General features: G+C 39.3%; 1 protein-coding gene across 5 annotated transcripts; it reads right to left on the bottom strand.

Moving 5' to 3' along the window:
* Window positions 1-20,927: 20,927 nt before the first annotated feature.
* elavl2 (ELAV like neuron-specific RNA binding protein 2) lies at window positions 20,928-49,279 on the bottom strand. 5 transcript variants are annotated; one of them, XM_010744437.3, is made up of 8 exons: window positions 48,802-49,279; window positions 36,775-36,865; window positions 35,529-35,772; window positions 30,753-30,856; window positions 28,138-28,291; window positions 26,153-26,378; window positions 25,403-25,441; window positions 20,928-23,575 (listed from the first exon to the last, which is right to left on the bottom strand). In XM_010744437.3, exons 2-8 carry the CDS (start codon window positions 36,844-36,846, stop codon window positions 23,245-23,247), a joined length of 1,170 nt encoding a protein of 389 aa, XP_010742739.1. In that variant the 5' UTR covers window positions 36,847-36,865; window positions 48,802-49,279; the 3' UTR covers window positions 20,928-23,244. The 5 variants fall into 5 exon arrangements, with proteins under 5 accessions (XP_010742739.1, XP_027132456.1, XP_027132451.1 ...); XM_027276655.1 differs by lacking the exon at window positions 48,802-49,279 and adding an exon at window positions 47,243-47,510 and having other exon boundaries at window positions 26,192-26,378; XM_027276650.1 differs by lacking the exon at window positions 48,802-49,279 and adding an exon at window positions 47,243-47,509 and having other exon boundaries at window positions 35,529-35,769.
* Between the last annotated feature and the right edge of the window lie 22,810 nt (window positions 49,280-72,089).

Raw genomic sequence — 72,089 nt, 5'->3', positions numbered from 1 at the left:
TCATAGTTAGTAGGCAAACAATCGTGTAAAAAAATAATAGTAATAGTAAATGGCAAAAAAAACTAAAAAAAAGTAATGTATAGTATGGCAAAAAAAAAGTAAAAAAAAAAAGTCATAGTAATAGTATGGCAAAAATCAGTAAAAAGGTCATAGTATATGTGGGCAAAAAATCAGTAAAAGGTCTAGTATAGTAATGGCCAAAAAATCAATAAAAAGTCATAGTATAGTAGAATACCAAAAAAATAACATTAAAAAGTCTAGTAAGTAAAACTGGAAAAAAAAAGTCAGTAGTATATATGGCTAAAAAAACGTTAAAAAAAGTCAAGTAATAGTGATGGACAAAAAACAGTTTTAAAAAGTCAGAGTATAGGATGTCCAAAAACAAAGTTTAAAAAAAGTCATAGTAAAAGTAGGGCCAAAAAAAACAGTTAAAAAAAAAGTCTCATATTAGTTGGTATAAAAAAAACAAAAAAAAAGTAAGTGTATAGAGGCAAAAAAAAACAGTTAATAAAAAAGTCATGGATAGTATGGCAAAAACTCAAAAAGGAAAGGTCTAGTATAGTATGGCAAAAAATATCATAAAAAAGTATTAGTATGTATGGCAAAAAAAAAGTTTTAAAAAAACAAGTAATGTATCGTATGGCAAAAAAAAATGTAAAACAAGAAGTACATAGTAGGTATGGGCAAAAATCAATGAAAAGTTCATAGTAAGTATGTTTTAAAAAACACTAAAAAGTCATAGTATATATAGGAAAAAATTGTTTAAAAAGTCATAATTAAGTATGGCAAAAACAGTTAAAAAAGTAAATATGCATGACAAAAAACAGTAAAAAAAGCATTGTATCGATATGGCAAAAATCGCTAAAAAAAAGTAATGTATTATAGGGCAACAAAAACAGTTAAAAAAAAGTAATTAGTATCGTAGCAAAGAAAAGTAAAAAAAAAGTCCATAGGTATGTAATGGGCGAAAAAAATCAATGAAATTCATAGTATATGTATGTATTTAAAAAACAATAAACAAAAGTCATGTATAGAGTATGGCAAACAATTATTTAGTAAAAAAAGTCAATAGATAGCCTGGCAAAAAACATCAGTAAAAAAAAGTCATAGTAATAGATGGCCAAAATTCAAAATTTGAAAAGTCATGAGTATAGATGTAATTTAAATAACACAAAAAAAGTCGATAGTAGTAAGGGCAAAAAGTTTTAGTAAAAAAAGTATATTATAGTATGGCAAACATGAGTTAAAAAAAAGTCATAGTATGGCAAAAACAACTGTAAAAAAAATTATAGATAGGTATGGCAAAAAATCAGTTAAAAAAGTAATAGTATAGCATGGCAAAAAAAAATCATAAAAAAAAGTCATTAGGATAGTATGTGCAAAACAATCCTGTTAAAAAAATAAGTCTAATATGGCAAAAAATGAGTTCTAAAAAAGTCATAGTATGGCAAAAAAATCATAAAAACGTCCATAGTATAGTAAATGGCGAAAAAATCAGTTAAAAAAGTAATAGTATAGCATGCAAAAAAAAAATCAGTAAAAAAAAAGTCATCAGAAGTATGGGCAAAAATGTCAGTCTGTATCGTATGGCCAAAAAATCAGTAACGTATAGTATCAAAGGAAAAGGTATAGATATAGCAAAATTCAGTAACAAAGTCATAGTATAGCATGCCAAAAAATCGTTAAAAAAGTGCATAGTTATAGTATGGCAAAAAAACTGTAAAAAAAAGTCATAGGATAGTATGGGGGCAAAAATTTAGTAAAAAGTATCAGTTATCAGTATGGCCAAAAAAAGGGGATTTAAAAAAGTCATAAGTATGGGCAAAAAAATCAATAAAAAGGTAGTATAATAGTATGCAAAATCAGTTTAAAAAGTAAAGTATAATGAGCATGGCATAAAAAAAATCAGTAAAAAAAAGTTCATGTATCAGTATTGCAAAAAATCTGTTAAAAAACAAATTCATATAGAGTATGGCACACAAATTGAGGTTATAAAAAAAGTCATCATGAGCAAAAAATCATAAAAAAGTAATAGTCTAGCATGGCAAAAAAAAATCAGTAAAAAAGTCATAGTATAAGGTATGGCAAAAACATCTGATTAAAAAGAGTCATGAAGTTGAATCATTGGCAAAAAAAATCAGTAAAAAGGTGATAGGATATATGCAAACAATTTCAGTTAAAAAAGTCATAGTATAGTATGGCAAAAACAACTGTAAAAAAAAAAGTCATAGTATCGTATGGCAAAAAACACATAAAAAAAGTCATAGCTACAGTATGGCAAAATCATAAAGGTCCAAGTATAGTATGGCAAAAAATCATAAAAAGTCATAGTATAGTATGCCAAAAAAATCAATAAAAAGTCATAGTATAGTAGGGCAAAAAAACTGTAAAAAAAAACTCCATAGTATAAGTAGCAAAAAAAACTGTAAAGAAGTCAATAGGATAGTATGCAAAAAATCAGTAAAAATGTACAGTATATAGTATGGCAAAAAATCTGTAAAAAAAATAGTAAAAATGTATAGTATAGGCAAAAAAAAAGACTGTAAAAAGGTCATAGTAGAGTATGGCAAACAAAAAAAAAAAAGTCATCGCTAGTATGGCACAACCTTCAGTCAACAAAAAAGTCATAGTACAGCATGGGCAAACAAAAAAACAGTAAAACAAACTCATAGTATTGTTGGCAAAAAATCAGCAAAAAAGTCATAGTATGAGTATGGCAAAAAATCTGTTAAAACAAAGTCATAGTATGAGTGGTTAGACTGTGGTCAAGTTGGTTAGTAGTCTGTGGTATTGTTTTCTCTGTTGTGCCCTATGCTTGTCTATTTTCATATGCCAAATAGGATGTGCCATCCCCAGGAGCGATTAGGTGCACGCATTTCCCTGCGCCCTGGTCTTGTGATCGGCTGGGCACTGAAACACGCAAAATAAAGGAGCAAGATGGCGGCTCCGAAAGGACACCATTTCCTGCATCCTCCTCCTCTCCCAACTTTGCCCATGTCCTTTTGCCTGGTATGACCTAAAAGTACTTTTGTTTGAGAGAGTTAGGGGTGTACTTTCATTTTGGTTTGATGTGTGTTTCTCATTGTTTTTGTTCAGCTAGGGAGGTAGTTGTATTGTGATTTTGATTTTTCGAGTGAAGTGATTTTGTTTTCGATATTTGTTTTGGTTGTGTTTTGCCTGGTCACCCTGAAGTGGATACCCTTTAGTTTAGTTTTGGAAAGTTGACCTTTGTACAATAAACCTTGTTGTTGTTTGTTCATAAAAACCTGTGTAGTGGATTGGACTCGGGAATATGAGGCACCTTTTCGTGTTATCGCTCTGAACCCCTAGACGGGGGATATAATAGTATGGCAAAAAAATCAGTTAAAAAGGCCTAGTATAGTTGCAAAAAATTCAGTTAAAAAAGTCACGGTATAGTATGGCAAAAAAAAATCAGTAAAAATGGTCATCAGTATAGTTGGCAAAAAAATATAATAAACGATCTAGTATAAGTATGGCAAAAACTGTAAATAAAAAGTCTAGTATATATGTCCAAAAAATCCGTAAGAAAGTCATGAGTAAAGTCATGGCAAAAAAAATCAGTAAAAAGGGCATAGTATAGGTATGGCAAAAATCTGTAAAAAAAAAGTATCAGTATAGTAATGGCAAAAAACTGTAAAAGGTCATATATAGTATGGCCCAAAAAATCAATAAAAAGTGCATGTATAGTATGTAGAAAAAACAATACAAAGTCATAGTAAAACAGTAGGCAAAATAGTAAGAAAAGTCATAGTAATAGTATGGCACAAAAATCAGCAAAAAAAGCTCTGTAGAGTATGGCAAAAATCTGTTAAACAGTCATAGTACAGTATGGCAAAAAATCGTTAAAAGTCATAGTAATAGTATGGCAAAAAAATGGTAAAAATGGCATAGTATAGTATGGCAAAAAAATCCCCTTTTGTAAACCCACCTGGGGGTTTTTTACAATAGTATAGTATGGATGCCAAAAAAACTGTAAACAGGTCATATATATATGGCAAAAAATCAATAAAAAGTCATTAGTAGGTATGTTAGAAAAAACAATGAAAAAGTCATAGTACAGTTGGCAAACATCAGTAAGAAAAGCATAGTATAGTATGGCAAAAAAGCAAAAAACGTCATAGATAGTTGGCCAAATCTTGTTAAAAAAAGTCAAGTACAGTATAGGCAAAAAATCTTTTAAAAAGTCCAGATAGTAATGGGCAAAAAAAAATGTAAAAAACGGTCTAGTCAGTATGTGGAAAAAAATCTGTAAAAAAAAAAACGTCAAGTCATGTTAGGCAAAACACAGTAAAAAAAAAGTCATAGTATGATGTCAAAAAAACAGTTAAAAACGTCATAGATTAGTATGGCTCAAAAAAAAACATAAAAAAAGTCATATAAGTATGGAAAAAAAAACAGTAAAAAAAAAAAAGTCATCAGTAGATCATGCAAAAAATCACATAAAAAGGTCTAGTTAAGAATGGCAAAACATCAGTAAAAAAGTAATAGTGGATGAGTATGGGCAAAAAAAACAGTAAAAAAAAAGAATCGATAGTATAGTATGGACAAAAACTTAAAAAAAGAAGTCATAGTATAGATGGCAAAAATCAATGAAATCATCAGTATAGTATGTATGTAAAAACAATAAAAGTCTCAAGTATAGTATGGCAAACATTTCAGTAAAAAAAGTCATAGTGAGGTATGGCAAAAAAATTCAGTTTAAAAAAAAGTCATAGTCTGGCAAAAAAAATCATAAAAAAGCTCATAGTATGTATGGCAAAAAATCAGTAAAACAGGTCATAGTTAGTATGGTAAAAAATCTGTTTAAAAAAGTCATAGTAATAGTATGGCACAAAAAAACAGTAAACAGGTTCATAGTATCAGTATGGTAAGTAACAAAAAATAAATAAAAAGTCATAGCTTAGGTCATGCCAACAAAAACTTAAAAAAAAAGTATAGTATAGTATGGGAAAATCCGGAAAAAAGGTCATAGTATAGTAGGCCAAAAGATCTAAAATCTGTGAAAAAGTCATAGTATTAGTATGCAAAAAAAAATCAAGTAAAAAGGTCATAGTAAGTAATGGCAAAAAATCCTGGTAAAAAATAATGTAATAGTATGGCAACAAAAACGGTAAAAAAGGTCATAAGTAATAGTATGGCAAAATCCAATAAAAGTCATAGGATAGTAGCTATTACTTTTTTTCACGTTTTTTTTTTACCATACTAACTATGACTTTTTATTAATTTTTTGTGGCTATTATACTATGACTTTTTTTAATGTTTTTTGCCATCCTATACTATGACCTTTTTATTGATTTTTTGCCATACTATACTATGACTTTTTTTTTTTTACAGTTTTTGCCACTATACTATGCATTTTTTTTTTTACAGTTTTTTTGCCATATTATACTATGACTTTTTATTGATTTTTTTGGCATACTATACTGTGAATTTTTATTGATTTTTTGCCATACTATACTATGACCTTTTTACTGATTTTTTGCCATGCTATACTATGACTTTTTTTTACAGTTTTTTTTGACATACTATACCATGACTTTTTTTTTTTACTGTTTTTTTGCCATACTATACTATGACTTTTTTTGCGATTTTTTGCCATACTATACTATGACTTTTTTTTTTACGTGATTTTTTTCGCCATGCTATACTATGACTTTAATTTTTTGGGCTATACTATAGAATGACTTTTATTGATTTTTTGGCCATACTATACTATGACTTTTATTATTTTATTTTTTTGCCATACTATACTATAACTTTTTTTTTACTGATTTTTTGCCATACTATACTATGACTTTTTTTTCATTTTTTTTTTTGCCATACTATACCATGACCTTTTATTATTTATTTTTTTGCCATACTATACTATGACTTTTTTTTTTACTGATTTTTTGCCATGTGTCTCAATTAAGGTTTCCTCGAAGCTTAGGGCGACTTCTTCTCAGAATTTCTTTATTTTACTGTGCAATATTTCAGAAAGACAACAAAACAAAGTCTTGGGTATTAAATAAAAAATGTGCAGTACGTCAAAACAGTGCATACTGCAGAGATGCAGATGAACAAAGACTAATATGGGAAGGAGAGAAAGCTACACAGTAGGAAAAATGACAGAGCAGGAGCAGGCTTGAGGGAAAAGTGTGCTTTGAGAGGAGGAGAGCGACAAACCGAGTGAGGAGAAAACAGCAATGGGAGGAGCGAAGAAAGAGATGTGAAACAGAGGGAGGGAGGTGTATGAGTGGGACTGCCTATGTAGTGGAGGGTAAATGTTTCTGTGTTTGTGCTCTCACGTCGACGAGCGAGGCTCAACACTTCCCCTGTGGAGTGGATGAGTGTAAGCGTGTCGCGGTTGGAGGCTGGAAGGCCGAGCTGTGATAGCATGTGGTTACCAGGGCCCTCCCGCAGTTGGCTTCTCCCAGTTACAGGAGGAGAGGAGGCTGAGAGGAGGTGCAGAGCCAGGGAAGCCAGGAAAATGAAATGGCATGTTTAATTTTCCCATAACTAACATGTGGGGCATATTCAGTAAATTATTATACAATTATAACAATGCCACAAGGTCATAACTGAAAAGAAGCCAAAACACCTCGTCTGCTTCAGTTTACCACGGCGATGGAGGCAAAAAGTTCAGTTTGTCCCGTAAATTCTTCTTTTTTTTCCTTATGCAAATAAACACAGATACCAAACTTAATTAAAAAAAAATAATAAAGGCCTTAAGTAATAGATTCAGAGATCCATGAAAACAGAGAGTGATGCATCTTGGCTTTATATATTTCACACTGGCAAAGCCGGGCTGTGGAGGTGAAGCCAGGTTTAAGTAATTTGGATAAACGCATGTTCACAGTTTTCTTCAGCAGACCACGAGGTCGATCACAGATTTACTGATGCAGCAATGGACAAGACGCTCTGCATATCTTCATGTCTATTTTTATTTACTTGTGTTTTTCTATTTGTCAGTTTCCATGTGTTGCAAGAACATTCAAATCTTTCATTAATCCACTTTTACACATGACCGTCATCTACGTATATGCTCATTTAATGTGCTTAGGGATTTTAATGCGGATTATAGCAGTACTGCCTAGATATTGCATAGATATTGTTCAGGTGTTTGCATGTTGGAGTCTTTGTGGATGTGCATGATCATTTCAGCTGGTAAAAAGAAGAAGTGTGGTTATGTGCCACCGAATGGCAGCCTGGAACTTGATCAACAGTTCAATCCAAACACTTTCCTTGCCCTTCTGTGGCTGTTTCTCTTCTCAGCAAATTGTTGTTTTTTCCCTCTTGTAGCCCCCATTAGGATGATAGATGAGAAGAGATGCAGAGGGGATGGTTAATCTTTCAAGGGAGAGAAAGAACAGAAAGAGAGGAAGGGGGAGGGAGGGAGGTAGAGAGCAGCATGCCATGCACATAAATAAACAGGATGTTGGGATTTTAGCAGAAAAAAAAATGTGTGGAGGGAAGGAAGGAGCCGCTCACAGATAGGAGGGATGGAAAGGCCAAAAAAAAAAGGGGGACAACGAAAGAGCGGGCCTGAGTGAGGAGATAGAAAGTGATTGAAACAGAGCAACGTGGATAACAGATGGAATAAAAAGCAGAGCGGGGTTGAAGAAAGAGGAGAGAGAAACTGGGATATATAAACGAGAGGGAGACTGAGAGCAGAGGGATCCTGGTGGGCGAGGGGAGGGGATTCTGGAGGGCTATATTGAGCTCAGTTTCTCCACAGGAGCTGCTTAATGAGCACAGAGTTTGTAAGTAATTATTGGTTATCAACCTGATAATAGTCATTGCTCCATTTTGTGTAGCAGTTTCCACATACTTATACAATTATGGCAATTATTAACGAAGTAGCGTCTTTGCGTCGCTTGCTTTGCATTTCAAACGTATAGCGTGGCCAGGCTGGGCCATTATTTTTGTGTTACATAATAGGTTTCCAGGGAGGGGACAAGAAGAAGTAAGTAGTGCATTCTTCTAAGCAATAGGGTAAACAACGAGGAGCCAATTTAGCTTTCAAAACACAGAGCGGAATTTCATTTAGAGGAAAACAAGAGGCCGTGGATCATAACCTCGCGAGATTGCTTAGTATTTGCTCACATTGTCATCGTTTAACGGCTCCCTCGGACTTTAAATCCAACGAGCAAAAAAAAATTGAAACTGGTCAGAATTGAGTGCTAGCATGGGCGCAGGGAAGGGTTGGGAAAAAGGGAAAAGAGACGGAGAAGAAGAGTGATGGGGGAGCCGAGTGTGCATGGCAGCCTCCGCTGTGCAGGGAAGTCATCCATTTTAAGGGCTGCAGTGGAGTACCGGGCTAGCTTTTCATTAGCAGGTGAGACACGCTGATAGGATCGGAGGATGCGGACGGATGGCCCGGCCAGACAGACAGATGGCTCTCTGCTCCATTACTCAGGGACACAGTGCTGCACTGGACACATCATACTCCACTCCACACACACACACACACATACTAGATTGTAGGCAGACAAAAGAAAAAGAGCTCTTGAGTCTACTGGGAGAATAAAAGAGGAGAGGAGGCACGTAGAGATGCATCGGGGTGATCTACAAAATCTGCAAAGAGCTGAACAAGAGATGTGAACACGCTGACAGTGTAGCCTCAGGATTTATAGAGGTTTTTTTTGTGAATGAAATCTGTCTCTTTAAATAATAGAGCTTGTTTTTTTTTCCGCGCCATCCCCCTCCCCTCCTCCTCCATCTCGACTTTGGAAGTATTGGATTTAAATTTCAGATGAGTGCTGAGGGGGGAAAGAGACACGATCACTGTTCAGCTGAAAAAGCAAAGAAGTCAGCGCTCGCTTTCCCACACTGGGTTTGATTCAGTCATCAATTACTGTACAGCGGCAGCGGTCGTGATAAATAAAAGTCAACAACTGACTAACTGTAAAGCCCCGTCACTGGCGCTCATCCAGCGCCCACTGCAACATATTGAGTTATAGACCTACAGTATGCGCCTGCCTGTATACACAACATTGATCTCTATAAGTTCCTCCTCAAAGTCTACACATTGGATCAAAGGTAGTGGAGGGTGGATGGCATTTTTCGAAAGCGAAAAGACCAGCGATACACCTGAGGAAGTATGGGGAGGGGAGGGAGGGTTGGGGGTCTCTTCTGCCACGACAGATCTGGATCAAAAGTACCTATTGCAGAATCAAAGTCAGCGCCATCAATATTTCATCATAGGAGAACCTGCCGGTCGTTGCACATCTCACCTGCAACCTTTCCTTCCTGTCCTTTCCTTTCCTAGGCTACTGTTTTTGTGGACTACAGGCTTTTTAAAGAACAATTCTATTTTCCAGATTTTGTTGGGGTTTTTTTTCTTTTGGTGTTTGGCGTCACTGAAAGCAGATCCATTTTTCTTTGCATTAGATCCTGTTACAGACAATATGCCTAAATAAAAATCTTCTTGCAAGAGAGGTTGCAAAGGGGTAGTCCTGTCATTTGGGTAGTTGTAACATTGGTAGCTGGTTTGTAAAAGCAACAGATTAACAAGAAAGCGTCCATGCTAGCTGCTCTGCAATTGATGGTTTCTTAGTTTCTTAGTGTCTCTATTTAGCAGCGTAAAAAACAGAAAGTTAACGCTCAAAATGGGGCCGAAAAAACACTGACGGCACAAGTTCAACTGGATCCAAACACCATAGCTGGATGTCACGCTGCGGCCGCCAATCACATAATCAGACCAATCTGATGATATAGCACAAATGTCCACTTCATGGTGACACTAGAGGAACAGTCAAGGAATCACAAAAGTCTGCAGGGTTCATCATCTGGAGACCATGAAACCAACAAAAATTTATTAAAATGTGTACAATTACATTGACATCAATCATCAATAATAGAGCAACTATTCACCTTCTGAGTGGCTATCCCTGATCTTCTTGTGTATACTTAGTGTAGTGCCCCTAGAAAACATGTAAAATATTGGAAAACCCAAAAGAAACTCTTTTGTTGCGAGTGGAACAATGCCCTTCCTCACATTCTTAAAAAAAAGGCAACCAAAGGTTACCAAATACATTAATATTAATGACCTGAGCTCGGTCTTACATGTTCTAAATCTTGTTCCACTTGATAATAGCAATGACTGAAAATAGGGCAGACCCAAACTGTTTTAGAAAACCCATCCCTTGGCCTACAAATTCAAACAACAACCAAACCTCCACCATAAAACCTGCTAAATTGTCAGCAGTCTCCAGGTTCGGTGTAATTAAGGCCAAACGATACCGGCGGATCCAGCTGTTCAGCGTGAACAACTTTGTCTGTATATATAATAAATAAAATTTTGTGTCAGCATACACAAAAAGAGTAAAACTTATGAGGAATCTGTGCAAATAAAACTCCAACAAGTTAAAAGAACTTTAGTTCGACAGTATGTCATATTCATGAATACAACCCCAATGTGTCAGAATTTGGATTCTTCTCCAATCCCAAAACAGGGAGGGAGCAACGTTCACGCTGTGCAGAAAGTAGGCTACACTGTGCTTAACATGGCACCACATCGACTAATACAGGAAGAGGTTAAGTTAATGCATTCGGGAGAGAGAGGGAGTGTCCCCCCCCTGCGCGACAGTATTAAGGGAGAGAGGGAAATGAAACTTTGCATTATTTTTAGACGGAAATTATGTATGTACATCTCAGTAATTATAAAGCAATTCAAACCTGACTGAAAGGCCTCCGGTGGACTTTTTTTCCCCCCCTCCCTACTCTCGCAGCCTTATCTTTCCCCACCACAACTGCACAGACTCCTACATGCATTTTAATATGGTAATTACCGAGTGAATTCTAAACATTAAACCAAAAAGGAAAAGCTGGCGAAAGCATTTATTAAAAATGGGATTCAGCCACTAGTTTCCTATATCAACACGACTCATGCTTCTCCCGCTTCCTGATTAGGAGGATTTATTCAGGGTATTTATAGCCCCTATCTCTTTTGTGTCTGCTGGCAGGCATGCTATTTACAGTATTCTGCTGCCGTCATTTGGCTGATTTGCTAACGTGATAAACAACGAGTCAATGAATGAGGGAGCTTATTGTTAAAAAAAGAAAGAAAAAAGAAGATCTTTGTGTAGCATAGGAGAGCACCGGCCAGTCTGAGCTATTCTTTAAGACGTGAGACATACATTGTTATACACAACAATAAAAAACTACTCTTGGAAAGCTGAGTTTGCAGATTGTTATTTGCTTTTTTTTTTTTTTCTCCTCCTGTAGACTATACCTCAGCTGGGGGAGGGTTGGGTGGGGGTGTTTGTTTGACAACCTTGGTCCCAAAGTTGTTGGTTTTTTATGCAGCTAAAATAAATGGATACAGAAGGAGTGAGAAAGAATAAGAGGGGGAGGCGAGGACCTCCCGACGGACTCCTCTATCTCCAGGCAAGTTTTTCTCGTGTTTGATGGAGCTCGACAGACAAGAGTTTTCTCACTGAGGCAAAGTTAAGGGAAAGTGGCAACTTTGCAGTGCCATAGCTGAAAACATCTTAGCTCACCAGTTGACCATAAATTGGTTGCAGGGGAAAGGAAACCAAAGTTGCTCTTTTCTATGCTTTGTTTAAGCGGTCACGGAGGCCAATGGATCCATTTGTTTCTGGTTTATGTTTGAGTGGGTTGGACCTGGATACTGTTTAGTTTTACACAGCGGAGCCTTGAGGTGAATTGTTATTCCAGTAAGGGTTTTTACATCAAACGTCAAAATAGAAAGTATCTACGTGCTGTAGTTTGTAGTTTGGGAGGGTAAACTCCAGGGTTATCCTGTACCACCTTCTCAATTCAGTCCAGCTTTGACTGTGTGACTACTTCACAGTGAGGCACCTCAAATCATGACTACACAAGCATGGCAACCTCAGGTGCTGGGAAATGAAGTCATTGCGGAAGTGCTAAAACAGGTAAGTACAGATGGCTTATTCAGGCGTCATTCAGCCCGCCTCAGGTGGGGTCAATGATCCACGTTTTTGCCGGGAGGCAGAAGAAGATGGAGTAGAACATGGCGGTGGCCAGCGCCGCATATTTTCAGTGCTTCAGAAACCTACGGGTGACACCGCTCAGGCTCTGTCCATTCTTCATTGGGGCGGGAACTAAAATTAGAGACAACAGCTTGTCTTATTCTTGGTGGTTTGTCAGAGTGGATGGGGCGAGTGACACATCTCACAGTAAATACTTCGCTTCAATGATGTTTGACGTCATTGACCTGTGATCATTTAACAATCATCATCATCATGACTCATGATACTTAAATAGTGTCGATCACCCAATGAAGACATACTGAACACTTCTCTCAGTCCAGAGTTCACAAAACGGTAATTGGATGTGTGAATATTTTGTCCGTCCCTGACACATTACTGATCACGTAAGTCATCAAGATTGGTCTGGGTTCATCATGTAGTCTTCCAAGTCTTCCAAGCAAACCTCTATAGTCACGTTATTGGACAATGTGACCATCTTGATCTCTGATTCGAGAGCCGTATCTCCGCACCTCTGGTGATTTCATCGTGTATTGCCGCTTGGTTATAACCTGACTGTTCACAGTTTGTATACATCTATGATTCCCACGCATGATTTGTCCTTCCTTCTGTCCGCTTTCTCTGTCTTCCTCTCTCTCTATCTCTTCCTCCCTCCTGGGTTAGCTTTGCAGCCTAGCCTGTGGGCCCGGGGATGTTGTATTAATTAACTCGCCTCACTGCACTCTCATCAAGCTGCCGGTAAATGGCCCCGCTCCAAGTTTCCCTCCCGGAGCGCACCAAGATGGCAGCATCCGTAAACAACTTCAAATTTACGGTACTGCAGTCACAGCGGCAAGGCCCCTGCTACTCCTTACACCGAGAGAAGGCAGGCTGGAGCATGCAATTCAAATAGAGCCTCGCTCCACACGCTGCTGTGTGGTTTAATAGGTAAATGCACTTTCGTTAGACTCAAACTGCCATCGCAGTCATCTATTTTCCCTCTACCTCTCTGACGTCTGTGATTTGCAATTGCTGCCTCGGAACAAAGTGCAATCTTTTTTAATGTGCACTGCAGTACAGAATGTGCCTATTGCTCAGCGGTGGAGCAGTCATAAACAACTTTGTATACCTTTTTTTACGTGGCATGATTAAAATGGATGCAAATCTTTGTCAATATTAACATGGTCTGACAAGCAGCCATGCAAATGACTCTGCTCCTTAGAGAGAGAGAGAGCGCAGACTGTAATGAGGTAAATACTACAGTGCGTTTCTGTAACATTCAAGCTGAGCTGCAGAGGAAACTAAAGGTAGATAAATACAACCCACGATCCCAGAGGATTTCCAAGCCCTATTTTCACTTTGAATAGCCGCTGCACATAATAAATTCCAATCAGAACGGACATTTTAATAAAGTGTTTGTTAGAAAAGCTAATTAGTTTAAGTATGTAAGCATTCCCTTTTTTGTTTCCCCCCCTATAAGTCTGTTTTCCTCAGTATACGTTAGCAGTAGTGATGGTTTAATAATGCCCCGAAAGACTATGTCGTCTTTTTTCATTTCTGTCTGCACTGCAACACAAATTCTAATTCGAGATAATTCCAATAAATCCACATTAGTAAACCAATCAAAAATCATCAATGTAACATTTTTGGAGCTTTACAAAGCAGACAAGGCTGCATCTTTCCATCTCCATATACTAATGTTTACCTGAAAGTCCAGGAACAGACCACTAAGAGACCCAGGATATCCACAAAGAGACTCAAAATGACTGTGTACATGTACACATGCAAAATGACTAAAGTGGATACAAAGTATATTCAAATTCAACCTCAAAGAGACTCGCAATGACCACAAAGAGGTTTTAAATTACCACGACCAGAAATATAAACGCTGTGAAAGACATGTAGAATCACCAAAATAAATAAATAAGCATAAGAAACAACCACAAAGACATCTTTCAATCTTCTTGTTCTCTAAGAGGTGTAAGGCCTTTTCTGTGTCTTTGTCCATGCTTTCTGTGCTACTGGAACAACGTTTCCTTTCGGTGTTGAGCATCTCAAATGTAACATTACACTGAATGCAACCTCAGTTGCTCTGGAGCATCTTAAGAGGAACGCAATAAATGAAGAAACCGAGTGTGAGTCACGCTACCGACAGTGCAACACAGCAGCTCTTCATTCTGAAGGCCGAGCACAGAAATACACTGACCTAGCATCATCCATAAACAATGATCTGAGGCTTTTTTTTTTTTCCTCCTGTGGACATAGCTTCTGTCTGTTTTCTCTCTCAGTGGCAGCAGTGGATGAAAATAGCCCTCACAGAGACACACCCAGAAGAGAGTCAAATCAAACATCATTATTCCCTGGGTAAATATTGTGAGGAGATCTCATCTCCACTGGCTGCAGAGGAAATGAGGGACGAGGCACTGCTCCTGGTGTGCTCTGGTCAACCTTAAATCAGGCCTTATTACACACGAACAGACGCTCGTGATGCAGCCAGCAGCTACTTCACCCGTCTGCCGAGCGCACGCGTTAAAACCCAGTGATGCAAAACTCACACCGCATAAAACGTATGGACACATCATAAACATGCAAAATGCATTCAGATGTGCGACACGCAGAAACTGACTTCGAAGGACAAACAGGCGCGCTCGTGCTGAGCTTTCATCAAGGCCTCATGCATATATCAACATGCACAGTAGGGTGTTGCAATCTGTCAAGAGTGCCCTCTGTCCTCGTAGATACTTTTGGTCTCTCTGTTTCATGCCCAAAATGACATGAGAGAAAGGCGCACTGGATGACATATAGGCAAAGGAAGGCAGGTCATTTAGGGGCATGTAGTTGTATTCTAATATGTTTGCCTAATGGGGAAACTGTTCTACTATTTATGCTGAAAGAAACATTATGAAACACAGCTGCAGTCAAAGAGGAAATTAAATTACAGTAGGTACAGAAGGTGCTCCACATTGCCCACCATTGTCATTCATATCATTGCGCTGCAGTTGCTGTGCGAGTGGTAGAAAATGGCCAGAAATGCAGCAGCTCATCAGACCGTGCTGCTGTAATGAGAGAACCTAACGCTCATGACATATCAGATGAGAAAATCAGTGTGGTGGCTGTAACAATTTTATATTTTTCAATGATGGCTAATACAATGTTTGTTATGGTTTTAGTGCCATATTGGAAAGTAATTTTAGTGGTAATAAAAACAGAAATCCTAGACAATTCTATAATAATTAACATTTATATAATGCAACTGCTACACAACAACCACAGGCTAATGTTTGCGGGAGTGTGAGCTTAGCCTTGCTGGATTCATATCATATCTGACAGTTGACAATGTACTGTATTCTTTTCAAAGGATTTAATATATTTGCTTTGATTAACTAGTTTGTGTCAGCACAAAGGAGTTCCTCAGGGATCTATTTTGGGTCCTTTCCTGTTCACTATATATGAATGATATTGTATTGAATCATCGGCATATATTCTGGCTATTTCACAGTTGTAGCTTTTGCTAATCACAAAAGAGCATTTAAAAGCTTTTGTTTTAAATATTTAAAACAATAAATGACAAATGAAGGTGAATCTACAGTTATATAAATTAGGCTTGTTTTAGGCTGTTTCTTCACTTCACTTTCATCACTGTGTTTTTGACTTGCATGTTGGACACACTTTACCATTTTCCCTGTAGAAGTTGACCTGAGCTACATCTCTGTGAAAAGCTTATTTTGAATACTAATAATACACAATACTTTCTTCCTCATTGCCCCAGTGTCTAAATAGTAAATCTGCCTGCTAGAAATTAATTTGACCAGCAGGGGCCTCTAGTGAACAAGTTCAGCTTGGACCAATAAAACCATTTTCAAAAACTATCGGCTGAAACGTCTTGCTGCTTCAAGAAAGCATCACTACAGAATATAAGACGTATCGATAGCAATCACTGGCAGAACAGCCTCTGTCCCCGAGATGGGTGCTTGAGTCCTCAGTAGTTTCCTCTGAAATGAGACTTGTGATTTCCAAAGTCAACAGTCAGAGGCATGGATTTCCTCTCTGTTCTCCTGAGCTGAGAAAAAAGAGAGGAGTGAGAGAGAGAGAGACAAGGAAGAAGCTATGTTTTGTTGATTGCCATCCTTGTGCCGGCGGCTTGCCACAGTCGCTATTCTTGGGGCTTGTTTTGCGTGGGGGTTGAGCGAGAGGAGAGATTTTGCCATAGCGCTGCAAAATGAGAAATGACACGGCTCCCCCAAACGTGGCGCCTCATCGGCCTGTTATGGATTAGTTAAGGCTGTTATTCTAATCTGCACCCCTTTTCTTCACTGCCTCATTATGAAACGGAGGTGCCAAGGCCTCATAGGGAGAATAACATGGTGTTAGGAGTTGTTAGAGAAGATAGATGACGCCTTGTTGATGGAAGTCAGCGCTGATCTGACAGGGCTGGAGGAAGCCAAGCACCAACCATTTGTGATGTAAGAACTTAAATCCAATCACTGAACATGTTTGACCGTGGACTGCAAGAAATAGGAAGACAGCAGAACAAGGTCCTATACTGAACCGAATGTCTTTGATGTCTGAAAAATGGAAATATGATGCAAAAGAGAAGCATTCAACAGTGTAAACTACACTGTGCAGTGGCAGCAGAGATAGAGCCACATTTTTGTATGTGGCGCATAAAAAAGGGTCTTTTTCTTTGAACTTCAACATTTAATTAATTTCAAGCTAGACAAGAATGCTACTTCAACTCCATTTTGCTGTTTTCAACTCGCGACTGCAATTGACTCATTTGAATTTATGCACCATCAACAAGGACCATTGATCACCACTTATCCTCTTAAATAGACCGGTGCAACATTTCTCACCCTTTGTAACCGCTTGTTAAAAAGAATATTTCAGGCCGTGCTTAATGGATGAACCTCACACAAAGAGAAGGTACTTGTGAATTTACCTGTGAATTATCCATGACACTGGGCCATTAAAAGGATCATATACAAGTCACGTAAAGGACCACTCCACCCCAATCAGCTTAAAAGGCCTTTTCATTTAAAATGCTTTTCATCGGTGGATGACAGACAATGTTCTACAGAGAACTGAGCACAGAGGACCATGCAAACAAAACTCCCGGTAACAGGATGTACCGAGCTAAACTAGATGTAAGCCTTTGCTTTATCGGCAAGTAGGTGGGTAGCACCATTGACCATGTGGACATGAGTACAATGTGTGTGTTCTGATCCTGACAGTTGCAGTGGCAAAAATGTTAATATTTTAGTTATGTCACCAAAAACACATCAATGTGTGACAGTTTTATGATGCATTCTTTATTTCCAACTTTGACCTACAAAGTTACTTACAAGTAAGTTCTTTTTAAATAAAGCTTTGAATGAAAGTCCATAGTGTCCCTTTTCAATGAATTTGTCAGTATGCAGGTTTGATGCTTTTGTGCTCAAATGTACAAACATCCTGTCATTAACAAACTCCTATTATCCTGTTTATCTGTGCTCTCAACATACAATAGGAGAGAAAACTGAGATGAAAAAGGCTTTTGTGTCTCAGTGTTACTGTGGTATCTGAACAGGAGGGTAGGTGCAAATTATAAATGAGCGTAATAGAAAACCTGGTGGGCCATAAATCACATCAGCAGACAGACCATATGCAAATATGTTTACGTGAGCCTGCTGACATCAGCAGCTCTGGACGAAATGTACAAGCATATTTTATTTATCCCCTGTCCCGTTACATACCACGCTTACAGTATGTTAGGTTTCACGAGTGCACGGGGTGGTTATGAGGGCGAGAGCTGCAAATGGGTGGCATGATAATCAAGGGACCATCTGTGTGACCCTTTTCTTCATTAACACAGACTGGAATGTAGGGTAGGGCAAAGAGAAATTGTATAGAGGACACACTGCTGGAGCTCAAATCTCCACATACCAGCCATGTGGGAACTGCTGGTCAAAGCTACATTACTTTACAGCTACTGTACATCAAGGGCATACCCTAGAAAATGCCACCAATGTGCAGAAAAAGTGCAAAAAAAAAAAAATTAAAAAATAGCACACGCAGCATCAACCATGTTTTACTTAGTCCAGTTATTTCCAAGTGGAGGTACTTGAATTACGGTTTGATTTAAAAATATATCTCTGCAGTCAGCAGTAAAAACTAAATGCGACGTGTTGCAATTACTTTAGTTTAGTGTGTGAACTAGTTAGGCAAGTGAGCAGAGAAGTCTAAGCTTGGATGTATTAAAAGGAGAGCTGGGTACAGTCGGGTTTCCAGGAATAAAATTACCTGGATTGTCCCGATGGTGCGACCTACAGAGCAACTCCAACCGAACTAACTTCTGGTTTAGTTCCCTCCACTGGTTTAAATTGGGATGCAGTCATTTAATTCAAGACTCCTAACGTTATTGCACCGAAATGGATCAAATTAGTGAAACTACGGTTGTGAATGTGTCCACAGTTTTATAGCCACTTCGTTCATTCATGATGGATGTCAATGCTGTCAATACACACTTTGGCCACTATGTCAAATTGGCTTCACAGCTCGCACGAATGGTACCACCCTGGACAAGTTGCCAGGCGCACAGAGACAACCATTCACACCTATGGGCAATTAGTCAGCAATTAACCTATTAAGTGCATGAACGGTTAAAATACAGAAAAAAGTTGAAAGAGTTTCTGGAATGGAAATGGATAAATAGTCGCGATTGCTAATGCAGCAGAGATGGTTGGAATAATTCTGCCACTCAAAGTGGCAGTAGCTGAAATGTGAACTTGACCGAACCGACCTAAAACACTCACACTTTAACTGTGTGAATAATAGTGCTGAATAACACTCAGTTTTAAAAAATCAATCAATTCAAATGAACACATTTAAGAACATGACAGGTTGTTGAAGGGGCACTTGAGTTCATCTGACAGGGCAGTGGGACACATCTGACAAAAACAGTTGGGAAGCACTGCATTAAAAGAGACCAGATGGATGGATGCTAAGGTAATAACACCTTTTCTTCCTTTGTGGTCTGGGTTAGTTTTGATTTGGCAGTTTCCATCAAAACAGTTTAATATTTTGGCCTTTGCATAGCGGCGCTGAGATGTCTCTCAGTATATAACATGGTGTCCTCTTCATAGTGAAAAGCTAACATTTTGTCCCTTGTACTTCATTTGTGATCTGAATGACTACTTGTCCAAAGCATTCAAAAAAGGGAGTCAAAGTCATTTTCGAGCAGCTGTCAAAACCAAAATGATTCAGTGCACTGCTGGAGGAAATCTGGTTCTTTACGTCAAACTACTAAAAGAGGGATGTGACATCAACTTACACCAACTCATCTGCGACGGCCATTAACCGTTGAAGCCTAATCCTGTTTTTTACTAGCAGCGTGTAATCACAACACATAGCGAGAGAATGTCCAATCACGAAACTCGTCTGCCACGATAAGACCAGTTTCAAGCTGGAAGAAGAAGAAGTCTCAAACATGCCAGATAAGAAACAAACAAGCCGTCACTCAAGCCAAAGCTCCTCAACAACATCAATATCTGTTTCCAGTAAGGCACAACAAACCCGAGAAGTGCTATGCAACCTTAACATAGACACGCAGAATGCTTTTAAACTGTGCAAATGACTCCTTTCGTAGTAAAAACTGCTGTCAGGAAAGATTACTTCTGGTCTAACATGCAGGCTAATGGAACAGTAAATATCGGAGAGACTCTGAAAGCTTTTTAAGCAGCACACAGATTAGCCTCCTTATCTTCCGCTAGCCAAACAGAGTGCTAAAATAACTACATGATTGTGCATGGAATAAATATTGTTTTCATTAAACTGAGCGACGTGCTGGAACTTTTTTTTTTTCCCCTCTTCCCCCACTACCCAAACAGTGATTACTTTAAAGCTTTCTTTACAAAAAGGCAGCGCGGTTTCTTCAGCGGCTCCCATCTGCGTCTTTGCAGTGCCCCTAAAATGAGTCGGGCAGTGTGAGGTGGCTGCGCAGTAGGGAAGCACACTTCAAAGCAGGCCATTTCATCTTCAGCGAGGCTGTCGGCCTCAAGTGGAGCATGAGATAAAAAAAAAAAGAAAAGGAAAATCAATACTCTATATCAGGCTTCTTCCTTCAAGCCCTGTGCTGCTCTTTGTGACAAGCCAGCACCTGAACTATGCCCCAATTATCTATCGTGGTAGGACAGATTAGATCTTTTCAGACGTCAGAGGTTGAAAGCTTAAAAACCTGCATTCAAAATACTCTGCATTTGTTATTCCTTCCTTTAGTGTCAATGCTGTTGTGCAATAAAAAAATAAAAAAAAGGGACAAGCTACATTCAAACAAGTGACATCAGACAGAATTGACAAGCAGGAACATGACTACCGAACACAGTTATTCATAAAAACAGTAGCTACTGCTAAACAAAAAGTATGAGATCACATCAACTCACCTAACAAAAAGATAATATGGATCAGGGATTGCACTGGTAGAACAAGAGAAGCAACCACTGATTGAGGGTACATTTAAAAAGAAGAGTTTGACGATTTGCGATTTTTTTTTGGATACTTTGTTGCAGTGTTTGATGATTTGATGCCACCCATGTCATTTTTAGCTAAACTTGGCATAAAGAGAAGTAGGAAGGGGTAGCAGTTCACCTGGGTCTAACACCTGGACAGAGCAAGGCTCACCATTTCCCCCTGCTTCCTGAGCTAATGTCTCCTGGCTGCAGCTTGATATTTACTGTACAGACAGAGGTATTGATTCTTGTCATGCAACATTCAGAAAGTGAAACGATTTCTCAAAATGTCAAACTGTTCCTTTAAAAAGGGGCATTTGGCAACTCTGAAACAGACAAGAATTTTTAAACGGGTGTGTTTTCTTCGTTTAATCTATCCCTGTTTTAGTTCAAAGATTTAAACAAGGACAGAATGGTGGGAAAAATGTTACTGACATTTCAACTGTTTAAAAAACCTGCAGGAAGGAATGATGGGATCCATTCACAAAGCAGCATTGCCCTTCAACTTATTTATTGATGTACTGAACATGGAAAAAAAATCCAAAGTATCCAAACACAAAGTAAAGAACATGTACATCCTTTTAAATACTCAACAAAAGATATTCTATTCCAAAAAAGCTGTGAACCAAGTCAGACTATACAACTTCAAATAAATAATCATTCTCATATTAAGAATTGAGATAAGAGGGGTGGGAGGCAACATTGTTTCAGGCCGGACCATCAGCACAATTTGTCAAGACCAAATAATCATGAAGAAGTTCCGAAAAAGAAAATATTTCCAACGATGACAGGTCAGGCATGAAAAATGTAGCCTCTACCCCACAGCAGCAAGTATCACAACTCATCTAGACTTAAATTTAACTTTTACAAGTAACACAAAGAAGGAATAGATAAACAAGAAAAAGCAGTTGCAAAGATAATTATATAATGCATAGCACACTGCTCATTTAAGGGGAAGCATGACTAGTAATTGGTTTAAATACCAAGCAGGATGCAGGTGCAGTATTCAGTGCATCTAAGGCTCAACTAGCCTCCATTTGTTTGTTCAAGATGAGTTCAGATGATGTTCGTCAAACTCTTGCAACCAATTTTGCTATCATTAAATGGAACTGCTTCACTGACCTTCCCCCAAAGTGAATAAAGCAATATACACCTTTTTTACGATTTTAAAGACAGGTTATATGCATTACGTATATATATGAGTATGAAAAAAACAAAAAAACCTAATCAAATAGTTCAAAACTGTGGTTTATATCCATTCTTTACCACATAAATATATATCTATAATGTTTATATATAAAAAACAAAACATATGTCTATAGTTTCTTAATACGTTTTTTTTGTTTGTTTTTTTATACGAAGCAAGACTATCTACAGACCAAACAACCAACAAATTTGATGCACTGTAATGCTAGTCCATGGGACAACAAATAAAGTATTTCAACTGAAGGCAAACTGAAAATAAAAAGGTCCATATCCAAAATGAATACCTTACATACTCCATAAAAGAAAAAACAAAACGATATATATAATATCACACTTTCCGATGAAGTCCAAACTAGAACCAAAAGAAGTCTGCCAAATACTCAACATAAAAAAGGACTTATTTACATAGCTCAAAGCTCAGGAGTAATCCGTTCTGTTCTCCAGACTAAATATTTCTTAAGCTGCTGCCCCGACTGGCTCGTCAATCTTTCATACAAAGTATGTAAAAACTCTTATTGGTTGACATTAAGACAAAATCAGTCTAATGATATATTGTAGATACACCACAAAACACCATGAGCTCTGTCTGAAGGGAATCCTTTAGGAAGAACTGATTTTTATCCCCCCATTAACCTTTTAAGATATCTCCACATTATAATTTTGCATGCAGTTTTTTGCGAATAAACCTTTGTATTTTTGTCAGTTTCCAAATCAAATCGGAAAGCTAGTCATGTAACAACCAGGATGACAGGGGGACCCACAGATGATTTTACAAATGAAACCAGCACTGCCATTGATTCTATAATCTAAAGATAATACAAAGATCTCAAAAGGTATCTTTTACATCATAAATCTCCCCAGAAATTTCAACCACTGCAAACTTTCCTGTAAAGTTCAAAAGCTCACAAGGTGTCATATGAAGATATTTCTCAAAGTATCCAAGTCAAAATATTTTGTTCCAGGTCCAGTAAAAAGTTTCTCCAAATTTTTCTTTTTATAAAAATAGATGCTTTTTAAACCCACATCAAAGAGGTTCTTAGCTCTTTGGCAAGGTACTGCTTTAAGAATTTTTTTTTTGTCTTTTATCCGTTAAGTTTACAATAAGCAACATTATGCAGCCAACCAATAACCAACTCATATTACAATGAACGGAATACTTACAAAATCAACAGAACTGCAAATAGTTCAAAATAAGTACTTGCTAACCACTGAAGGCATAAACGCACCTAAGGCAAATCAGGACACAGAGAAATACAAAGAAAATCACTACACATAACCTTACGAGACTTACTGTTTCAAAGCAGATGTGCAACAAAATGACAAAACCTAGAGTAACGTTTTAGATGGTCCATCTGTAAAGACAGCAAGAGAATTCAACATCACAGGCATTCAAACCTGCAGTATTTTTTTTTCCTGTTTTAAAGTATATTGCGAAGATTCAAAGCGTAGTAATGAAAAGAAAGAAAAATCACATTGTTGGACGCTAAATATTGTTTTTCTTCGTAACACTGATTTACAAAGCTGTTTTTACTAATGTAGAAAGTTACGGTCGATGCACTTCCATTTTCTGCTGAGTTTTCTAGAAACAATCTCAGTGGGTATTAGGCTTTGTGTGTTTTGTTGGTTTTGAACGAGACTTGCAGCACTCTGTCCCCGAGGCGGTATCCATTCAAGCTGGCGATGGCCACAGCTGCTTCGTCATAGTTAGTCATGGTGACGAAACCAAATCCTTTGCACTTGTTTGTGTTGAAGTCGCGAATAACCTTGACGTTTGTGACGGCCCCAAACGGCCCAAACATCTGCCAAAGGATGCTTTCGTCTGCGTCTGGAGCCAGGTTGTAGACGAAGATACACCAGCCAGTGCCTGCGTGCCCTGGGATGTTGATGCCAGCCAAGCTGGTCACCCCGTCAATGGCCATGGGGGAGAACCGGCTGTAAAAGACAAAAGGTAACATGGTTCAAGGCGAGAGCCAAAATGAGGACAAAACGGGTCTTTTTATAAGACAAGAGATCATGCCAACAAGCCTAACACAATCTGACAAGTCCCCAGAGATCAGCACAAGCCATGCTTCTCTAGCCAAGTGTTTACATTGCTTCTACACTTTCCTTTCATTTTAGAAACACCTTTCATAAACTAGATATTTTTTTAGAAGTGATTTTTCTCAAGTCAACATGTATGCACACTTAGTTATTTCATATCTGAGCCAGAAGTTATAAATCCAGTTTTAAAAACTGTAGCTGCTTTTTTAACCCGTGCCTACAAGGACAGACTCACAGAATTATTCAACACAGTGTTATAATGGTAAATAACAAATTAAAGTTGAAGTTTGTGCCAAGACTGTAATAATAAAATAAAGGACAGACAAAAGCTCCGGCCTTGGGTAAATGTGGGTTTGCAGTTTCAAGAAACAAAATTCAAAGTGCATGGAAAGCCAATGAATTATTGCAGCAGGTGTCACATAAGATTAGCTGCTCCAGTTGGCCTCTCAGGGAACATCTACCATGACAGGTGTGCTCCCAGCATCAAGGACACGGAGAGAGATTTGGCAACGAAGACGTCAGCCAACGAGCAGGGCAGAAGAGAAATCACAAGTCTATTGTCGCTGGTGATGGGCCTTTGAGCTTTCAGGGGATTGGACTTCAATCATACTCGAGGAAAGCATTCTCATAAAACTGAACTTAGACAAACTGGTATCCTGAAAGACGTCTGATGCAACAAAGTTTAAAACAGGACAGGGCTGTCCATAATAGATCAAGGTACGAGTTTGGAGCGCAAAATACAAGTATGCAATTTTGTGCAATAGCAAGTAAGAGACTGTAAAAGTCTGTCCTTTGTTATGTAGACAAGCAGTGTAGACGCTTTAATCTAGACATGTTGTGACATTATGTCTAGATTAAAGCACTTCACTGCATCACTGTCACTAACCTTACGTTACACAGTCACTGACCTTATTTTAGAGGACACATTAAATAATTACCAGTCGAAATCAAGCTTAGAGAAAACGACTGAGCCTGCTCATAATAAATTTATGAAACCATACATAAGAGATTAAAGTGCATGAGTCTGACTAATATGAGAGAAAGCAATCATTCATTTCCACTAATCAGATAACCGATACCAGCACATGCTGTACGCTGGGAGGTTTGCAACAACAGATATGCTTGGTGTCATTCACGACTTATAGGTTTTACAGTGAACGGCACTGGGGTGTCATGTGACTTGTTCTCTCAGTGCATATGAAGTATTTTAAGTAGCTACAACGGGCTTGATGCCCACATGCATGTAACCGAAAACAAATTTTATGATTTTATATTTATTCCCCAGGAATCCAGCCAGCAGCAGCTCTAGTGTACGGCAAAGGGTGATCAGTCTTTAGAAGCACACACTGGGCTCTTGCCCTCACTGCTCTACTCGCAACAGACACATCTACCTTTGTGCTCAATATTTACATACACACTTACACATAGAATCCAGTTGGTGTGAGTGAATCAAGCTGTTTGTCTAACAAGCATTTGTTTATAGAGGGGAACACTAATATATGTACACAAAAGCATTTTTCTTTGATCAACAACATCATATTGAATTAGTGCTACCTTATGCAGTGTTAAACTACCTACGCAATGTTGCCAAGAGCGCATGCAGGAAAAAATAAACATGAGGGAAAAAATGCATCCCGTCAACCCCCTCGTGTTACGTCTGAATTTCCCTCAGGATCAATTAAAAGCAGACGATGAAATCTAAAAGAAAAATCAATTTACCTTTTGACTCCATAGGCCATGTTCAGCAGATTGTCCAACCTAAACAAAAGGAAATGGAAATTAGTTTCAGTATAAAGAAGGTTTTTGTTTTTATGAGGTTGATGATGCATTTTGACAGGATGACAGAGATGAGTAATATTTCTGATGCATATAGTTAGTTGTTCCATTAAAGTGAATCCCAAGGCTATCACGTCCTTATTAACCTGTTGACTCAACTTGTTAATCAATATTCGACCTACAGAGCACAGCCAACAGGAGACATCCAGCTCATGAAAAAAAGCTCAGGTTAGGCTGGAAACTGCAGCTTTCACAGGATATTACAGAAAAATTCAATTTCTACAACTTTTCTTTTTTGCGTATACCACAGAGGTCAATCAGTAGACTGAAATTCATAAAGGATTCGTTTCAACATTTACGGCCACTAACTAGGCTAATTGCTTTCAGACCATCTATTGATTTTTCCACCAGAGTATTGCTCATCTCATTTTCATATTTGTCAAAATCTGCCCAAACCCAATTGTGTCGTAGGCCTACATCTGCAACAGGAGGAACACAGCAAAGTTGAAGATGTGAATATGGGGGATGAATTATTCTGTTCAGAGGATTGATGAGCTCCAACACAGAATATTTTTCATAATACTGCTGTGAGACAATTTAAATGCTAATTCAAAAAGCCTCAGACATCACTAGCAGTATTAACAATGCTCGGCTCTAATCAGATTTTTTTTTTTTTTGGTGTGCCCCTTTTACCTGAAGCGTTGTGCCTGCTGTGCGAGGGGTCCTGGGTACCTTCGATTGGGTGACTGATACAGCTGGGACAGCAGGGCCTGGCTGGTCTTCTGGCTCGGGTTGTTCGCAAACTTGACTGTAATGGGTTCAGTGGCACCAGGCGGCTTCTGACAGTTAAGACCCTTGATGGCCTCCTCGGCCTCAACTCGCCGATCAAAACGAATGAAGCCGACTCCTCTGGAAACGCCTGAGGAGAGTTCATTAACATCAGTAATATGCTGAGGTTTCAACAGCCATGAAAACAATCAGTAATGATCTGGAGCATGAACTTCCAATGACTAATTGGAACACTTCAAACATTAATTTGAGAAAAAGTGTTTATCGAAGCAGATGTAACGATAACAAATTTACGTTTTTACGATTACGTTATCAAACCATGAATATCTGATCCTGAAAACTATGAGACATCTTTACAGTGTTGCATCACTGACCTACAAAGTGGTTGGCTCAAAATATAATTAACAAAATGATAGCCGAGATGTTTGCTGTAGACATACAATTCACAATTGGTAAAATCAGAGGTATATGAACAAACTAAAATCCATTTTTATACAAAAAGATTTGCAAAAAATTCAAAATATGGACATCAATTTAATTTGAACATTTCACAAATATTGCTGACATTGCTAATGAAATATGTTCCACATCCAGAAACACTGCACAAACAGTGGTCAGTCGTGACCCATTCCAAAACCAAAAGCACAAAAAGAACGTGCAGCAAAGTGTAGAAAAGTGGAGCACCAGCAACAATACAAAGCTTCCCCATGATGGGACACTGGCAGGCAGCAGAGAGAAACAAGACTGAAGATCGTGACATGACCGCAGAACAAGGTGGGGAAAAAAAGAATGTTTATTTAGACATCGTTGTAACTTTAAACAGACAGCTGGGTTAGTGGCATTACATTAACTGCTTTTAGTCATTTCTGTGTGAAGTGACAGTAACTTAAAGGGTAACATTATGATTGTTTTTGACTGTGGTTAGCCTAAAATCCCCCGGTTGATAAACAGACTGAAGCCAACAGATCTCATGAGTTGATTGAAACATCATTCCTTCAGCTTATTTACCTCTTACTGCCCTTTTGGGACTTCCATGCATGTTTTTTGGCTCTTAGTCTTGTTTCTTCATGCTGCCTGCCAATCAGCCTTGAGCTTCAGTATCTTTGCCAAGTCAAAGAGGTCCATCACTCTGGTACCCCATGTTGCTTATGGTACTACATTCCTGCTGCACATTTGATTCTCCTGTTGCTTTTGTGATTGGATTGCATTGCCTTTATGTTGGTGTTTTAATTGTTGTATACATTTTGTCCTGTATTAAAAAAAGGCATGCCTAACTTTGTATTGAGTGTTAGTCTGTCAGTTTGTGAGCAACAAACATTGACGTTTGGACTTCACATCGGTTCATTAACACAAAAGTAAAACTCAAACGAATTCTCCAGAAAGTGATTTAATGTTGGAACTATTCCCATACTGCATTCCTGAAGGAATGTGTTCCTGCAGCACACAGAGACAGAACCGTTGGGAAATGTCTCAGTGAAAGATGCTGTTTAGTGTTTGATGTAGAGAATATAGCTTCTCTAACGCTTTCCATTTCTTGCCATGAAACGGACATTGCATGTAAACCTTGGGGATGAGAAGAGAAAGAGGGAGAAAGCACGAGAAGGTAAGTGCAGGCAGGAGGGAGATTGGTCGGAAAAAGAAATTAGTCCTGCTACTTTACGCCCATTTCATATCCTGTCCGTCTATGCATATTTATGAACACCTCTAGTGGAAAATTGCATTTTGGGGAAACTCATACCACTATCTCATCCATTTCTCAGGCCTGACTGTGTCATTTTGTTCAGGACTCACTTGGGGAGGGACGGGGGAGAAAAGACAGGAACTAAAAAAGGAACAAAAAGTGGGGGGGAAAGAGCAAAACCGTGGGACAGCTGTCATGTCCTACTCACCAGTCACCTGGTCCACCAGAATGCGTGAGGTAATGATGCGTCCATACTGAGAGAAGAGCTGCTCTAGTTCCTTCTGAGTCATGGTTTTTGGCAAGCCACTGACGTATAAATTTGCATCTCTGATGGAGGCGGAGCTTGGACGCGCATAGGAAACCTACAGGGAGAGACGGAACATGAACACCATTACATCCAGTTTTAGCACATGAGGTAATGATCTTGCACTGCTTGAATACCAATAGTGTGATGTGTGAAGTACTCTTCTAAACAATGTGCTCCAATAGAAGTCTGTACTGTGTAATTATAAAACAACTCTAAGGTGCATTTACACTAAATGAAGCAGATATTGAGGTGAATGGTTGGTAAAGTGAGAATCTTAACAGATTTGCTTCAGGTGGCATGACTAGAGGAAAAACCTCTGTGCACAATGTTAGTCTCGGCTTCAGCAAAGCTGTGAGACTCCATGACTGCACAGACAAGATGAAGAGGAGAGGGTGGAGTTCCTTGTAAAAATTAAGGTCAGTTCGTGTCTGCTTTATTTGAGCCAATAATGGCAAAGTAAAAACGTGCGTCCTGTTCCACTCTAATGTGTCAGATGTCTGTTGATAGACTTGAACATGTCTGTACCTTTACAGATTTTACAGTAAACCTCTATATCCTGCTGGTGTGTCAGGTTTTGTCCGTTTTGTTTTGTTATCATTTGCGGCCTACAACAATAGGGTGATGCCCTGCAGTAATTTGTCTGCTCCACAATCTATTTGTCTCCCTATTTTTCTTTCCCCAGTGGATACTTAATTATGACTCTCATTGGATAAATGGACAGTGACAGATCAGTCTATCTAGAAAAAAATAAAGTTAAACTGGCACATTTTCTGTCCATCAACTGGGTTGGAAACCTGACAGAGATGAATGCAGCATCAGGCTGGTTTAGACAGCTCACATTTAAAAGCAAATTTATCATTTCTTGAAGAATGTTAGACAGCACGTCTGCCTCTTAAAAACCAATCTCGCCCATTCCCAATCTCCGCAGTCAGAAGACAGGAAAAGAGGCCCAGCACAAGGCCAGATAGAAATGCAAAATAAATCAACATTTGTCCATAAACAGAGCAGAGTAATAGAAAACAGACAGGGACCAGTGAGTCATCTACCAGGTCTTATGGATCAATACATCATTACACCCCTGAGTAGTCATGAATTCATTTTTTTGCAATACACCATCCCATTTTCAGTCATGTAGACATTTATACAATAACACGCAGGAGGAACCTATATAGGAGCCGGTGTGTGAGAATGGTGCGAGGAGGACTAAATGAGGGAATCACAGAGGGAGGAAAAGCAGGAAACAGCAGACTCTCGATTCTGCACTGTTTCTTTCCTCTATCTGTCTGGTGGCAGCAGGTATGTGTGATTCAACTGTCAATTACCTGAACGGCACAGCTGTATTTAATTACAGTGTCAGGCGTGTTAAATGCTCCTATACCAAGTCCCTTTCTGCAATCTTATGCAATGGATTATATGAAGAAAAGGAAAATCACTCACTTTAATTAAACCTTCAAAAAAATATTTCTTTTTGTGCTCTCAGATCGATAACAACTCCACTTGGTCACACCAACTCAAAAACTCGCCATGTTCCTCCCCTGAAGGGAAGGCTGACAAAGTGGATGTGAAAGCTAAAGCTCCCTTCCCACAGCCAGGCAACTCCCTCGCTTCTCCTCATCCCCTGCCTCCGTCCCAGCCTCACCTTCACACTTCATTTGATGCTAATATTTGCAAAGTATATTCCTCTACCTCACTGGAGTTTATTTGCACTTCTGACAGAGCAGCTAGAGAGTTTTTGGATGTGTGAAAAAAATAAAAAAATGCTCCCATGTTCTACTTTCAGGAGGCATGAACCGAGGAAGAGAGGTGAAAAAAGAGATGTGTTCTGTTTGATCCATGGGAATGTAAAGTGGTATGACTCATAACACGCCTCATCTTTAACTGTCAATATAATATTTCAGTGTAAAATACAGAAATAATCAAGCGTACAGCTCACAAATTTGGTGCTTTTCAAACACAAATTATCTATCACAAAATATATCTTTGCTCACAGACATTTTCATAAATACCTGCCCGTTGTCAGAAGGAATCTGGCTAGCACCTTGTAAAACCACTGTGAAAAAAATATCACATCTACTAATCTGGCTTCACCATCCACAAATCCTGCAGCACTATATGAAGCAAATGAGTTTTTCCACCAGCACATTGAGTGCTACATTGCCTGATGAATGCTAATGGCAGCCACCTCCCTGTAAAGGCATACAGCAGCGCTACAGAACATGCAACCATAGAAACAGTTCTGCTCTACTTGAGGCCCAGGCAAAGCCGCATGTGCCCAGATTAACAATAGGCTCCCTCTCCACCCCACATTTCTCCAGCCTCATTATGTTTCCACTCAAACCCAGAGAGCTAGACATGAACGGCATATCTTGGATTTTTGCAACCAGTCATGACGGGTAACAGATTTCTGTGAGTTGAATATAACGGTCTAATTGGGCTGCTTATTGGAGGGACTGAATAACGTGTCAATGTCTGTTTGCGACTTAAAAAAAAAGAAAAGAAATGAAATGACATCTTACCTTGATGGTTTTGGTCTGAAGTCTCAAGCCATTTAAGGTATTGATGGCTTTTTCTGCGTCCTTCGGGTCCACATAATTCACAAAGCCATAGCCTAGGCTCTGCCCTGCAATCACAAGAACATACACAGGGTCACACTTAATAGAAAATGAAAGGTGACTGCCAAATATGAACACGAATATGTGCCAGTAATACTCTGATACACAGACAAACAGTCAGTCAGTCTTTTTCTTATTTGGCAGAGCATGAACACGGGGTCACAAGCCCATTTCTAACAAACATCTACTTGGCTTACAACCTATAGTGAAATCTCAAATGAGGACCAACTTTGACGAACATGTCTTAAATTAACAACGACAGGCAATTGCTCTGCTTTCACACCGACTCATCTCTTGACACAGTGCAGTAGCTGAAGCTCAATGTGTTCCCCTCCTTCTACAGTTTATCTCTAAAATGTACAATAGATTGACACCCACTCTTTATGTGCACAGAGGCAATTCAATTTCCTCCACCCACACTGCTGGGTCTCTCTGCAATTCCACTGCCGGTCAAGTTCACCAGCTCAAGCAGCTTCAGCATATTAATACAGTACAAAAGCAACTTGAATTTGATCGAAAACTTTAGATGAGATTAGAGGGAGTTAATATTTTCACATAGCCCATGATCAAATTTAACCACAAGACAGGTCCAAAGAGATGATTCAGACAGTGCGTGTGGTGACAGGGAAACTTGTTTTCTTAAGTCGTCTTTAGTTACATCAGCTTTTACATGTTGTATGTGTGACAATATATAAGTTTTAATATAATTGATAAAGTACTGTGTGTATTAATAAAGGAAATACTGTCAAACTGTCTACAGCGTTGCTTTTAACTTAGATTTAGTGTGCATCTGAACATCCTCCATGTATCCATACTTGCTTTATCGGTCTTACCACCATGACTCACTAGTCTCATGGGTTGTTCTGCTGTGATCAAGTGAAGTTCATAAACTTAATTTCACCTTGTATCTCAGGGACTGTTATAGCTAGGAGAAACACGCTGAGTCTTTGAAATGAGCTGGTGAAATGACACTTTTACTTAAGCCTGGAGGGCAAACCGCCTGCCTCAGTGTATTACTGTACATGCTGTATGTGGGCACGCTACGCCCCTTATACTGATGTCTTCCTATGGAACGTCTAGTACCCGCTGCATCCACTGTTCAGGCTGGGAGGCCTTAAACGTGTTTCTATAAAACGAACAACTTGCTCACTTTCAGTTGTCATTAAGGCGCCGAGGAGACATGCTGGGATTCACTTTCAAACAGAACTGCACCCTGCTTCCAGTAAAAGACTAGCGCTGCCCATAGTGGGAGGAAAAATGACACAGAGACTAAGCTGCTGCAGCAGTCAAGGCAAGAACATTTAAAGTGAAGAGGATGCATGCATCTCTCTGGTGATTACTTAACATCTGATGTAGCACCCGTACACAGATGTTGGCTGGCTTAAATCCATTGCCACAGGGCCAAGGGAAAGACAAAAGCAACACAGTCCGGAGGGGAAACGGTTTTATGCAGAGCTGAAATTGAAATCAGAGCATCATTCCTGAAAAATGACTTGGAGGCTCTGAACAACATTAAGGGTCTAATTTCTTCCAGAGTTTGTAGTCAGTTTTTCAAGCTTTTATCAGTCAAAAATAATTTTAAGTAGTGCTTTAACTGCTAAATTTAGAACTGCTGCTTAGATACTGTCGATCAATTGATACTGCAACCTCGATATTAAAATTACAAAGACTACTGAAGAAGTGTGGATCAACCCCTTTTCTTAGAGTCCTGGGATTTAAAAGCAGGTTTCTAGTTCCAAGGTTTTGCATGATTGTAAACTGAAATTTGGACACGTACTAAATACATTTTCCCACCACAAAAGCCGTAATGGGCACACTGAAACTTTAGCAACTTGTACAGAGCAAGCATTGGTACCACAGTCCTGTTTTAGCCAAACAAATTTTAGTCTGTTTGTGTTGTTTATCCATTTACCTAAAAAAGAAGTTTGCCTTTCTTAGGTGTCCTGTTTGACAAGTGTCTACTGCCAGCCAGAGAGCTCAGGACTCACCCTTTCCAGCTGGCTGCTTTTCTATTTCTTTAATAAAAAGGCAATTCGTTTTTACATGGCTAATTACGCCTAATCAGATCACCACTGATGCTAAGAGCCTTTGGAATGGTGCCGTAAACAGACCCCAGCCACACTTTGTTTCACTAAACCATACCTGCATAAGGCCATAACAACTGAATTACAATTATAAAACTACGTAAGGTAGCGAGGGAGCATCCCTTAGAGAAACAGATGATAATGGCAAACAATAGCACTGCCACTTTTAAAAGGTTAGAATTGTTGACTTAAAAAAACAAACCAAAAAAAAAAAAAAAACACCATTTCTAGAAGCAAATATCTCCAACTTAATACATTTGAGATTATGTATCATCTTCAAAAAAACAAAAACAAAAAGACACATGATACACATGAATAAGACTCTAATTACAAAAAGTTCCCTTCAATTTTTGGGGTCCCACTACATTTCTAATAAATTCTTATTTCAATGTAGGTTGAGCAGTACAGGGCCATTTACTTCCATTTACCAGTGACCCTGTACGCAGACAAAATACAATCGAGTCAGACATGCATTAGATTTCCAGACATCCAAACTTCTCACTGTCAAAGAAAACATCTAAATTCATAAAGAGGCAAACGTCCAACTATGTCAAAGCTCTGTTTCCTATTTTATTTACCTAAAACAACATTAAAGACAGCAAATCTACAAGGTCAAACAGTCTGGTTGGATCGACTTCATCTTTTTGCTTTAAATTGCGAATTTTAAAACTCCTTAAAGTAAGAAACAAACGATTCATGGAGAAATACATGCTTTGGTAAAATTTGTGTTCATCCATTTGTTTTTATTTACAGGTCACAGAGGATCAAAACTTGAATTTGTGCTCGTCTTTAAATATAAGTCATTAGGTCTGAATAAAACTGTTTTCTTGGTCAAAAAAGTTTCAGCTAGGCTATTTCACTTGCTAAATCTGAATCTACATTTCTACTGCCCCACTTTATGGGGGCATGCAGAATTGCCTTAGGGCCAGTCTGATTTCAAACAACTCTTTTCATTTAGTTCCTTGCACTTAAATTACTTGAGTGCATGTTCACACTTGCTCCTCTAAATATGCAATCTATCAAGCATGTTTATGTTCAATCACCCAAGCAGACTGTGCTCAACAGCGATTCTAAACGAGGATCACTCGTCAATTCAGCTCAACCGATTTCACACATTAACAATCAAATGCATTTCTTGTATGCATGGTTGAACAAGGGCGTTTATTCCATGCAAGACTACACTTGACAATTTTCATCACTGCATACCAAAAGTCTAAATTCAGTAAATCCATAATGAGCCCACAAATACACCAACCTTTGACGTCTACCTATTGCTACCCTTTCTTTCCAGTGACTGGTTTTATACACAAAGAAATTCTTTACTACAAATGCACCTATAATAGAAATGCATTGTAGAGGCCAAAGACAGAATAGCTATAGCAGCAGGGTGAGAAACAGTTTACCAGAGCACTTGACAATATTTTTAGAGTTGAGGCTCTGAGTAGCTGTAGGGGACAGTAGCAGCCACGCAAAGACAGACTTGTGAATACTGGTCAGCTATACATAAGCGTTGTGAAATATTAAACATTATTAATATTTCAAAGCCAGATGTGGTTGGGTGCACATCTTCCATGTTAATTTTATGAGGGTGACGACCTTGGAGTCTCAGAATAGAGACAATCTGTGATGATTAAAGTTCTAGCCTCGCAGTTTAACAGCGCTTCTTCATAAGCGCTCTCTGCATTCGGGCCTCCTTTCAATGTAAAGATCTGTTCACTCAGAGGCTGTTAATGTTTCAGGACTGAATGCAAATGAAACAGATGTGTGTACACATCCTTAAAGAGGCTGACCATCGGGCTGCATTAAAAGCAGCAGATGGAGGAAGGTCCTGGTAACCTTGACCAAAACAGCAAGTAGTAAAAATCCAACACTGAGCCATCATCTACCTCCTATAACACTTTGGGGATGTCTGCTACATTCCTCCCAATAAAACATGAAATGAGTCTTCTACCTGCCCAAATATAAGAATGCCATAGTGAAATTGAGTCTCGAAATTCCTGTAATAAAGAACCAAGGATAGTCCCTCTGAGTAGAAAAACCCTCTATAGCATCTCTTCAAATTTCCCTAGAGCCCCTTTTGTTTTTTAAAAAGGACTGCCATTTAGGTACATGTTCATGCAGAATATATAGCAATTAAAATCAGTCTGTATGCTGCTGCTTGGTAGGTTTTAGAATGGTTACTATGTAAAGTAAGTGCCTGATATTCTCCATAATGAGATGCAGAATGATTGGCTGACTTTCAAAATAAGGGCCTCTGCATTTATTGGGGGTAAAAAGGTCCATAATTTATGATGCTAGATGTCAAATATACAAAAAGGAGGAAATCTCATACTGTGCATGCATAAACAGACAAGCTCATGACATGGAAAGTACTGCTAGTACGGCCCCACTGATACAGTATTTGGGTTCACTGATGTTAAGTGAGGAAAAATATTTTCGCAAGCATTTCCAACTTGCATTTCATCTATTTGAATATTTATAAATCTAATTGTGTGCCCATTTAATCGCAGAATGAATGCACAAACATTCAGAGCACATTGTATCTGTCAGGCCGAAGCCGTTAGTCAGCCATAGCAATGCAAACAGTTGAAGTTACCTGTTATTTTGTCTCGAACTAGTTTACAGGACTCAATTTCGCCGATGCTTCCGAACAAACTCTTCAGCTCCTCTTGGGTCATGTTCTGAGGCAGATAGTTGACTATCAAGTTAGTTTTACTGTCCTCTATGCTCCCTGACTCTACAGGTGAGGAGCAGTTGTTTGAGATTGTTGAAGGACCGTTGCTTGTGTTGTTGCAAGTTGGCCCATTGGACAGCTGTGTTTCCATGGCAGCAATTACCTGCTAAAGAGACAGAAAAGAAAATCAAGTCAAAACCAGATGCAAACAAAACAAAAAAATTAATAAAAACACCAACAGAGAGAGTTAAAAAAAAAGGACACTCTTCACACATTTAAACATTGTTTTGCTGAATACTGGCGATTTTAAAATGTTTGTTTTTTTACCTCAACACAAATCATCATCAAGGCAACTAAGGAACATGCAGTGCTACTTGTAATCTTCATGCCGTTTTTTGTTTGCAGAGTGGAACTAACACATTAAGGGTCATTGCATTTTTAAGTAGAAGCTGTGAACAACAAAATATCTGGTCAAATATAAAATGCTGGATCTTACAGCATGGAGAGACTGTACAATGAATTCCCTCTCTTCCTGATTACTTCCTGAAATCCTGATTGCTGCTTGTGTTTCTGGGCAAACTGAAGAGACTTTCTACTGAGAAAGCAATGTGACGGTCTAATAATCTGTCAGAAGCTCAACAATTGATAAAGCAATATTAAAGTTGTTAAATGGCATGTTTAAACTTCTTTTAAATTTAAATGTGGCGACCAAAGTGAAACATTTCATTCGGCAAAATAAACTGCAAGCCTATAGCAGCGCCAAATCTGCAGCCATCAATACGCTAGCATCGGACAACAGGCCCTCAGTGATATGGTAATTAGTTAAAGCAACCAGCAACGAGTTAATGTTTGAAGAGTCATCCTTTATTAACCCACTATGCATATTATTCAATCACATTTACTAATTTGTGCACAGAGGCCATGAAGCCATAAATTAAGAATTATTCTATGAGAAACATCACAGTAGCAGACAGGTTTAGACCATACCAATACAGTCAACAACTTGGGAGCTTTTCGTAAAAACACCCAAAAGTGCCCGAATTGAACATGTGATAAATTTGATTTGAGCATCAAAATATAAGAGCTAACATCATTGGTATGGCCTGAGCACTGAGACAAAAAGCAGGCCTTCTGGCCAAATGATTACAAGAAAAGAAGTGCCACAGACCCCAGTCCAAGGCTCAGGCGCCCACGAACCACTTCTAAGCAGAGAAGCCACATCGCACAGTCTGACTGCCATGTTAGTTTGGAGTTGCCGTCTGAAAATGTGGACACAAAAGTACTTCATGTTAGATCAACAAGAACAAAAGCAACAGTCAGAGGTGATCACATGTCATTGTTGGGGGGAAGAGAAGGAGGCTATATTTTGAGCTAGCTGTCCATGCAAATTGGTTTAAACCGGGCAAAAGCAAAAAGCAATGTTTCACTTAGTCACAATTCATCTGCAGTAAGAAGCAAACAGCAGACCCAAGCAGGAGTGTGCAGTCAAGAGAAAACCTGGCCACAACACCACTGACAATAAGCATGAGGAATGGCAATTAGTTAAATGAATGGGAGCACTGCACAAAGATGATCACTGAAATTGGAAAGCACAAATCAATTTGTCTGCTCAGGTTGTTCACATCCAGCGAAAGAGCTGATGCTCAAGTTACGCTGACACATCCTGCGTTTGTCATCCAGCTTTCAACACACAAAGCATTAGAACCGAAAACATCCACAGGTTCCCCATAGACCTTAACACGTTCATACTTTGAAAACAAACCACTTCATATGATCGAGGCGAGATGAGAAGCCACAATTCACCAACAAATACTAGAAGAACAGCTGCGGACAACAACGAAAGCTTACAGCTTCGAAGGTAAAACGCCACAGCAGTTAAACACTTGTGTCTGCGACAGAAAGGTTCTCAGTCGGTTTTTATAACAGAGATGCCACACCCCAGCTGGAATCAAGAGCGGCACTAGCGTCAAAAGAAATTATTGCATTTTTAGATGCTTATTAGCTCTGATGATCAATTTCCTGTGTCAAACCATGTGCAAAGGCCTTTTTTTTTGTTCATAGTTAAATAAGCTGCACACAGCAGCAAAGCCATGTTGAACATGTCAGAAAAAAACATAATGCAGGGGCACAATAAACATTCAGCTTTCACACAGCAGGAAGAAAAATCACTCTACTGTACCTATAGACATCATGTTAATGCTACCTTAGCATGTGCATTATGTGTTGTTACATGACAGATCCACACATAATACAGTCAAAGACTTTTTAGGACGAAGCAGTCCAGAAATACAGCAGATACCTGAGCGTTTGGTGTCCTATTTAACAATTAGTTTCACCTCGTTAGTTGCATGCAGTGAAAATGCCAACTTGCCACAACTCAAACACAAATTGATCTTCTCTACTCAAGTGATGAAAACAGCATCACGACTGTCAGATGGACAGGTAGAAAACAGATCAATATTTCTCTCAGACCACAGCCGATGTGTCATTTGTTTCACCATCAGCTGCATATGTGTATAATGTATGAATCAAAACATTAAATCTTAAATATACTTTCCACAAAGCTAGCTGGCATTCAATTCTTTATGCTGCCTTTATTGCGCTGCTCTATGTCTACATTTCTCTGCCATCTAAAACATACATGTACATGCCAATAAAAATGTACTTCTACTGCAGCGTTCACACGTCCACCCTCTGACATTTTGTTCTAATAGTATTTTCATTGTTGACTAGGAAAAGTCAGTACAGCCGTCATGACTGATGAAGATCACCTTTTCAACACTCTTTTTCCATTTACTAATTGTGTTACAATATTGTCACAGCTAAGCAGTCACTGTCAAACGCAATGATTGGCTGTGTGGCACGTCATGATATACATGAAGGCACGTAAACTGACAGACAGCTCGGTGTCACTCAGATCAAACAGCTCTGGACTCTGTTAGATTCAAATATAATTACAACCTCAGCTTCACTAAGTGTGAAAAATTGGAGGTGTGTTGTGAGTGTGCGTAATTAGAGTCCACTGTGATAGCGTGACTAAAAATGACAATGTACTGTATTTATCAATGTGTTTAGATCTTTATAATCAGCATGAATCTCTGTGCACAAAACAAAGAATATACCTGCAGCAAAGCACACTCACCAGTACTGTAAAGAACACATGTTGCCAACGTCTTTGTTATTTTTACATTCTCTCCAAAGGGCCACAATTGTACAAGAAATGTCAACGATAATATACTGTATTCTGGCAGATATACATCGTTATGGAAGTTCAGATTTCTGCCTCCAGATCATTACTGACAATATGGGAAGTCTCCTTCCTGATTTGGAGCACAATATTTTGAAGAGTGGAAGGCTGATGCAAAGCATCCACTTGGCACATCATTTAGCCATGGAAAATTGCAAACTTGTCACCTACATGTTTTAGTCATTTATATATTAAAAAAGGCAGTTTGCTTTCTCCTCAATCCAATGTGAAAGCATGTGTCCATCATCAGATGACTGCTCTGCCAACACCTGACTGACATGTTCAGTTATACCCTTATACTAAATCCAGACAGTATCGAGAATGGTCTCCAAAAATGATCTCCACTTTTTTATGTACCCATTATTTGCAGGAGTATCCATTGCAGTGAATCTGAGCCATTGAAGGCAATACTCTGAGGAATTTATGTTCAAGGAGTGAAGTTTAGTCAGGATGACACAGCATCCTATGTGACTGACAATATGCTGCTTCCAGTGTTTGCTCAAGACGTAGCAGATCAGAAGCCATGTGTAAAATGGTGATTCCTCAGTGCACATGAAAACACAGCAGCGCTTAGCAGACTGACTTGTTATGTGATAAGGGCAGTGATATAAGTAAACCTGACAATGAGATTTGCCGCTTGTGTTTCGTACCAAATCTCATCGCAGTTTTAAAAACATGAGTTTGATACAACGTGCATCTGTCTTTATGCTTTACATTCTAAACATTGAAAATTATCATTGAAGCGATACAAGTGAACTGTTTCACTCCACTATCACAATGCAAAGAAACTGAGGATGACTAAAAATATACAATCAATTTCCAGTGTGAAAGTTGAACGTTCAGACCAACACTGCTTGCTGGGTGGGGAGACAGTGCACATCCATCCTTACCGTCACTATTTTAAGGCTTCTGAATGCACTGTAAACAAACTGCATTGTCAATGTAGCAGTATACAAGCGCAAATACATGACTCATTTGATTCACTGGCATGTCCTAAAACCAAGGTCAAACCCCCACTGACGACAGAACGCATGCAAAAATAGAAACTACAGCTTCAACCCATGTGACCCATTAGCACACAAGCACATTTTGCTTACCAGAAGAAATAATAACCCCAGATGAGTGGACATGATTGCCATGTGGAAGATGAACGAGAAGATTATGGCAACATTCAAACTCTCAACATGAACAGTCTTTTGTCCAGAGCCAGTAAGAAAGCTACAGTGATAACTACAGTTCCCTGTCTTCACATTGTTACCATGTGTTATCTGATATCCTGTGAAGTACTATGCAGCTTGTGCTGTATAGAAACATTAAAGTTACAAGAACTACGAATGATGGTAAACATCTGAACCTCGTCTACGCCATTCCCTGTTAATAGTTATTAGCCACATGTTTTCACCTGCCAGCAGGAAGCTTAAACACGACGTGAAAACTCATGCATGAGGTTCATACTATTAATCTCCTCGGGCATATGAGCATCTGAGTATTGACGTGTACATTCTGTTATGGTTTCCTGTGTTATGAACATTTTTCAGCAGGCAAAAAAGGAGTAAACAGGAGCTGAAGTAGTAAACTTGTTACATGAGATGAACAAGTGCTGACTGCCTCAAAGCTCAACCCTCCAACACATCAGTGTATAAACACCTACTCTAACTGTTCCTCTCGCAGGTTTGAGCCATAGGACGATAAATACCATGAAACAATACAAATGTGTTTACGTTTAGAAACGTTATGAAAAACTACAATAGCTACTGATGTCCGTGGTCTGTAAATCAATCTTCATTTATCATTAGCTTTCCTGATAATCCTTAACCAAGTTACTGAAGATGTTGACAGCTTGCTGTATACAGAGAATGTTGACAGTAGCAATGCAACGTAAACCAGCGTACAGGCGCATGCTGTGCTCTGCACCGCTGCATAGTCTCTTCTCACTGCAGGTAAAAGCTAAAAAGGCTGCAGGCCATGATACACCACACTTAAAAAACAAAACAGTAAAACACATTTAACTTTTACTCTACCCCAGACAGCTCCAATCTGACAAATGTAAATATTTAAATATGGTTTCACAGTCTCAAAGTTGTTCAACTGTTATGCATTGCTTCATATAAAAACAGATATAATGTAATCCTAAATTATGACACTGAATTATTGCCATTAACAAAAGGCAGTCAGTCAGTCATCCTGATTGACAGCTATATAATATTAGAATATGCTCATCAGTTTTAATTAAAGCAAGTAGTGAACACACTGCAAGCACCCCATTCACACAAAGCGACGAGTACATGAAGTTTACAGGTAAACCTAACGCTCCTGCTGCACTTCACAGCTATTTGTCTCAAGGAATAAAACTAGTAGGTGAGTGCAAAATATAACACTGCTTCCACATGTTAACTTATGGTTTTGTTAACATGACAAAAAGGGCACAAAGACAAATAAAAAAACAAAAACAGAAGGCATATTCAGCCAGCGTCTCTCGTATGCCAAAACTGCAATCCTAAGCAGTTATCACTCCACAAGCAGCCTCCCCCACGTGCATAGTAACAGAGACAGAAGCAGGCCACAGGAGAACATATTGTTGTTGAAGAAAATGACTTACTTCAATCTCCATTTCATATGTTTCACCTTTTATTCTAAGTACAAAGCACAAACATTGGCTATTGTCCCGCTTGAGATAGTGCCACAAGGCAGAAATATTTTATTAGATAAACACTTGGAAGAGAAGGCTTGGCATGATGCCTCTCCCCAAAAAATTTCAGTCAAGGCTCTCACTGTGTGCCGCCAGCCAGCAGCCTCCTCTTAGTGCAGGCATTTGAGTGCGGAGCATCTTGTTTCCCGAGAGGCCTTGCCTCACAGTTTTCATCAGAAAGCAGCTCCAGATAAAGACCACGAGGTTCTTTTTGTGTTTCCTCATCATTGCTAAGATAAACTCATCTACAGCTACAGTTTTACCCCACTGAGCATGCTGCCTTTTAGGATTCATTAAAGTGTAATGTTTAGTTATTGGTACTCTCAGATCCCACAGCCTTCCCACCAGAGGAGAAAAGCCTCTGCACGCAGTGTTACTACAAAGTGCAGAGATTCACAATTCAGCAACACTTTAGACGTTACACACGAGATGTAATCATCAATATTGTCACAATGACAACGCACAAAATGCATGAGGGACTGATGACAAAGCTTTGCAATAAACTTTACATGCACTCAAATTCCTCGATAGTTACTATACTTCTGTCTGGTGCCTTAGTCTTGTGTCATCCTTCAGACTCTGTAGCTGGTGGTGCCAGCTCGGTTTTAGCAGTTCACTGATTGTGTAAATTAATTGCATGGAAAAGTGGCTTTGAGTGGGTGTTTGGAAGCCAAGTTTCACAGCTGATCAAACTCTTGTACAGCTGTAAATCAACTCAGATGGACACTATCACAAGCTTTTTTTAAGTACCTGTATCCTGAGCTAAAACCAGTTCACTGATTCGTAGATCTAAAGAGCAATAACTGATTTATTCTTTATAGAGTGACTATCTTTAGAGTTTGGATGATTAGTCGAACAGATAAAGCAAGATCATGATGTCGCAGCGCGTTCTGAGAACCTGTGGTCACACTAATCATAAATGTTTAAATTAATCATTATAGAATAATAGTCAGTAGCAGCACTAAGCTCTCTCCTGATGCCACTGAGGAAGAGGTTTATGACAAATGTGGCCTACAAACAATAGCAGGTCCTTTAGCTCTGAATTAAAATCAGTCCAAATGATGTATTTAAGTCACACCAGCCACATGAGGATACTTAGACGGCCTCTCTAGCTTTAATTAACAGCAGCTTCAGTACAGGCAAATTATTTCCAAACCTGCATGTATTGATTTTAAGAACTAGTTTGATTTCCTTCAAAAGATTTAAAAGGGGAGGCAGCAGCAAAGTTGAAGACACTAAACTCTGTTAGTAATAATGCAGTGAACAGGCTGCACTGTGATGATTTTCATTTTCCACATTTCTAATATGAGACTCACTTTTAAAAGGATTTCCAGTCATTTTGTACAAAACTGTTCCATTCAATTTGATGACACGTTTTAGTTTCTGTCACTGTCAGATTATATGAAACAATATACTGTTTAAGGCATTTCTGTCAGGAGCTACTGTCTTAAACATTAGATCAATGAGGGGAAATGCAGTACACAAAAATAACTGGTCAAAAAACAAACTATTTGCAGATCTGACTAACTGCAGAACTTCTTTAAGTTGAACCTGAAGCCAACGGTGAGATCAGCATGTACTGATGTGACACTGAGCACTTAAAGTGAGGAGGCACGAATCTCTGCTACCAGCTCCTCAGAGGATTAAATTGACCAAGTATGCGTGACAAGCTGCAGAGTGAAGAACTCCAGAGTGCACACGCTGCATGCACGGCCTGTCCTTGAGAACTAAAAGCCCACAAGTAACAGTTCAAAATATCCCAGATGAAAACACAGATGTGACTCGTCTGCCCACACACTGACGTGTACAAAAGGCAAATGCGGGGACTTCTAATGCTGTGAATACCTTAATACTCAAAAAACTAGGTGTGATGTGACCACGACACTGTGCCCACACATCAAGTGATTTTGCTTTTCATTAAAAATGAAAGTACATAATAATCCTATTAACTTGGGAGATTTTACTACTTTGACTAATTGAATGTGGCCCATTGTGTTGCCAAACTTCAATCATCTTAATTTTGACAAACAAGGGAAGACTGTTTGTATGCAACTTCCATCACATGCTGGACAGACGACGTGCAACGTGTGTTGCTCACAGGTCCACACCTGAAAACTGTCTTCAGTTCATCTTCACGCCAAGCTCTGCTACCAGATTTAAAGATGAGAAAAACTGTATCAACATAAAAATACTTCATACTTTGATAAAGTTTGCCCTGAAGGTGCAGAGCCACAGTGGGTAGGGGGCTGAGAGCAGGGTAGTTATGCAGCAGCTCCAGCGCAGCAGATGCAGTCAGAATAACAGTGATGCAACGTTCACTTATAATTGACAGGCTGCCTCCGAGAGTAGAAGTGTACAATTTCTCAACATTTTTACAGAAAGGAATAATCCAGCTAGTCGAGAGAAAAATAAAAAAACAAACAAACACGAAACATTTACTACACAGTCCGCCTGAAATCAAATTCAGTCGGGTAGTTTGCATTGCACAAGAGACAGCAACACATGGTCATCAATATTGACTTGTTCTGAAATTGACCAGAGGCATCTTTTTATTCTTTCTGACTTGATGCTGTTAGAGAACCAAGATAAAAATATCAACATGTCACTGCTTGTGAAAGAGAATATTCTCCATATTTTCAGCTCTATAATCATCAATTTAGTTTTCATTAAATCAAATGAATTGCTTGTTCAAACACTATTAGTTCAAATAAGTATTAACTTAGAAGTACTCTCATTAGTACTTAATTCTGAATAATCAAATGTAATTCACAGAAAGGAACATCACCACAAAATGGATTTAGAGTGAAGCCTACTTACTGCTATAAGATAAGATAGACTAATGATGTTTATGTTACAGCAGTAAATCATTTCCAGACTTATTAAAAAAGGTGCACAGGCCATACATTAAGAAGCTGACTGTGGTGCTAAAACCTGGGCTTATTGGATACCACTGCTCCAGAATCATCCCTCGAAACAACAAAACACAGAAATGAAAACTTCTAGAAATATCAGTGTTTAAACTAAGAAGAAAGTGAAGTGAGATTGTTCATTTGGCAGCCCTGAGGTGACATTTTGACTGAATATCTCAAAAACTGGTTTCATTTTTCACTGACTAAGAAATTTAAGTTTAGACAATACAGCTGCTGAGCTCCTGTCCAATAATAATTAATGTCTGCAGTGTTTAGACACCGGTAGGTATATATTCACACTACCTCAGGCCTACACACTGAACTACACAAAGCAACACTCACCACATCACACCTATAGAGAGCATGAGAAGTGGTGATCCATAAAAGCTGCTGTGATGCAGTGACAGGGTCAGCAACACTGTATTGCTGGCCTCCAGTAATGACCCACACATGCAGAGGGAGGGCCACCCTGTGGCCGACAGACAATAAGGACCAAATGAAAACAGTCATGTGTGCCAGCCACAGACTGCAGAGGGTGGGGGAGAAGAGGGGAGAGGCCACGAGGAGAAGAAAGGGGGATGGGGTGGACGTTTAAGAAGGACAAAGGGGGCAAAATTGCTTTTTTTTCCTCCTCCTCTTGTGCCGAAGCCACCCACTGTATACTAACCCAGTTCTGACAGCAACACACATTGCTGCGCAGAGCACAGTAATGTGGCCTTTGGAAGTTCATTCACTGTCCTGCATTTTAGTCACTCTGTCAGCAGCCTTTATTTAGAAAAGGCAAACATGGGGGCTCAATAATACATAAAGACAACCGCTCTCATCTCGTGTGTCCCTCTTAGGAGCACAGAGGCTGCTGATATTGTGGAAGTTGCATGAACGCTGAGGAGGGGAAAATGCCTAAGAACAGCAGATCTGTATATAGAAACAAGGCGCATGTACACATCTCCCCTGCTATGCTAAAGGGCTCACGGTGTCATGAGATCTGGAGTGTTGATTAATACGCTGCCAATTAAGATCTGTGCGCTCTTACTAAAATTAAGAGGGGTGTGTGTTATACAAAATATTTTATGGAGGCGATAAGGTAAAAAGCAGTACAGCGACTATTTTAACAAATACTGCATTTCTAGTCTGTTAAATTAAGAAACCACGTTCAATAATCACACCACATGTATGAAAATCTCACTAATAACTCATGTTCAAACTAGGAATCTGCACTCATAGTATAAGAAATGGTGTCACACCTTTAAAACGCTCAGTAAGCACCCCTCCATTTCCTTTTTTTCTGGGCTGTCCCACCCTATACCCACAGGACCACAGATGTCCTCAGCGCTGGCAACCTCCCGGTAAATTAACCGGTCAGGCTCTTAGCTGCTGGCTCCACGATATGTAGTCTTTTCATGACCCACCAACTGAAGATTACTCACCGCAGTCTGCCAGCTATAACTCATGATGCCTGTGGCTTCAATATATTCATGCTTAATATTCAAGGCCAGATACTGACGTTACAATCAGAAAGCACAGACACACATAGACGAAAAAAAAAAAAGCAAGAAAGCCTTTGTTTATACCAGAGATTACAGCCTTTCAGGGTGAAAACTACAATGACCATATAGGAAAACTACAAACATGCTAGTTTTGGCTTTTAAATGCAAAAATTGAAAGAGTTTTTTTTTTGCAAATTATTAACAGAAATTGTATGCATGCAAATTAAACTGTTAAAAAGCGACCTAGACTAGAAAGTAAACCGGTTTAGTTGTAATTAGCTGCTGTGCAGAGCATTAAGCAGGGTTCCCACACCTTTTTCATGAAGGAATTCAAGCACTTTTCAAGCACCTTCAAGCACCAGTTTTTCCATTTTTCCAGCACCTTCAAATAGGTAGCCTACTAGTTGTGTTTGCCATGATGGTCATGGGAAGCGCAGCGGTGCCACTGTATGGCATAATAATATAGGTCTAATTAGCGTTATTTCATATGGTGGTAGATTGACTGTTTTGATTTTTAACTAATTGTGAATTGGCTTGTATTCTCAGCTTGTGAGCGGTGTATTGTGTAACTACCATAGCGCAATAACAGTGACAAATAGACATCACACAAATTTCAAGCATTTTCAAGCACTTCACAAAAAAATTCAAGCATTTTCACAACCTTGAAAACACTGAATTGAAATTCAAGCATTTTCAAGGAATTCAAGCACCCGTGGGAACCCTGATTAAGGGGGGAGTAGTGAGAGCTGCCTCGTTTGGCTAATTGATTAATCATACACACCTGTGCAGACACGCGCCTGAAACCCGGGTCATGTAAAGTCCAAATTATGCCATGGCAACCACGGCCAAATTATTAGTATTTTTTTTTTATTTTGTTTGGCATTGAAGTGTAACTTCACACACAAAAAAAGTGCAGCTTCCATCTTGTTTTAAAAAATAAAGTTACACCAGGCGAGCAGAGTCGGTTTGGACCAAGGCCAAAACGGATAAGCTTTTTTTTTTAGTAAGCGTGGGCACGGCCGCGTGGTTCCTGCGTCGTTTAAATTAAAATTCATCGTGCATGTGTTAAGTTTTGCACCGAAATTTGCTTCTGCGCTTGCCAACATGTATTTTAGCTAGCTTCAAGTCGGATACCACGATGCACCACGTTTTAAAAAAGCACGACTCTTTCTAAAGGAGCTCTGCGTGGTGCTCGCTCGCTTGACCTTGCTAGCTGTGTCGTTAAATGCTTTTTTATTCTTTGCACTTTTTTGGTAGTTACTAGTTGTTGTTTTTTATTGCACTATTCCTCTGTGGTGTCTTACCTTGAGGTCTTGAATCGGCGTCGCGGGTATTTATTGACGTAAAGTCTGCAGACATCAAACTTTTGGTCGCAGTCTTTGCGCAGTAGGAACAGGAGGGGGGGCTAAGGGGGGCTGGCGGGAACTCGGCCTCCCCAAGTAAACTAATCAGAGCCTCGACCAATCAGCGAGCAGCCCGTCTCCACGCAGGGAATACACCGTTAACTAATTGATTTGCTGCAGGTGTACTTTCCGGCTTCATGCTACCTAACCTGAGTCTGCACTGCAAAAACATGTCACTGCAAAAAAAGGGGAAAACACACACACACACACACACACACTCTTTCTCCCTCACACACACACACACACACACACACAACAATGACTGGAGACTTGCTGGAGCAGTGGTCCCCAAAGCTGAGTCAGGATGCCACCAGGGTCCCTGGGGTATTCAGGGGAACCCAGCAAAATGGGAGATTTGAGTTTGGATTTAGCCTACAGCAATTATGAAGGGCTTTTTTTTCAAAGCGTTGCTGTTTTCTATTTTGCATTTGCACCTATAGAACATGCATATTTCTAGTTGGCATTAATAGAAGTATAAAATACAAAAAAAAAAGATCTGAATAACAAAGTGGCCTTTGGAATAAAAAAAGGTTAAAATCCAGTGTGTGTTTTTTTCAGCAGGCCTAAGGAATGGTAAGCTTGTCTGCCCTATAATTAGCCTAACACCTGCATGGAAATTCAAAAAAAAAAAAAAAAATCCCATACAAAACATGCCTATGATAGCAGAACTTATAGCAGAGATATCATCCAGCAAACACCAAGTAGCGCAGCACACAGGCTGCACTTAACCTATATAGCATTACTCATTTTAGAGAAATGCACTGGATCTTTAGCCACATGAGCCTATTTTACATTTAAATCAAAGAAAACAATATCTTGCCTACTTAGTTTAAATCACGTTTGTATTTGAAAAATAATATTCCAAATAAAATACAAGTTTTCAGCTCAGATTTAAAGAAAGAAATCAAGTAAATTTGCTCAGTTTGTTTACTACAGCTATTATTTCAACTACTGATATGAAATACTACACATAAAACAACGCAGGTAGTCTATTAATCCCAACATAATAACGTTTTTTTTTACTTTAGATGCGGTAAAATAACCGACTACTATGCGGATCCCACGTTTCAGCTCTCTACCAAAAGGCCTATATTTCTCCACACGAGAGCAATAAATGCGTCCGTCCATGTCTGAAACACAGGGATGGTTTTGAAATGAGCACATGTGCGGAGATAGCCGTTCTTATCCTGTCGTGTAAGTCTGTGATATGGCCAAGGCAGCCGCAATTCAGAGTTGGAAGAAAGAAGAAAGAAAGAAAAAAAAAATCAGCCGTCAATGGAAACATGAATGCATCACGGTGACTTTCCTATCGCGTTTACATGCAATAAGATAGCCTGAGACTACAGGGAAGGCATGATCTGCTGCACACACTGTCCCCCTCTAAAGAACTGACACAGGATTAAAAAATATCGCTTTGAAATGTTTCAGGTGAATGAGCAAATGTGTAAAAAATATCTTACCGTTTCTATAAATGAAAGTTATGGACGTCCTTAGGGCAAACAATCTCTGAATGAAAAACACCTGGCCAATAGCTTGTAAAATGATGAATTCCGCTCTCTCTTTAGTTCAAACTTGGAAACATAAAAAGCCAAACACAAACAAGATAAAATGAGGAAATGAAATATTTATTAAATCAAAACACAGAAATGGGTTCCTTTCAGCAAATGCATGAAAACCAAAAGGGAAAAAGGAACAGAAGAAATTAAAAGGAATCAAATAATTAAAAAAGCCGGCTTCTGCCTGTCTCGCTCTTTACAGGTGCGCCACACAAATACGCGACATCACTGAGTGGAAACCAATGTGAGGAGGAGGTTGTCTTTAAAAGGAAGATAGTCCTGCCGGCAAATATATAGGGCCGTATCACAGCATGCCTATACCTCTCCGCTCTCTCCGTTTCATCCATTCAACCTACACACGAACACGCATTTGGACGCGGAAGTATACCCAGAGTAGCTCCATCCACCGCTTATGCACACAGGAGCTCTCCAACGCCATTGGCTCTGACGCGGTCCTCGTTGGGGCTTGAGCGTCTTTCTAAAATCACAAGACGCCATTCGTCCTCGGCCGAGTCACTCAAAAGCGATCAAGCACCTTATCTTTTTTAGTTATTTATTTATATATATATATTTTTGTGTGTGTGTTCCTCCCTCTCCCTTTTCCTAAATATGGCATTTGAAGTCAAACATCGCCTCGCCAAAGACACGCACGGTGCAGCAGGAGGGAATAACACCACCACCACCAGCACCAGCAGCAACCCGAGAAAGTGGTTTTAGTTTTGTGTGTGCCGCACAATAAAACTCTTGTCTTGCTCTCTATGTTTTTTAATTTATTTATGTGTTTGCCACATCACTGCCTGCATCATTTCACCATCTCTCCCATCATCATGTGTCCAGACAAAAACATGTGAAATCAGTGTCGGTGCGTTAGGGCGAGCTTTTCAGCACCGAGGACAGCGCAGGTCTCCAGGATGTGCGGAGCAGCCCCTTTACACGCTTTTCTTTCCTTGTCTTGCCTCAGAGTCAACGATCAGCCACTCAATACTCGACCTATCGGCTCCAAAACAAAAGGTGGGCGTTAATACGGACTCCCCTGGCACATTTGAAACAATAGAAACACGCTCTCTGCTTGAGCTTTTTTTCTTTCTTGCATTTTCTTTGCAGTGATTGTTACAGCAGTGTGAGACACACACACACACACACACACACACACACACACGAGGAGCGGTCGCATTCTTATCCCGTGTGCATCTTTTTCAGAGGGTGGAGCAACAGTTAGACTCGCATGGATACAAGCGGGTGGAGGAAGGGACAAAAAAAAGGGAGATCAATGCTGTCAGGAGCAAATACTGTTTGAAACATATAAGCCGATACAGGAGCAGTGGCAAAAAAAAAAAAAAAAAAAAAAAGGCTGTAAGCTCATAAGCTCACTGCGGAAAACACAACAGGACCAGTACCACACAATGACATCTTACATATTATCCTGTAAACCCACAGATACATGTATGTTCAGGTGCTCAACACTTTAAATGAGTGGCAGGATGATGGCATGCTGTTAAATGGTCTGCATGTAAATCCTAAACTACCTTAAACACACTTCACTCATTGGAAAGGTGCTATTAAAGCAGCATGCTATCATTGACTGGTAATGGTGTCAAAAAAAAAGAAGTTATGCATGCACATCACACATGTTGTGATTCAGATGTATTTCAAATATTGTACAAATAATTTAAAAAGTGATGCGAATATACTAAAAGTAGTCCCGATTCAGAGATACAGGCTAAAGAAATGTGTTATAAATGGAAAAGTAGAAATTTAGAATGAAATAAGGAAACACATCTAACAAGAAAATGCTTCATATTTTTCATTTTAAAGCCTGTAATGAAGTATAAAGTGTCCTGGAGAGCGTTAGAAAACCACAGCAAATAAGAAGCAATGAGAAACATCATTTCATAACACGCTGTTGGACGACTGCACTAAATTGTCTGAAAACAAGAGATATCAGATATCAGATATCATATGTACATTTGTATGTACTTTAGTGGGTTTAATTGAAAATATGACTATACCTGTTCCATTAATCCCAAAAATAACTGTATTTGTTTAGTTTTTCTTTTGTGAATTATGAGAAAGGTGTTGACGTGTCTATGGTGTGCACAGCTACCAAACAAAATCATATAAGAAATAAAGATTATATGGAATGCTACTCAATTTTATACATCTTGCAGGCTCATCATACTGCACTATATAAACACAGTACAGTATATGTTCTGAGTATGCTGTGTATTATATGCTATGCTTAGAAATGCATTAGAAATACACTCACTTCCTGCACTGTCAAAGTGTTTTGACGCCATTATTCCAAAAGCAAAATGGACGCTCCTTGTGTATAAACATTCCCAGTACTTCAAGGTTACCTAAAAGTAAAAAGTCAATAACAACTTGGACTTGCAAAATGAAAATATTAAAACAGGTGTAATAATTCTGAAGTTGCCACTGTGAATGATGTCCGCCGATGCACGCCATGCATCAATTCCTGTTAGTAGAAAATGATAAAGCACAGGGAAATAGTGCACTATTGACACGAGTACATAATCTATGAGGATATGAATCATGTGCTCCTAACCATACCGAGTACAAGACTTTCCTGTAGGATGTGATGTTGAATTATAGCTCCACTCACAGTATAGTTTGATGTTTTTCTGGCTCACACGCTTTGAAATCTGCAAAATGAAAACATTTTAAAAAGGTGAGGACAAAAAATAAATAAAATATAAATTATTCAAAATCAATCTTCTAAAAGGTATTTCCAGGCTTTACATCTTGATGACAGCACATGTTTGAGTCTTGCTTTGGGGAAGTTATTCATGCCCACAAATATCAATTAGATCATTAGCATTTAGATAGCATATAAGAATTCTTAAAATGAAAGAGAACACGGACCTTTTACCCTTATTTTTAATGGTGATTTGTGGAAGTGTGTCTCAAAAGAATGTCAGGAAGACTTACTGGGTAGGTAGATTATATTTAAAAGATCAGACACAAGGAAGGGTCAATACATCAGGATAATTCAGGGAACTGCAAGGGCACCAGTACTTCTGTGTGACTTGTTTCCAGGAATAGACGTAGACAGGAAAAATATAGAGGGGCTGCTAAACTAATTTTTCTTGTCTACTGAACAAACTGACAAACCATCTCTTTCACTTCAGGTACTGCTGGGCTTCTTCTTTCCAAGTCTGACTTTACATAAAGCCAAATCCACAGAGACATTATCACAGTCTAGCAGTCAATAATTTTGGCTTGGGGTTGAACAAATGCAAGAAAGAGAAACCGCTCTGAACACTGGTGTATTAAATATTATGCTACTCGGGAGATTTCCCTGTGTGGCAGCCAAGGCAACAATCATTAGAAAAATCTTACAAGACTCCTGTAGCTTTGGTCCGGCACCATCTCCCTGTTAGGACCTCACAGCATGCTCCTGGCCAGCTACACCGTACCCAGGGAGCAGTAAGGAAACAACCATCTTGATTCCACCAAGGAGACAAAGAAGCACAGTTAAAGTGTGGGAGAGTGGAAAATGGACATATTTCACCCTCTCAGTGGTCAAATCAAATATTACTTGTATTGTTTGGAACTTAGTTTTTTGCCTTTGTCTTTAAAGTTTCATGCTTACATCCGTTGAACTTCCTGTTCTAATACTCACAGTGCTTCCTGACCACACCCAGGGTGGGCTGTGCAATGGACGACCTTAAAGCAATACCTTTAACAACGTATGTAATCTGTATGTTGCTTTTAAGAAATGGAAATTTCTCAAATAATAACCACAATATAAAGAACTAAAAGCAGGAATAAAACAAAAGACAATAATTCAAGAGGATTTTGGTTACAAGAACATAATATTCATCTGGGAGTTTGCAATTATGTCATGCTGGACAGTGCTTACCGGCCATGGGCTAAAAGGTGGCAAACAGGTTCATCAGGGGACTCTTTACTGTAAACCAATATAACTCTAATGGAGAGAAAGCGCCAGCATCCAAACCTGACTGCAGATCAGATATCCATCTATATTTCAGGGCCACAAATATGAACCTATGTGTAATATGTACACCCCCCGTCGGTGGGGAATGTAGGTCAATGCTGGGGTCATTAACCTAATCCATCTCTCTAATGTGGAGCGCCAAGGTCTCATTTGGACAGTATGGATTGCATTAGAGTTTGTTTTTTTTTTTACTTGCTCTAGGTCAATAATTAGTCACTGACTCTGCACAGAAGGGGGCGCTCTTTTAATTAAGTTAATTATTTTATGCCCACAAAAAACCTTTTTAACAAGAAGAAAAGGTGAAAGAAACCTCAGGAAGAGCCACAGGGGAGGGATCCCTCTCCCAGGACGGACAGACGTGCAATAGATGTCACGTGTACAGAACAAATCAACACAAACATATTGTACAATTACAATTAATGATAAAATGGTTACAGTAACAGTGGAACCTGTGATAGAGATAGAGAGACACAGATGCATCAAATCATCTACTAACTAAAAACTGTAATGGTAGAAATAATCAGTAGTAATATATGTAGTGGATGTCGAGCACAGAAACTTATACTTTACTTATATGCTACTTTATGCTGATCTCAGAAGAAAACATGGCATGTTTTACTTCAGTACACTTGGCTTGGGAACCAAAGGGTGGCCAGCTCATGTTGAGCACGGACCACAGTATGAGGGGTGGACTGGTGGATGGACAGGTGCCAGTTCACCTCCTGGGCACTGCCACTGGACCCCAGAACTGCTTCTAGGGTGCCCTTACACGGCTGCCCATCACTTCAATATCTCTTCCTTATTTGCATGTCTATGCCTTTTCTGTGTGTATGTGTGTGTGAGATTGTATAGGTCTACATGTCCTAAAAACTTCAACATTATAATAATCCATGTTTGGATCTCTTGCCACATACTAAACTATGAGATATTTTATTCTATATAAAAATATTTCTCCATCACTGCACACTTTAAAAAAATTGCAAGTAATTAATCTAAACGGCAGCCCACAGCAAAGGAAAATTAATGACTTTAAGGTACAGTGCAGTGATGAAAAATGTATTTTATTAATAAAAACTGATGCTTTCTTTTACAGGTGACCACGCACAGATGAAGGTACTGACCTGGTACAAGTCATAAAATATTCCCACCTCTCCATTTGGATCCTCTCATCTCCTCTCTGCTCATTGATAATCTGTATGACTGATCCAGTAGGTCCCACCTCCTGCTATTAAATGTCAAGGGTGAGCGCTCTTGACCTCCGCACCCCTCCCCGCACACTTACTGGCATCCTGCGAGGATGACAGGGCAGCATTTCATCAAACACACGTGCTCTTGTCTCTCCGATAGATTCTAGCAGTTGGACTAAGATGTCAATAAAGGTTCCTTTGAGACATTAACGTTCTCTGTACGGGATCCCTTTTGTGTCACAATGGTCTCAGAGTTGCATGGAGGTGATTATTAATGCTCCCTGCTGGGACCGGGCAGACGTGTTCGAGATGAGCCTCCTGAAAGGCTGCAAAAGAGGGTCATAAGCAGTGCTGCTGTAAAATATCTCTCTGAATGTGCCTCTCTCTCTTTTAGCACAAAGATTGCTATGATCATAAAGAAGTGTACAGAGCGGGGCTCTCTTCAGGCACTTTGCGAAATTGTTTCTGAGTATAAACAGCTCACATGTTGCACGTCTGTCTTTAGTACATTTCATTTAATAGAACAAGAACCAACTCGTCGTTATTTTAAAAAGCCACTTAGATCTTAAATCTGAGCTATTGCACTCAAATGAGCTTCAAACTCTCCTGTTTATCTGTTGGCAATGCTAAAACACAAACTCTATTTTGGTGTGGCAACTAAACTTGGATCTCACCACACAGTGCACGCTTAGAGGGGAAACTACTTTGGTTGCCCATGCACAGCGACAGATAATAAAACACATGAGTAAGACAGATCACAGCATGAAAGACATAAAGCAACAAATATATGTATGTTAGCCAAGCCACTGAAAAAAATCTATACATGATGCAACACATATTAAAAATATGATAGAAAATATTCAAGTATTACCATGTAAATCAAAACTTTTAACTCTTGTTGGATTAGGAGCAAACTGGGCGTGGCTCTGTGAATATATCACTGGAACTGTAGGACCACCCTCATTTGATTCATTTATGGAAATACACGAAGAAAAGAAATAAAGAATTTATGATATAAAAACATTCAAAACTGATTTCCGGCCCACATACTTGGAACAAGGGTGGATTACACCATGGAAAATATATCTATATCTATCAATATATATCTGACAGTGTAAATGCATTGCAGAGAAAGGATTAGGGATCTGATTGGTCTAATTTTGGTTCACGAAATTTTGAAAAAAACACTTAAAACACAGTGTACTAGTAACATTCGATAAACAACCTCCGTCCTGTATTATCTGAGTGCTTAAGCATTGATATTCTACAATATACTAAGGACCTTTAGAAACATATGTAACAGTCCTAGGTCATGTATAACCCCTAACCCCTTGACTTCAATCAAAAGCACGTCTTCTTCTTCTTCTTCTAAAAAACATTAATTCAAAGTAATTTAGTACAGAAACAGAAAGAACATGAATGAATGAATGCGATCATTTAATGTCTTTACTCTTGTGACGCTAATGTCTGACTGTCATGTCATCGACTTTAAACCAGAAGGAAGAAAGAAAGAAAAAGTCTTGGTGGGGCTGAGATCAGCCTCTTTTTGTATATTTCCCTCTGGTAGCATCAACTTCTATGATGCTTGTGGATGATGTCATTGATTGCAGACCATCCAATATGGGTCCTGCTGGGAAGCCATAGCTCCCACCGTGACTGTTAGCGCTATGTAATGCAAGACTGGGTGATGTCATAGCAAGAGCACAGGGACAAAAATGACTGTGACACATAATGGCACATACAGTAACACAGCTAGACAAATTAAAGGTGCAGTGTGTAAGTTTTAGGGGGCGGGTCTATTTACAGAATATGGCAGAAATTAAATATAATATCAATACACATGTTTTCAGAACTTTACGATCAACCAAAAATTGTTCTGTTTTTGTTTGAGCTACACATGCTTTTGAGTCCACCATGTTTTTACAATGTATAAACAAAATAGTTGCTCTGCTCTATAGTTTGGAAGCCAACGTAGCTTCTTCCTCACGCTTAGAATGGGAGGGCGAGTGGACGAGTACGCCACGAGATTACATTAAATTCTACACACTGATCCTTTAATGTGGGACTTTATTGAAAATCAATTATTTTCTTGTGTATTGTTCTACACCTGTGTCTAAATCCATGCCCAAAGTGGGGTATATTGGCTGTCTTTTGGAGACATAATATGAAAACCTTTGTCGTGACTTTCTGTGGCTGCCGAAGTCGGTTTGTGGATTGCTTGAAAAGAAAAACAACCGCCACTCATCTTGCATTGAATAATTAGGACTTTATTCACAGAAACAAGTGAGTTTGGGATGCATCCCCTGATTGAATCCCTTGATCCAATTCCCCCATGCCGAATTGTAACCCCTCTTCTCCCGGTTTAGCTTTTATACACACAGATAGACAAACGAATATATATTCTGAGAATGTCCTTTTATGGGACCAACTTCTGTTGTTTATCCTTTATAGCTGACTTTGCCATACATGTCTTTACCAACTAAGGATATAGGATATTCTGTTTAAAGAGAGAGAGAGCAAAAGGTCAGCAAGAACCTCTTGCCATTTACTAAAAAAAAGTCATATACTATAGAACGCTTATTCTTCACTCAGAGAGGGGTCATTGCAAGTTCTTTCAGACATATTTCCCATTCAACTGTAACATTAGGAGAGATCAATGAAATACTATGAAATGCTTGTAAGAAAATATACCACATCATCATAGAGGAATTTTTACGTTACAATATAATATAATAAAACCGGTACTGGCAGCAGCTCCTCCAGTCCGGTAAAGAACTACATGTAGAACAAGTTTCCTTAGATCATGTATTCAAGGTCAAGAAGACTGAAAGAAGTGTTATTGGTCCTTTGTCAAACATTTTGATTGACAACAAAGAAGAGCTGAAGTCATTCTGAGACGGCCATATGAATAAAAACAGGGATGAGAGCAGCTATGAATGATTGCTTTTTTTTTCTTCTTTTCACAACAATCATGACAAATCTATGCACGCAGTCAAATTGAATACTTCTGATGAAAGACACAGCGTTTATTGGAATTCACTTCTGCACCACCTTACAGACAAACCAAATCAACCGCAGTTACTTTTGTCTACTGAACAAAAAAAAAAGGGAAAAAAAAGGCACTTTTTATTGAAAAGCTGCTGTAGCGTGATAAAAAAAATAAATAAATAAATAAAACCCTTAAAGCAACAACAACAAAAAACAAATAAAACCTGAAAACATTTTCTTTCATCTCGATCCTCGGGGAAATACTGCTTGCGGTAAAACAGAGCGAGCTTTTTCGAATCTGTGAGAAAATAGGGCATGAAATCTCAATTAGATGTGTCAAGATCCCGGGAAATTTCAGAGGTCTTTCTTTCTTTTCTTTTCTTTTTTTTTTTTTGCACACTTGTCTCAGGGAGACACTGAGGAGTACTTGACCACCCAGTGCCTCATTCTCCTCCTGAAATAGCCTGGTCTAAATAATCTGATTGGAGAGCGGGATGGACAGCGTGGGCCTATCTCTTTGGGGGTGCAGGAGAAGGGATGGGGGCGGAGGGGGGCGATCAATTGGTTGTCCACAGATAAAATAAGAAATCAAGGGGTTTTTATGTGGCACCGCTCCTTGGCAAGCCTTCACAGTGTCCAGGAGATTAGAAAGTGAAGTTCCCAGAAAATAAACAAAGGGCATCATTAAACAGTCATTGCTCACACTTTGTCTCTTAAGTGCAATTTGATCTTTGGCTCCCTTTTAAATCCAAATGTCTGAGACAAAGAGTGAGTTTCTAAGCTCTTGTCTGATTGAAAGCCAATTGTCTCTGCCTTCAGCCTGTGGCACAAGTCTTTACACAAGAAATACACTCACTGGAAAATAAACTCTTTGAATAGCTTCTCGGTGTCTCCAGTATTTATTTTGTTTTCCGTGGTGCACGCTCATTATAACGCCATTAGAACAGTAACGCTTTAGCACGTTGTGTCTTAATTGATGACACGGGCACAAGAGCATCATAGTGCAGTCACACACTGAAGACACAGGGGTCAAAGTATGACCAACAGAAAGTTAGTCACATCCTGATTTATTTCAGATTTGTTCTTTTTTTTTTATAAGCTGCTTAAAATATTCCTTTTCAATAAAGCAAAATCTTTTAAAAAGGTTATAAAACATGAAAACCTCATTGTCGTGCAGGCACATGCATGATCAGTCGCAGTTATTGTCAAGCAAAATCTATATCCACCTTTGCCTGCTATTGTCGTGGTGTTTTGGTCATTGGCATGTAAAAAGCCTTATACTGTAGCTCCAAAATGTCAGCTTTTCAAAATCAAACAAAAAAAACATGGCATTTTGTCTGTTTTAATATAAAAGCCACACATTAATTCACATACTTCCCAGTGGAGAGAAGTAATTAAGTACATTTTCTCAAGTATTGTACCAAAGTACCAATTTGAGACACCTGCCATGTCACTTTGTACTTCCATTAATGAACTGGTGGATCAACAGACAACATTGGCAACTATTACAGTATCATATTAATTAAGTTTATGTGTTTTTCCAACCTATTTTTTGGTTGCAGCTTCCTAAATGGACAAAATATGCGATTTAAAGAGGTCACCTTGGCCACTGAGAAATAGTTTTTGACATTTCTTACTATTAATCCAAACAACTCATTGATTTAGCAAGAAAATAATCAGCAGATCCCCAATAACAATGAATACAACCAATAATGAATGTGAGAGTGAATTAAAACAGTCAAGTTGCAGCTTTAGTAAACTCACTATGAAGCTCTGTAAAGCCAAGGAGAGCAGTCTTGTTGGTTAATTCCTATGAAGGACTTTTTTTATACATCACATTCTTTTCACGTTGTCACTGATATATTACAAAATATCAATTATAGCCACTTTAAGGATTTTAAATAGTCCCTGAACCATTGACACATCAATGTCACAGCAGCAGAACTGTTCAATGTGTGCACACATTCCTCCCCAAGAATGGAGGCATTCACCTTATGATGTTGTCTGTGTTGAAGTGAAATACAAGCGTTAACAATAACTTCATGTTCGTATGCGACACATCAAACAGCCGACCCCATGCTCTGACACATCAGGTCTGAATATTTACTTTTACAATGTGCAAGCCGACAATCAAGATGACTCAATCTCTAACACATAAAGAAACACTCAAAACCTGCCACCTTTTAATCTTTTATGCAGTCATATCTTTGAAACCTAAAAGACCTTTGTTATATCTCAAGGCAGTCCTGACCTTGGGTTTCAAAAGTGCCACATAACTGCAATTCAAAATGCATAAGCTGAATCAAAAGCCCACCAGGACGTTGCCTAAACGAATCGAATGAAGAGTCAACTTTTTTTTTTTCTACAAATTAAACATGGGAATTCATTAGAAGGTGAAGAGCGAAGGATAAATGTTATACATTTGGGTCAAACAAACAAGTGATGGGATGATTAATTATTCAGCCATGGCAGTTTGCTGAGATAATGGCTTCTCCGCCCTAATGAATTTAACTAAAGAAGAAACACCTTGGATCCTATTTTGGTCCACCATCTGAGGTACGATTCAGCTCTGCAGTGTCACATTAAAGCATCACTGCAGTTAATTGCTTTCACCCAAAGAAATATTTGTACAAAGCCCAGCTATACTGGGAAGATGAATTGAGCATGTATCTCATTCATTATTGCAAAGGGATTTATTGTGATGTGATTGCAAGTGCATCCACAGAGGACAAAGAGGACTTGCTCACTCATTTAGAACCACTTTGGTCCAAGGCCTTGTAGAGAGTACTCTATATTTTTACATTCCTTCTTTCACAGTTAGAATAGAGCAGTGGGTAAATGGTTTTATTTCAATTGATGGTGAAGTCACAATAGCTGAAAGCAAGACAAAGGAAATGTTTTTCTTACTATTTATCTTCTCAGTTCAGCTCCATTTGTTTTGTAATAACACACAAAAAGTTTGCTTTGCCAAAAAAGAAAAAAAAACAAAAAACTTTCAAATCTATATATATGTCCAGGAACAGAAAGTTAGGCAATTCTTTATTGTATAAATGTATCTCTCTGTTCATGCCGTTATGTTTTCTAAAGATATGCTAAGACTGAACACACAGCAAACTTTAGAGGTGCATATAAAGTCAATGCAAACAGACACAGCTTTGCCGAGGGAGGTGCAAATTAAGGCAAAGGCACATCCGCACCAGTTGAAATCGTTTCAGCTTGAGTGAAAAATTTGCACTTTTCCCAAGGCTGTATGTCTCCATGTCATAAACATACACGGACAAGAGGAAGAAATGGAGAAAATAACAGTAAATACTGGAATTCTGTACATGAGGTGTATCGTTTGCTGTTAAAGGAAAGTTGTTCCAAAAATAGCAAATGTATGTGTCTGAGCAGCTTTAACCTAAGAACTATCACATAATAGGAATAGAGCTACGTTTCTAATTATATAATGTCACCATAGATCAATTTAAACTCCAGTCAATGTTACTAGTTACTTGGGAAAGTTCCTGTAGTCGACAATCTTATTTAACATGTTAGCATGCTAATTCATAATTAACACCAAAGCACCGTTACCACAAAGTTTGCAAATGATGGACCATTAACATTTATCCTGTGGGCAATCCACAACAAAACAACTGTCGAAAATAATTCACCAAAAAACAAAAAGGTCACCTTTGTGGCTTTAGAGGAAAAAAAAATTGCAAAAGCAAGAATGTCTTTACAGGTTTTACCACCAATCCATCCAATAGATGAAAAGTAAATAAAAACTTTAATATGCAGGTGGTGCATGATAAAATCAGAGACTTAAGTCATTATGGTTTATCCTCTGGGTACCATGAATGTCCATACAAAATCTCATCTAACAGTACATTTGTTGAGATATTTCAGTCAAGACCAAAGTAGTAGCAGACATACAGCCAACACTCCTAGAGCCACGCTTCCACCGTTCATAAATACCAATGAAACACTTCCTCTGAAAAATTTGGCGCTCATGAGTCAGAATACGACAAGAGGAAACAAAAATCCATTTCGATTACGGCGTCAAAATGGAACAACCATGAGAGAGGATAATCTCAACCACCTTTTCCAGGGCTGCAGACACTGATCATATGGGCCTGCGTGTGATTACAGGGAGCTCAATTAACGTAGACCAAGGGGACAGTTCAATCACAGAGACAAACATTCTCCCAACATAGCTTACGTGACCTGCAACCAATGGTCCATCTTAGCTCTATTGATTTGAGTTCAACAGGTTTGGGATGGAGGGCCTTGCAGACATCCACTTGAAACTTACAGTTAAGTCAGTACCTGAGGATATATTTTGTGTGAGGGTTGTTGTCATTGAAGTATTATATTCAAGCACTGCAATAAAAAAAAGTGTGAGAATGAAAGAAGGACAAAAAAACAGAAGATATATATCTTAGTTTTAGCCACCCAGTCATGTTGAGCCTGCTACCAAGGCCTCCAAATGCATGACTGTTCTCTGATTTTACACCTAAAACAGCTGTGTTTTTGCAATTTCCCAGCCACACACACTCATGTATGCTCTCATATCTATCCTCCATTCCCATGCAAAGTTAAATATACCTGCGGTGAAAAAGAGGATGAATATTCTACAGAGACTGGCATCACAAATCCGTTTGATACAAGTCTTTTCCGCAGATCACACGTAGGTCTCGTGAATTACTCCCTTTCCATTTCAAAGCGCTACAATCTGGGATTTTTTTTTTTTACAACAAAGACGTCTCATTTAAAATGGAACCATAATTGAATCTGAGATCACGCGCTGACAGATATGGCGCCTGTTCCCTTGACACAGGCATATCAGACGTATCCTACGTTTCAAAGTGGCTTTCATGCGATTTCATGAGAATATGGCTAATTCGGTGTGCTTAGGCAGATCACAATGGGCATAATCCCGTGTTTGGAAGACTACCTCCCAGTGGTGCACAAAAAAAATAAAGAACGCTCTGTCTCCAACAGACAAAATGCTTCGGTTGCTCTGATTTGTTGTGACTGAGACTGAGATTGAACAGTAAAAATGTGACAACCGCAAAAAAAAGAAGAAAAAAAAACAAAACAATTGTCTTCTTCTTTGCCTCTGCGACTGTATACTGTGCATCACTCGTGGGCAGTAGGAGACAACATAAACCGAGGCTAGAACGGAGACAGAAATAGAAATGTTGCAGACAGTATCTCGATTTAAAGACCAGGAAGAATAGCTTGATGTTAAAAGGAAACAAATGCTACATTTAATCTACCTGTGCCTCGCTAATGCCTAATTTGAATAGTGATTTTGAAGGTAATACAGTATTTGATCCTTTGTTGCCATTGGTAACCTCTTTTGGTGCAACCACTTGCTGTCCAATTAAGTGAATCTTAATTCACGACGCTCATATTTTAAGCTGTATGCCCCACAAAATGTAATTTAGAACTGGCTGGCACATTGCTTGCGCTTTATACAGCCTCTGCCCTCCTGGGAAGAGAAGACAGGCATTTTTGAGCAAATCAAAATCAATAGCTATCTAAAGGGGGCGAATCTAACGACATTAATCTTCTGGATCCACCAGTGATTCTCCCCATAATTAATCAATGCTTTAAAGTGGAGAAATTTGGCAATTAATCTTTAATTCTCTAATGGAACACACACACACAGAGGCAAAAAGGCAGCTAACAGCGAAGCAAAGTTACACCAGCTCCGAGCTTATTCAATACGAGTCTAATGAGGTCTATTATGAGTCAAATGTGTTCTTTTTGAAGCAGCCGGAGTGCGCAGGAAGAGGGTACATGTCATTATGCTCAACATTTTGCAAAATGTACGATTGTGAAAAGAGACAACTTTAATAAGATGGGCTCAGATGGTCCCCATGGTGATTATTTGTCCCTAGAAAACGAGCACCCAAGCTTAAAGATCATCATTTGTCCCATGGCATTTGATGAACTTTAAACGAACTTTTCATCGCCGTGTTTTAAACTTTTTGCTGATTTAATTATTCTTTCCCGCGTCCTGCTAAATGAACCCCCCCCTCCCCCATCGCTATGGTTGAAACGAAGCCCGCCGAGGCCTCAACACGCAAGATCAGACACACAGTTCACCCTGCATTTGTGTAAGCTTTATCAAACAGGTGAATCCACCGTGTCACCGACTCAGCGAGAGCCTGTACAAAAACACTACAGAAGAGAAATCAGTCAAGCCTGTCGCATTGACCTACTTGACAGCGGTTGTGTGAGCTGAACAGTGAGAGCTTGAGAAGTCAGTGCCTTCCCTTTTCCTTTCTCACCGTCCTCTGTTTCTCCATTTTGTGTTTTCGCTACATTTTCTACATCTTATGGACTCAAGCAATCGAAGGTCACAGACTAAATAAACCATTACCATAAAGGACAAAGTGGCATTTCGCTTTGAATGCAAATCAATTTCATGAGTCTAATTAAATATCACAGCTCTTATTTTCTTCATTTAGGAATCTTTAAGACAACACCTCACTGACTGGAAGGGAAAGAAGAAAAAGTTGCCATGGGTGATAGTTAAAGCAAGCTGTTAAAACATGATGCCTTTACACCTTTAAAGTCTCACAAGACAGAAAAAAAAACACACAACTTGTGTTGATTATGCTGCAAACAAAAGACAGTTAAAGCAAGTCACAGTTCAAGTAATAAATATAACCTGTCTTGACCTCAAGTGGATCCACATTAATACTGGAAATAGCCAGACAGAAATAGTTCACCACACTGTTGGTTGCTCATAAGCTCCCGCTGTCACTCATCACACGACTGCCATGGTAACTGTTGGTAAGGCTAAAAACCCCCCATTAAATTACATTTTCAGCTGAACATGTGAGAAAAAAAAAGTTAAAGTTAGGATTCCTCTCTGTTTTTTTTGTTGTTTTTTTCCCCTCTCGGCTATACCTGGATGACTCGAAACGCGACGGTACGTGTGACACAGATTGCAGAGTGTTTTTTCTCGATCTGCGCGATGTGTGACTGGATAAGCGTCGAGTCAGCCGACGTGGGAGTCGAATCCTACAGTTTGTTTGCGTCGCGTGCTACTTATGGACTTCTCACTCTAGTGGTGGCATTTCTGAATTTCACACAAGCCGGATCCGACAGATTTGACTTTTTTTACACGACGCCACAAGTTTTGTTTGCAGCTCATTTGCAACTTCTTTTGATCTGTTGAGAGATGACGATGCAGACATGATGCATTCGAAGATCGGTCTGTGCATCGTACAAGTCAAAGCATGTTTAGGATAGCTTAGCATTAAGAATAGCTGCTGGAAAATAGCCTGTCGCCTATCAACACCTCTAAAGCCCAACATGTAGGATCTCGTTGGTTTAATCTGTGCTCAAACAGCCATGTAATGATGACAATTCATGTAACTGCCGGAGCTATTTCTCACTAAACAGCAGTTTTCATCTGTTCAGTGCGTTTCATGATGACAACCGAGTCTGCACAGCATCCTAAGGTGTTTTTGTCACTGTGTATCTTGTTAATTTAAACTCACACAAAAAGAGAAACGCGAGACTGGCAATTTGTGGTTACAGGAAATGTTGGGCACAGCGTACCAAAAAAACCCTGTCGTCACAGTGCGGTTGCCAGATTTAATGGCATCGTTGTACCAAGACCAGAACCAGAACCTGCGCTCACTGACCGCATCTGTCAACCGATGCCATAGCCCGAGAAATGTCCCCAAGACAAGGTTTGACTTGCTAACCAGGGGATGACAGTGCAGAGAAATGTGACCCCAACAAATTGAATGAATGCAACTTAGAGTCAGGTTCATGGGGCATGGAAATGTCTAAGGGAAGAAGAAATTGTCAGTACAATATGAGTTGACACGTAGAAGACGGAAACGAAAGGATTCCCCAGCTGGCAACTGTTTAGAAAGAAGCTGAAAGGTTTTTCAGGACAACATTTATAAAAACCCAACAGAAGAACTGGGAGGCTGAGAGGATTGAGACATCTGAAACTCAAAAAAAGTGGCGAAAGAGGAAGCTGTAATCGATCTTCTGATTCTCCCGTCCTCCAAACTGCTTTGAACAGGGCAACATCTAAATCCACAGTTAGAAAAAGGATTTGAGGATAACCTTTTCAGAGCTGGTGTTTGGGGAAAAGTTGTAACTTTCTTCTATCTTTGAGGCGCAACTTGAACGACTAAGCCATCATGCTGAGAGATACCTCTTTCATGCCCTTTAAAGTGAGTCATTTTTACATTTCTTTATATGTATGGATTACATAAACAAGATACACCGTGTAATCGGTGCCTGCTTTCAGTCTCTATGCTGCGCTAGACTAAACCAGTCCCAGCTCTCTACTCGAGCACACAGACGTGAGCTCAATATAAATATTCTCAACCTACTCTTGTAAGGAAAGCAAACACGTGTATTTCCCAAACTATTTCTTTGACAGAAATCAACAAAACACAAAGAATCCCTTCAAGACAGAGCGAAAAAAAAGAAAGAAGAAGAAGAATATTCTGGCCTTCCACACACCATGTAGAGAGAAAGCCAATCCTCACATTGTTCACTACAAACTCTACATTTCACTCGTTTTATTCTCTGTCATGGCAGCTACTCCCGACACGGGGGAACAGTTTAGAATCAAACTGCCAGGAGTCGACAGCTCTGGTGTTTAGGGAGAGAGAGAGAGAGAGAGAGACGGAGAGGGAGAACGCGTGCCGAGCGAGCTATGGTGGGAGAAATGTGGAGGCACAACAGGTAGCTCTGTCAAACTCCAGGGGTCTGTCTTGCTGATCCCTGCCTCTCATTAGAACAGAAGGATGACACACAGGCAGTGTAGAAAGAGGGGAGGATTCTGGGAATGAGACAGAGGGGGAGGAAAGAAACAAGAGAGGATGAGGAAGGGCAAAGTGGGCTCTTAAAGCCCTTCCACTGACAGGTTTGGTGTAGCTGAGATATGTTTCAGGGAATGGTGCTGGTAAAACAAAGCTTCACAAGAAGAAGGTTGGGTGGGTGAAAGACAAGTAATTGGGAGCTGTGGCATGACATGCTGTTGGGTGAATCCCCCTGACCCACTGACTCAGTAGCAGGGTTGTTTTCTGGAGGTAACTGGAACTGCAGTGTGAGCTCTGGGAGGGCGCCGCCCCCACAGTTAGAAAACAAAAGTCTCCGTGGGTGTGGAGAGAATGAATACACAGGAATCCTCCGCTTCCAAATATGTATGGAGCCAGCACCAACATGTACACAATCCCCGGCGAAGGTGGGAGTTTGCAAGTCTCACCTTACAAAACTCCACACTTGACAGTTTTCCTGGGGTTTGGGGGAGGGAGGTTCTGCAAAGAGGCACGCAGTCACAATCTGTATGCGTGGTGAAATACCGAAAAACCAGCGGCTGGCACAAAAGCACTGTCATCAAATGCAGAGACAGTGTGAGAGGCTGTCAAACACCAGGTATTGTACCAGAGTCCTGCTGTCTGTAACGACAGGATTTTATGCTCCAGTGAACATGCAAGGACCACCATGTCACAGCGTACACACAGAGACACGGTGAAGTGGAAAGTGAAAAAAAGAAAAAAAAAAACTTGACACATACCAAGAGAAACAAAATGGCCTCCTGTCAAGACAGGTCAGCGGGAAGAAGCCGGCCACGAGCCTTCGAAACAAGTCAGAAGAAGGGAAAACTCAGTAATCCGAGTACACGTGAAACAATTTGTACAATTGGCAAAACATCACAGATTCACAACCTAATTTCAGCATGAGACAACATGAGAGTGACTCATGGCTGTGTGTGTTTTTTATCAGCAAGGTGTTTTTACACAGTTTCCTAACACAATAAAACCTGAGGAGAACACTTGTACAGAAAGACTTCTGAAACCAAGCTCATAGAAGAAGGTGGGAATGGAAAAACAGCTATAAATTATTGAACATCTGATCCCCCTGTTATAAAAACACAAAGGCAAAAAAAAACAAAAAACCTAAATGCTGTGTCTAGACACAACATTGTATTACTGACACTTGATTTGTTGATGCATAAGCACTCAAGTATTTACATAATCAGTCCAGCTAGACGAACGCTGATTAGTAGCTGATTCCAATTTTCGATAGTGTTTTTAAAAATATATATATTTAAGTAAGAGTAAGCTTTTAAAAACATGAGTAAAAAGAAGGTTTTTTTTACTACTAATACTAGAAGCCAAGACCTAAGGGCCTGTGATTTTGGACTTCTGAACTGCTTTGAACTAAGGGAGACACCAAATTTTTAAGGCATCAGTCTTCTCTGATCATTGTACCTGGATTACTACCAAAATTTAGTTCAGCAGGATGAAAACTCAAATTTTTATCCATTAAAGTAAAGGTGTAAAGGGAATTTTGAGATTTCTTTCAAAATACATTAAATATGTTGGGAAATAGTTGCTGAAAACATGTGAAAAGACCTTGAATGATATAGTACTGAAATGTGGAGTTAGAGGTTAAAACTGTTTTTCACCAGTTTTCAGTCCAGGATTTTGTTGGCGGTCCTTAAAGGGTGGCTCGATGACACGCTGAGGCCACCCTGAGCAGAGAGATAGAGATGAATTCATCTCGTTCAGAGTGTTTCAAAGTTAGTCGTGTCATTTTCTGAACTCTTCTGACACGTTTCAGTCACTTCAAAATGGCTGCTTGACTGCTCCCATGAGGGGGCGTGGCTTTAAAGTATTCAGCAGACATGCCCCCACAGTCCTGGAGCTGAGAATACTGCTCATTTTTACCTGATATTGACACCTAATTTCATAAACTTTTTAAAGTTTTTAATCATTTAAATTCAGCTGGTGGTTAATAACACTTTCTTCTTTGGTCTGACAAAATAATTGTAAAAAGGAAACACTAATAAACTGATAGCTGATTTTATTTAGGTTTTCAAACTACTTTAAATGGTAATTGCACTGTACTTTTCTACATCAACGAAGTGCCATGGCCATGTGAACGATAGGGCCAAGGATCAACCATCCAACCTTGTGATTAGATAACCTGCCTTTACCTCCTGAGCCGCAGCCATTATCTTTGGTCATAATACATCTATATAAAATCTAATGTGAATTTAACCTTTTTAACACCCATTTGTTTTAATATGACATCACTAGAGCCCTGCAATGAATTTGGAAATAAAGCTTTAACATGAATTACATTGACTGCTTTGAAGGTACCACATTTTAAAAGGTCCCCTCTAGGCATAAAAATGCTTTAAATGATAATTTGTCTAATATGTTTTTTTTTCTTTCATCCAAAAAAAGTTCAATAAACCACTTTTACTTCACTGCAAAGGCCTTTTTTCAGTGAACGCACACTGAAGGCCTCCACATTACACTTCTGTAAGTTGTGTACTGTAAAGATCTATTCATACTTATTTTACACACTCACATTCATGTAACTTTTCATAACAGCAGTGGTAATAAAAGGCTAATGCATTTTTATGAAGTGTAAACAAATCAAACTCTGCAAAGATGATGACCACCATCTTATCAAAATATTCTCTAGTCACATGCACACGTTGCTTCCTCGTGGCTTTTCAGTGCCGCTCTGCAGCTCCTGCTTTGTAAAAGCTCCTTGTGAAGCTGAGGGCATTGACTGAGGCGAGGTGGGAATACTTAGCTCCTGGGAGACGTCTCCACATCGCAGCGCTTTCTGCTGGAGAGGAAGAGAGGCACCGCTGAGAGGGGCGGGCAAAAAAAAGTGGGAGGTGAGTTGTGGTGATGGTGTTGGGTGGGTGGTGGTGGTGGAGGAGGTGGACGGGGGGGGCATAATGACAAGCCATAAAATTTTTAATGCCCCCACACCCCAGCCCTTTTAGTCAGACACTCAATTATTGATACATTTATGGTGTGTGCACAGAGTTAGGCCAGTAGGACAGTGAGGGGTTACTAGCTAAAAACAACAACACCGTCTCTCTTTTTATATCTGTCATACTTGTCGTGTATCCAAATGAACGAACAAGGGAGCGGCAACGCACACATTCTGGTGAAAGCAATAACATTTGAATGTCAGAAAATAATTCTTGCAGTAATATTTTCTAATATTAGAGGCACAGCAAAGGCCATGAATGGCCATGGGGGAAAAGGAAATGACTTACTACTTTCACCGGTGACAGTTCATAATTCCATTTCCAATATCTTTTCCTTTAAAAGTTTAAGGTCGCTCTTGATGTACTTGGCGCATCTCATATACGTCTTTTGAAACCTAGTTCTCCTTCTTTTTATGTTTCCCTTTGTCATTCAGCACAGGATGACATGTGACAGCTAAAGTGAAATCTCCTTTATTATTTGCCTGCCATCTTGCGCCCCTGCATAATCACCCTGAATGAGCTGTAATTACACCTCCCCTGAAAAGGGGTATCGGACGCACGGCTTTATTGAGAAAGATGAACCGATGAACGCTGACTTGAAGAGCGGGCGTCGACTGCACGGAGTGAAAACGGATTTCACATTTTCTACGGATAGCGGCCCACATTCACAGGCAGTGTGTTTCAGGGAACGTCGATACGAGTCCTTGTCATACCAAGTGAAACAACTTCCACTCATACACAGAGGAAACAAAGAAGCTCCCAAAGGAGTTGTGTTGTTGAATGACCGAGTGGGAATTCCATCCCCGACTAAAACATCTGCAGGGGGATGCATCACTCTCTTATTCACAAAATAATTATCTTTTGTCCTCACGAAAAGAAAAAAAGAAATGTCCAGTTTCCCTAACATGGTGCAATGTAATTACTAACTATGTGGCTACTGCTGGATTCTAATTGGAAACGGAGTGGCCCTATTCTGGCTGCCTCCTGTCAGTGTGCCACTTGTAATGTATGGCATCCCACCCACTCACTTCGAGATCACACCGTGGCCCAGTGTTGAGCTTGTTTTCCACAATGCTTGGGTCATGCTGGCTGGCCAATTTGCAGCTAGTTCAAACAACTTCCCATGCATTATCTGAACCAATGTGCGTAACGGGTTGTAATTGTAATTAATATATCCTTCTTTTCATGTTCACGCACTGTGAAAGTGGGTTTTTTTGTTTTTTTGCAGATTCACAACCTGGATTTTAACCATTACAAAAATCACTGATTTAAACAAACAGTGGGGAAGCGCAGCAGCATATAAATCAGCCGGCTGAGGAGAGACTGTATGAATGGTAGGCTCAGACACACATGCCCTCAAGACGAGTGATCTTTCACTGGATGCTGACACTTGCCAATTACAAACCACCCACATCCCACTTGTTTTTAAGACTAATTAGTCAGGCCCAGTGTGTATTCCAGGAGGGTCTTGGGAGATGAGAGCAATCTGCCACAGGTCAGCCAGCTCAGTAGAGGGTTTAGTGCTTAGAGAAGCCCCTCTCTATTCAACTCTGCACTCCAAATGTGTGGGCTGCATTGAAGTGGAGTAATGGAGTGAAGGTTCGGCACGCTTAACGCCTCAGGGGTCAGTCACGATCATCTTTAGACAAGAACTATAAAGGAAAATAAACACACACACACACAATCACTAGGAGGGCTTTCCTTTCCTTCTGCATGCTGCTACTACATTGCAGATTTGACAGATTCAATATGGCAGGGAGGGATTTGGAAAAGGTCTACATGTGGTGCTCAGTCAAAATAGGTTCAGAAGATAACTTTTTTTTTTTTTCCACTTGCGTAATAGATATGAAATATTTCTGACACATTTTAATAGATGGGAACATTCAGCTCTCGACCATATGGCTTTCTGCTGATGGGAGCAAAAGTAAAAGTGTGACTCAGTGAGGGAGTTATCACTGGTGAAAATGAGCGATATGATATTGTCTGAAAGCTCACACAGTTTATAAATCTTTAGCAGTAACTTCCACGGCAATGACAATTAAGAGACATTAATTAAGAGAAATCTTTTCATCAGATCCCCTGATGGAGATCACACTTGGATTGAAACATCCTGGGTCTCCATGTATTTGCTGCTTTTCCCATTGAATGTCCATTTTTCAATCTAATACCCAACCCGACATCCATTTCTAACAATCGTGGCACTTAAAAAGACTTTAAAGTCCAAGACAATATAAATTTGATAGTGTAACACTGCAAAACACTGACAAAATTTCATTGAACTTGAAACTGATTTTTTAGCATACGTTTTAGTTTTCAAACTGGTCGTAAACACTCCTGAGAGTGAAAATGGGAATTGTGCTTTTGCGTTTGAATTTAAATTATGTCCCGATTTTTATTCTAAATTAAAACTGAGAACATGAAAAATGAAAATGTCACTTTGTCTGAATACTTTCATTTACTTTCAACTAAAGTAACTGACTTTGCTAAGTAACTTCGCTAAAAAAAACAAAACTTTGTTTTGCCATCTGCATGCATGGAAAATAATTCATAACTTTCCTATCTATCTACCCTTCCCAGTCCCCGCTCCCGTCTCCCTCTCTAAACTCAACCGGTTGCGGCAGATGGCTGCCCACCATGAGCTGGGTTCTGCTCAAGGTTTCTGCTTCCTAAAAAGAAGGTTTTCCTTGCCAACGTTGCCAAGTGCTTGCTCATGGTGGCGACCGTTGAGTCTAATATTATAAAGAGTACGGTCTAGACCTGCTTTATATGGAAAGTGTCATGAGATAACTTCTGTTATGATTTGGCGCTATGTAAATAACATTTAATTGAAAAATTTCATGAAACACAAATGGTGCGGTTCATACCTCCATGGAAAAACACGACAAGAGAACCCAAACAAAATAAAGCAAGACAACAAATCACTACTAGAGGTGAAGAAAGACTCATCCTGTGGCAGTACATTTCAAGTATATGAATCAACTAACCTTGAAACCACTCAAGGACACTCGACTACCAATGTGAAGGAAATCAACTTTAGTTAAAAGACGTATGTGTTAAGGTCAACTGTGGTTTGATATATGATATTTTTTGTCAAATGAGGTTGAAGGAATATAGAATTTATGCTGGAAAATGCAGATCCATGCCCATTGAGAATATTAGAAAATGTATTTCAGACTTTTCTCAGAGATAGTTAGATTACTGTAAATGCCGATTCATAAGTCGCACGATTAAATGATTGAACTGTATATATGGGAATGACCCT

This window comes from Larimichthys crocea, chromosome III, assembly GCF_000972845.2.
Source record: "Larimichthys crocea isolate SSNF chromosome III, L_crocea_2.0, whole genome shotgun sequence".
NCBI lineage: Eukaryota > Metazoa > Chordata > Actinopteri > Sciaenidae > Larimichthys > Larimichthys crocea.
Note: the sequence above shows the minus strand (reverse complement) of the source record. Positions and strands in the feature narration are given on the sequence as shown.

Bases quoted from the DNA above. Each gene is read 5' to 3' on its own strand.
- elavl2 (XM_010744437.3), bottom strand. From the start codon at position 36,846: ATGGCAGTCAGACTGTGCGATGTGGCTTCTCTGCTTAGAAGTGGTTCG. The intron at 35,773-36,774 runs GTCTGTGGCACT...CTGTCTCTTTAG, and splicing joins CGCCTGAGCCTTGGACTGGG to CAGGTAATTGCTGCCATGGA. The intron at 26,379-28,137 runs GTGAGTAGGACA...AACTCTCCTCAG, and splicing joins TCTGGTGGACCAGGTGACTG to GCGTTTCCAGAGGAGTCGGC.